Source organism: Barbatula barbatula (genome assembly GCF_947034865.1).
Source record: "Barbatula barbatula genome assembly, chromosome: 9".
In the NCBI taxonomy this organism is placed as follows: domain Eukaryota; kingdom Metazoa; phylum Chordata; class Actinopteri; order Cypriniformes; family Nemacheilidae; genus Barbatula; species Barbatula barbatula.
This window is the reverse complement of record NC_136772.1, coordinates 20381405-20453493: the sequence shown is the minus strand read 5'-3', so window position 1 is coordinate 20453493 and position 72089 is coordinate 20381405. Positions and strand designations below refer to the sequence as shown.

The 72089-nt window shown below is 37.8% G+C and overlaps 3 protein-coding genes across 3 annotated transcripts; 1 reads left to right on the top strand and 2 right to left on the bottom strand.

Moving 5' to 3' along the window:
- Window positions 1-26264: 26264 nt before the first annotated feature.
- Window positions 26265-53705, bottom strand: cckbrb (cholecystokinin B receptor b; the record flags this gene model as incomplete). Its single annotated transcript, XM_079464662.1, has 5 exons — window positions 26265-28498; window positions 32166-32293; window positions 35131-35383; window positions 41071-41319; window positions 53555-53705. The coding sequence occupies 5 exons, from the start codon at window positions 53703-53705 to the stop codon at window positions 27969-27971; spliced, it is 1311 nt and encodes a 436-aa protein (XP_079320788.1). The 3' UTR covers window positions 26265-27968.
- A 1881-nt stretch (window positions 53706-55586) lies between these two features.
- On the top strand, window positions 55587-63459 carry pdzk1 (PDZ domain containing 1). The gene is made up of 9 exons (XM_079464658.1): window positions 55587-55653; window positions 57536-57746; window positions 57996-58224; window positions 58315-58451; window positions 58556-58751; window positions 60286-60479; window positions 60684-60956; window positions 61227-61556; window positions 62393-63459. Exons 2-9 carry the CDS (start codon window positions 57540-57542, stop codon window positions 62447-62449), a joined length of 1623 nt encoding a protein of 540 aa, XP_079320784.1. The 5' UTR covers window positions 55587-55653; window positions 57536-57539; the 3' UTR covers window positions 62450-63459.
- Window positions 63396-70741, bottom strand: LOC306898834 (Golgi pH regulator). Its single transcript, XM_079464661.1, has 14 exons — window positions 70502-70741; window positions 70125-70184; window positions 68131-68234; window positions 67948-68054; window positions 67753-67854; window positions 67400-67520; window positions 67113-67193; window positions 66851-66960; window positions 66449-66537; window positions 66159-66251; window positions 65968-66063; window positions 64782-64871; window positions 64487-64552; window positions 63396-64388 (listed from the first exon to the last, which is right to left on the bottom strand). The coding sequence occupies exons 1-14, from the start codon at window positions 70541-70543 to the stop codon at window positions 64182-64184; spliced, it is 1368 nt and encodes a 455-aa protein (XP_079320787.1). The 5' UTR covers window positions 70544-70741; the 3' UTR covers window positions 63396-64181.
- Between the last annotated feature and the right edge of the window lie 1348 nt (window positions 70742-72089).

Below are 72089 nucleotides of genomic sequence, written 5' to 3'. Positions count from 1 at the left end.
ACATGGTGCATTATCTTGCTGGAAGTAGCCATCAGAGGATGGGTACATGCAGTGGCGGTTTTAGGCACGGGCGAACCGGGCAGTCGCCCGGGGCGGCATTTTTTCATGTCACGTGGGGGGCGGCACCGGCACGAGCAGTAAAAAAAACGGTTATCTATTATCTATCATTCATTGTGTGGGAAATTGGCGCCCCTGCATGCTGAAAAGATAAAGGTATGCAACTATAATGTTCTCTCTGTGTTATGATTACTGTATCCATGTTGGCATCTAAAGTTTTTCAGTGTGAAGAGACACTGCGGTGTTTAGCCTAGTTGTTAGAGCGCCTGACTCTCATTCGGACAGACGCCGGTTTGAGGCCCGCGCAGGGCAGGTAGAACTTATACAACAAATTTGGTTTTAAGTCAACAAACACGAGATCTAATTTCACCATAATATTGTGCTTTGCAACAAAACTGTTACTAGTTCAGTTATTATTATTTATTTCCATCAGTTGGGTTAACGTAAGGTCCCGTAATGAGCAAACAGAATTTTCCAATCTGTAGCTAGTTTCTAAGACGAACATAATCTTTGTTATGTATTTGCTACATCACACATGTCATGAATATGAAGGTTTTATGCATGTTTATGACAACTGTCATTAAGTGTCATTCGCTCAATTATGACATTTTTAATGCAAATATTGTTTGTTTGAGTTCTTTGTTGACAACTTTACATTAACCAATACATCTTAACCTGTCATAATTGTCATAAAAACATGACATAGCAGATTAATAATTGAATGTAAGACACTACTTAGCTGGTGTTTCGGCATCTAACCATATTGCCTTAGAGACTGAGAAACGGGGACACTTCTGTACGCGTCACAGTTGTTTTATTTGACAGAACAAACATTTTACTTGTACGGTCAACAGAAAGTTGGCCATCCCATCGCTCACCCCCTACCAACCACGACAAACAATATAACACACCGGATATAAAGGAAACGGAAGTGAACACAACAAAACAAGTGATTACAAATAACCAATAAGAAGATAAATGAATTAAGGCCACTACAGCTGGGTTAACTGTCATATTGGTTTTGACATTGGCTGTCATGAGGCCATTATAACTGTCATGAATCTTTTTCTGACCACTTTTTTTCCAGTGGTACAAATTGAATGTCAGTAAAATATCATTAAGTGTTAATACTCTGTCAAATTGTTTTATAACAATGTCATGTATACTTTTCTTGACCTCAACTACAGTGGTACAATTACATTTTAATGACAAATTAAATTTTTACCACTGTAGTTTTGGTCAAGAAAAATATGACATAATTTAGTTTTTTCGAGGGGGGGGCGCTCAAAGATGTTCTCGCCCGGGGTGCAATTCAATGTAGAACCGCCACTGGGTACATGGTGGTCATAAAGGAATGGACATGGTCAGAAACAATGCTCAGCTAGGCCGTGGCTTTTAAACGATGCCCAATTGGCACTAAGGGGCATAAAGTGTGCCAAGAAAACATCTCCCACACCATTACACCACCACCACCAGCCTGCACAGTGGTAACAAGGCATGATGGATCCATGTTCTCATTCTGTTTACGGCAAATTCTGACTCTACGATGTGAATGTCTCAACAGAAATCGAGACTCATCAGACCAGGCAATATTTTCCAGTCTTCAACTGTCCAATTTTGGTGAGCTCGTGCAAATTGTAGCCTCTTTTTCCTATTTGTAGTAGAGGAGTGGTACCCGGTGGGGTCTTCTGTTAATGTAGCCCATCCGCCTCAAGGTTGTGCGTATTGTGGTTTCACAAATGCTTTGCTGCATACCTCGGGTGTAACGAGTGGATATTTCAGTCAAAGTTGCTCTTCTATCAGCTTGAATCAGTCGGCCCATTCTCCTCTGACCTCTAGCATCAACCATGCATTTTCGCCGACAGGACTGCTGCATACTGGATGTTTTTCCCTTTTCACACCATTCTTTGTAAACCCTAGAAATGGTTGTGCATGAAATCCCAGTAACTGAGCAGATTGTGAAATACTCAGACCGGCCCGTCTGGCACCAATAACCATGCCACACTCAAAATTGTTTAAATCACCTTTCTTTCCCATTCTGACATTCAGTTTGGAGTTCAGGAGATTGGCTTGACCAGGACCACAACTCTAAATGCATTGCAGAAACTGCCATGTGATTGGTTGATTAGATAATTGCATTAATGAGAAATTGAACAGGTGTTCCTAATAATCCCTTAGGTGAGTGTACAGTATGTTGGGGTGTTGTTGTTTTTTGTCTCTCAAAGTAGAATATAGCTTATTTGCACACATTAATATGATGAAAAAAATCTGCAAATAATTAAAAACAAGCATTCAAATAGATCAATCATTCTATAAACATGTACATGAGCTGAAAAACACTAGACAAATATCTGAAAAATGACAGAATTTTAAAGGAATATGTTACTGATATATGATTTTCTACCTAAATTACTAAAAATGTAAACGTGTTCAAGTTCTGAATGTATACATACTTGGAGACCAGCAAATATTGTAATATCTCTCTCATTGTTCAGTCATTGTATGGTATATCGTATAGATTGTTGTTACCCAAAGTTTGCATTTTTTTAACTCAAAATAAAAACCTCAATGCCTTGTCACTCTACTGCTATTTTTAAATATGTGGTCATGTAGGGCAATGATTTCACACCTACTTTCTGATTGGTTAACGGACCACCCCACCCTGTGTTGCTACACTGGCCGTTTCTCAAACTGAAGGCTGCATCTTCCAGAGGTGGCATTTGAAGGCTGCATAGCGTGAATGCCTTATTTAAAAATATTAATAATAAAAATAAAAAAATGACTTTTATTCTAAGTGTAGTAAGGTAGGCGGGACGAGAGTCGGGACTCGAGACCAGTGCGTGAGTGATCACGGAGGAGATCGGGAGCATAAGAGGATGAGCGACAGGAACCGTCAATAGGAGAGGACCAGGCCTGGCTTTTAGTTTTGATTTGTGTGTGTCACCGGCGCTCACCCGTGAGGGGGCTGCCGACTGTCTATTTACATTTGCTTTTATTAATTAAAAGTTATTTTATGTTCGCCGGTTCCCGTCTCCTTCCTTCCTTTTATTGATCTGTGTTACACTTAGTTAAGCGTAAATTGTTGTAGCATGCCTTTGAATTGAAAATGTAATGCACAGTTGACTGAAATAACCAGGCTCTGTGATGTACTGAATTAAGCCTTTTTCCCTTAACTGTAGGTGCAATGATGCGCCTTTAACCAATTGAGCTGACAAGGTTTCTAAAAACTCTCTCACTCGCAGTCATTTTGAATCATATTGTCGTGATGGTCAGCTGATTTTCCACCAGTTTAACCAAATTAACACAATTTAGAAAGCTGGTGGGCATTAGCACATCGGCACTTGAATCTGCCAATCACAACATTGAAAAAGGTGTTATCTCCTTACATGACTCACCAGTCTGTCTAAATTACCCCAAAGAACTTGACAAGATCAACTGAAGTTTGAGTCTGCAGTGCTAAAGAGTATTTCTTCTCCTTTTGATCTCACATTTCACAGTTTCAGTTTACATTTTTGTACTTTCATTTCTTCTTTGTGTTTGAGGGAGGAAAGGTGTGTCTCGCTTCTTTGAAGCTGTTAAACTCCCTTCCATGAAATATTTTATCTGATCTGTAAGGTATCTGAATTCTTTGTAAAAGCTAACCTGAATTCTAAGGGTTATGTCAATCAGAAAATCTAAACATCAAAATCTTTTTAGTGTTTCTTCAGAGTTAACAGAAAAATGGAAATCATAGAAAATTGTTTTGTATTAGAATGATACAAAGCATAGGAGTTTAGTATTAAAATCAGATAATTTTCTAAAGTATCTCCTTCTGAATGGCTAAAATCAGATTTGAAGTCTGCTTGTTTTTTTGTCATTTGAGTGAAAGGTTGTTACGTCAGATGTTCTGACACAGGAACACATCTGTCTTCTTCAAAGTGCTGAGGATGACGTTTCCACCAGCCACCACTCTTTTCGACAACATATCTCTCATCTAACAATGTAACAACGTTGCATATTCCAAAGCTTTCTTGTTTGTCTCTTGCTGTTGTCTGAAATATGTAAGATTTAAACACTGTGCATAAGAAAAATCTCAGTAGCAAAACATCTATTGCTAAAGTTTCACACACGGTACCCCATTGCAGCTTGGCCCCTTTACTGTGATGACCAATGTGGTTATGCAGCCAAAAGCATATATAGTCAGAAAAAAATCTGATCTGACCAAATTTTCACTACAGCAAATATGTGTTTTGCATTTTGTTATTCATTCAGTCTCCCCATCTTCTTCAACCTGCACGTTACTGTCAGAGCAGGTCAGTGCACTACTGCCCATGTCTATGCCCGACTCAGTGCCAGCTTTCTCAGAGCTTACAGCAGAGGCCACATCTGCCCCAGTTCTGTCACTGCCGATATTTAGCCTATCCTGGAGTTGCTCTTCAATTCAATTTTATTTATATAGCGCTTTTCACAATGTGCATTGTTCCAAAGCAGCTTTACAAGGGAAATTAAAACAAAAAAGGTAAAACACAGTACGTGAATATTTTAACTTGTTATATAAACACCTAGTAAATAATATCTAATGTCAGCAGTCTCTCTGTGGTTAATTTAGCATATTTTGCATTAAGTGAATGCTTGGCTGAAAAGATGTGTCTTTAATCTAGATTTAAATTGGGCGAGTGTGTCTGATCCTCAAATAGTATCGGGAAGGCTATTCCAGAGTTTAGGTGCTACGTATGAGAAAGCTCGGCCCCCTTTGGTGGATTTAGTTATTCTGGGTGTTATCAAAAGTCCTGAGTTTTAAGATCTTAGAGAGCGTGATGGGTTGTAGTGTGATGGAAGCTCTGTTAGGTAGGTAGGGGCTAAACCCTTTAAGGCTTTATAAGTGATTAAAACAACTTTAAAATCAATACGATACTTAGTCAAGTCAAGTCAAGTCAGCTTTATTTATATAGCGCTTTATACAATTTTCATTGTTACAAAGCAGCTGTACAAGAAAACATTGACTATAAGTAAAACATAAAAGGTTATGGAAGTCAAAACACAGTTCAAATATCAGACACACAATAAATTACTAAATGCAGAGTTAATTAAATAAGACTATCAAATTCTAGCAGCCCCCCCGGCCAGGCAAACAGTGCAAAACAGTATGCAAACGGTGGCAAAGGAACTCAAAACTCCATTGGAGGAGAAAAAAACCTCAGAGGGAGACCAGGCCTAACCAGGGGATTCCAGTTCCCCTCTGGCAAAAACTGCTGCCTCTGCACAAGTTCGACAGTGCTTGCACAACAAGGCAAAATAAAAAACAAATTTAGATTTAAAATTATCATTAATAATCTAATAGCGACTGAAGTTTTGTAGAGTCGCCACGTCCTTCGTCCAGCATTTGTCAGGTCTGGGAATGGATTGCGCCCTGCCCGCTCCGGTAGCCTTGGACTTCGTTCTGCCCGCTCTGGTAACCTTGGAACAATGAGACAAGACTGGCTGAGAGTAGAGTACTGTTCTGCACTCTTTGATGCAACAAATGCATCAGTTGTTATTGGAAGTGTCCCTGGTTCCGGTTGATCTAACTAGTGCAAGCCTAGATCTTTGAAATATATATATTATGATAGTGTAGTGCATGCAAGATTAAAAAGATGCGTCTTTAGTCTAGATTTAAACTGACAGTGTGTCTGCCTCCCGGACAGTGCAGGGAAGACTGTTCCAAAGTTTAGGCGCTAGATAGGAAAAGGATCTGCCGTCTGCACTTGATTTTGAAATTCTAGGTATTACCAACTGACCTGACACCTGAGAGTGTAGTGCACGTGATGGACTATAATACGTTAGAAGTTCTCTCAAGTAGTGAGGAGCTAAACCATGCAAGGCTTTATAGGTAATAAGCAAGATTTTAAAGTTTATGCGATGCTTTACAGGTAACCAGTGCAAGGTTGACAGAACCGGGCTAATATGCTCATACTTTTTTGTACGCGTAAGAACTCGAGCTGCCGCATTTTGGACCAGTTGGAGTTTTTGTAATAGGCCTGCAGGGCAACCACCTAATAGTGCATTACAGTAATCTAGTCTTGATGTCATAAAGGCATGTATAAGCTTCTCTGCATCCGATGGTGACAGCATATGACGTAATTTAGATATATTTTTAAGATGGAGAAACGCAATTTTACAGGTGTTGGCGACCTGCTTCTCAAATGACAGAGTACTATCGAATATGAAGCCAAGATTCTTAGCTAAAGATGAGGGTTTTATGGAACATCCATCAATAGTTAAGCATTATTCTTGGTTGTTACGTAGGGCGGTTTTCGGTCCGATAAGTAAAACTTCAGTTTTGTCCGAGTTCAGTAATAAAAAATTGCTACTCATCCATTTTTTATATCGACTATGCATTCCACTATTCGATGGAATTGCTGTGTTTCATGAGGCTTCGAGGAAATATAAAGTTGCGTATCATCAGCATAACAGTGAAAGCTTACTCCGTGTCGCTTTATTATATCTCCTAGAGGTAGCATGTATAATGCGAAGAGCATAGGCCCTAAGACTGAGCCCTGTGGTACACCGTACTGGACTTTCGATTTGCGTGATACCTCATTGTTTATTGCTACATATTGAAAACGGTCGCATAAATAAGATCTAAGCCATTCCAAAGCTATTTCCTTAATACCGACATAATTTTCGAGTCTATGTAGGAGCATGCTGTGGTCAATGGTGTTGAATGCAGCACTAAGATCTAGCAGCACCAATAAGGAGATACAACCTCGGTCGGACGCCATAAGCAGATCATTTGTAACTCTAATCAGAGCAGTCTCTGTACTGTGATGTGCTCTAAATCCAGACTGGAAATCTTCATTAATCTCATTCCTTTGGAGGAAGGAGCATATTTGAATTGAGACTACTTTTTCCAGAACTTTAGATAAGAAAGGTAGATTCGAAATAGGTCTGTAGTTAACTAGTTCTCCAGGGTCCAGATGGGGTTTTTTGACAAGGGGCCTTATAACAGCCACCTTATATGCTTTAGGCATATGTCCTAATGTCAGAGATGAGTTAATAATGCTAAGTAGAGGATCTATAATTTCTGGGAGCATCTCTTTCAGTAGATTTGTAGGTATAGGGTCTAACATGCATGAAGTTGATTTAGATGATCTAATGATTTTAGAGAGCTCATCGTGATCTATAGTAGAAAATAAACGTAATTTCTCCTTAGAGGCGCTGTGGTTAGTCATTTGTTCAGCGGGATTCACTTCTGGTTGCATAGTTATAATTTTTTCTCTAATATCTTGGATTTTATTTGTGAAATAGTTCATAAAATCATCACTGCTATGCTGGTAAACAAAATCAGAAGTCGCTGCCGATTTATTTTTGGTTAATTGAGCCACTGTATCAAATAAAAACCTAGGGTTATGCTGGTTTTCTTCTATTAGTGATGAAAGGTATGCAGATCTAGACGTTTTTATGGCTTTCCTGTATTTTTTAATACTATCCTTCCAGGCAGTACGAAATACCTCTAATTTAGTTTTCTTAAAGTTGCGCTCCATTTTTCGTGCCGCTTTCTTTAGAGCCTGAGTTAGTTCATTATTCCACGGTGTCGGTCTGTCATTTTTAATCTTCTTTAAGCGCAGAGGAGGTCTAGCGTTTCCGAGAAGGTGGCATTAATATTTTCAGTGGTAAAGTCAAGATCGTCAACATATTATTACTAATGCTAGAGATTTGAGACAATTCAGGCAAATTATCAAGAAACGCATCTTTTGTAGTTGAAGTTATTGTTCTACAATATTTGTAACTTGGAGTTTGATTTGCCACCATTGGGTAGCCAGTGACGGGTTGATAAAATTGGGGTTATATGATTCTATTTTCTAGACCTGGTTAGAACTCTGGCAGCTGCGTTCTGAACTAACTGTAGTTTGTTTATTGATGATGCAGGACACCACAAGTAGCGCATTACAGTAGTCAAGTCTTGAGGTCATAAATGCATGAATAAGCTTCTCCGCGTCAGCAACACATAGAATATTTCGTAATTTGGCAACATTTCTTAGGTGGAAAAAGGCTGTTTTTGTGACATTTGAGATGTGATTTAAAATGACAGGTTGTCTAATATAATGCCTAGATCTTTTACTGTATTTGTTGGAGTAACAGTACATCCCTCAACTTGCAGTTTATAATCCAAAATATTTGGTTTGCGTGTCTTTGGTCCGATAAGTAATATTTCTGTTTTATTAGAATTTAAAAGAAGGGAATTACAGGTCATCCAATGTTTTATATCTTCAATGCACTCTGCCAATTTGGATAGCTGGGAGGAATCATCTGGTCTTGATGAGATATATAGCTGAGTACCATCTGCATAGCAATGGAAGTAATTCCATGTTTTTTAATAATGTTTCCGAGGAGCAGCATGTATACGGGTCCTAGAACCGATCCCTGAGGTAAACCATATTTTACTTGCATTAGATTTGATGATTCCCCATTTAAATAGACAAATTGATGTCTGTCTGACAAGTAAGATCTGAACCATTGTAGTTAGTAGACTTGTCCTAGGACGATCTTGCCAGCCTCTTCCATCTGCAGATTGTCAATGTCATATCTCTGGCTAAAACTACTTTAGTCAGTGAGTCCATGCTAACGTTCAAACCTAAACTGTTCTAAAAGCATGTACACAAGTCTCTCTCCATATTAAACTGGTTAAATGTAAGTGTATTTAATCTGTCCCTGCGGTACATGAACAGTTGATCCGAGATGTTGTCATCTGCGATCGTGACGACGGTAACATGAGGCCTTTCTCGCTTTCATTGTGATCTGTAAACTTTAAATTTGTTATCCACCATATTTATTTTAAAATCGTATACTTGTATATCCCTCAATGTCACATTTAAGTCCCACTTGAATTCTCCTGGATGACAGAGTGCGTCCAAAATGTACCAAAAACAACTTTGGACATGGTTAACAAACTGACAGCTGCCATTGAAAAACATTACACTTAGAAGAGAATGAACCTTTACTGTGTGTTCAGACCGAGCGCGAATGAAGCGTCAAGCGCGAGTGATTTACATGTTAAGTCAATGCAAAGACGCGATAGACGCGCTTGCGGCGCGAATAGCGCGAATGAGGCGGCGCGAATGAGGCGCATAATCTCTGTTTGTGGACACCCGGAGCTTTACGATACTTGTTCCTACTTTTATAAAAACAGGAATAAAAAGGATCTTGCTCGGAAGAAAGTGAGTGAGGAGGTCGGGGAATCTGGTAAATTGTAAAAACACTCTTAACTCAATTTGGGTTATATATACATATTGAAACTACAAGGTAGCTAAAGGCGGTAGATTGAGCTTATTTGCCTTATTTTACAACTATCCATCCATTTTCTTCTGCTTTATCCGGGGCCGGGTCGCGGGGGCAGCAGTCTAAGTAGAGATACCCAGACATCCCTCACCCTAGACACTTTCTCTAGCTCTTCCGGGGGGACACCGAGGCGTTCCCAGGCCAGCCGGGAGACATAGTCCCACCAGCGTGTCCTAGGTCCAGGAGGCATCCGGAACAGATGCCCAAGCCACCTCAGCTGACCCCTCTCGATGTGGAGGAGCAGCTCCTCCCGGGTGACCGAGCTTCTCACCCTATCTCTAAGGGATCGCCCAGCCACCCTGCGGAGGAAGCTCATTTCAGCCGCCTGTATCCGAGATCTTGTCCAAAGCTCATGGCCATAGGTGAGAGTAGGAACGTACATTGACCGGTAAATTGAGAGCTTCGCCTTGCAGCTCAGCTCTTTTTTCACCACGACAGACCGGTACATCGACCGCATTACTGCAGAAGACGGTCCTTGATTTATTAAGCATCATAAGGGATTTTTGAACCACTCTTAGTCTGACCCGTTGCCTAGGACCTGTTTGCCTTGGGAGACCCTACCAGGGGCGTATGCCCCAGACAACATAGCTCCTAGGGTCACTCGGGTACTCAAACCCCTCCACCACGTTAAGGTGGCGGTTCAAGGAAGGGTATTTTACAACTACGTTCCCGCTAAAGCCCCTCCCATGACGCGAATTTCACGCGTGAATGGCGCAAATTTCACGCGCGAATGGCGCAAATTTCACTCGCGAATGAAGCGAGTAAACACAAAATGTTCAAGCGTCCAACTACTCGCGAATAGCGCGGTTTTTACGCTTATTCGCGCTCGGTCTGAACACACAGTTAGAGTTAGAAAAATAACTTTAAAGTTCAAATAGGAACTTCTAATTATCAAAAAGGTTACAAGTTGAACTAAAAGTCCTTTGTTATTTGGTATACAGTTAGAAGTTCTTTTTAGAATTTCTATTGTGGCAAAGGGGTTCGAATTAGAACCTGGCCTGTTAACAAGGTTCCCTTTTATGATTGACTAGGACTATATGGACTATGCTCTGCTGTTTTGTTGTTGCTGTTATTATAATGCTTATTAATATAATTTTATTATCATAATTTTTGTCTATATTTACTTTAGTTTACATACTTTAGTTTACATTTACATATACATATATATATATATATATATATAAAGAGAAATATATATAAAAAAATGGTTGAGAGTTGAGAGTAGGACATTTTTTTGACTGAAACGCTGTGAGGTCGGAAGTGAGATACTTCAACTCACCCATGTTGCAGCTCAAAACCGTTGCAAACTATGCTATTGATCTATTGATTTCTTGTTCAGATTTACTTTGGTATATTACTGTATATCTTTTAATCATTCCGTGTGTTTTCTGTTGAATTTGTTGTTTTCCAGATGTGTCTTTCTACCGTCATGTTGCCATTAATGTGGAACCCACAACCTGTACAAAAAGTCTACATAATTATAATGAAAATAATCCTCGATCTCCATTTATGCCTAACCACAAGGAAGGAACATACTACAGGTAATGTTTGATCTAAATTGATAAATGCATAATCTGTGAATAATAAATTGTTTAGCAACAGTATTATGGCCTAAAGGAGTATTGCAGAAGACACAACATAACACAAATGAGTTTCATTGATCTGTGGGGTTCTGTTTCCAGAGCTGTGTCGACACGTTACGCATGTGTGCTTTTTCCTGCTCTCTACTTTTAAAGCCCACTATACGATATGTAAATATCATGTCTTATGTAGAGATCACTCACTAATGCAGACTTGTGAACTTGCCAGATTAATACGCTCTGCAAACAAACAACGTCTTGTGGTGCCATCCCAAAAAGGTACAAATCTCTCTCGCATGCCTTCTCTGGATCGGTTACACATATGTGGAATATTCTTCCCGCTGCTACAAGATCAGCAGATTCTGTGGCCATCTTTACGAATCGTCTGAAAACACATCTCTTCCGTCAAAAACACCTGGCTTCAGTTCTGACTTCTGATCTCTTTTCTACTCTTTCAAAAATTGTAATATATATTTCTTAGTGTAACAGGTACAGAATGTAACTTGTTTATCTCTTATATTTGAAATATGAGCTCCGGCAGATTTGTTAAATTTGAATACGTTATTTGAGTTATACTGGTGATATTGTCTTATGTGTATATTTTATCATGTTTTTTTGGACGTTTGTTTAACCATTGTACGTTGAGCATCTGGGCTAAATGTTACACATCTTTTCAGTTAACAGAGGGACAAAAGGACAAGACACATTGTAAGACTGTTTTATTATTTTCCATCAGGTATGTTACAATTGTCATTTGTTATATTTATGTTTATGCTATTTTGTCTTCTCCTCTTCTCCTGCCTTTTTTCGCACTGGCTGTGCATGGGAGAGAGAGACACATTGTAAGAATGTATTATAATTTTCCATCAGAGATTAAATGAAGAGTCGAACCGTTATGTGACATCCGAGTGGTTACCACCCCATAAAAGAAAAACACAACGCAGACTATACCGGTTACACATGGTGCATTCCAGATCTTCTGATCAGCGCTTTGCAGATCGCCCTGGTTGCATGACGACTCCCCAGACTCAACATTTTTCCTCCCAGGCCTTCTTTGCCACTATTACGGGTAGATGCTACATGCTAGCGGTTGAGGAGAACGCATGACTTCACGGGTCTATCTGTTTCATCAGAAAGCAATGGTAAACAATTTGAGTTTCTGATCAACAAGATTTCTCTCTGGAACACTTTTATTCATCTTGGATGTTTGTTCATAGAGAGAGACTGAGTGATTTGAACTTTGTGTTACTTCAACGACATCCAGCATTGTATCCTTAATCCGATCAGTTTGTTTTGAATTACTGATGATGCTTTTTGATCGTGAAATGGTGAATAATTGCCTTTGAAGAAAGAGACAATATTTTATTTTAATATTAAAAGTGTCAATAATTGTATTTTCATATTGCTTATGAGTGCTTACGCAGACATAATCAGAGCATTGAGGATCCTGCTGCAGAAGCTGTCATGACCGAAGTCTTGCTATGTCTTTTCAGTTTAAACCAGCTGAGAAGTGAATTGCAGCTGAGGTTCAGGAGCAGTTAGACAGTTATCAAAAAGCTCCTGTGACAGTTAACAGCCATTACATATCAAGGGGTTTGTTAGATTCATGTAGTAAGTTCTGTACGCTTAACGAAGAGAGTGAAACCAAGTTGCAAGCTGCTGGTATTCTTACACATCTTCAAGTTCTACCAAGTAATTTAGTCCTTGTTGGCTGTGGTGGCCTTACAGTTCAGCCGAAGTGTACATATGACTTGGAAATTGAATGCTATGGATTTAAGCTTGCTGTTCCAACTCTTGTAGTGCTTGGAGTTCACCATCGGAAGCAACGTGATGAAATGCATGCTACAGAACATGAAATCTCACGAAAAGTACTGGGAGCATTAATACCGATCCTGAGTGTGAGCAATTCGCCGAACTTCTGAGCTGCATTTTCTCATGGTCTGGTCCTCAGCAACCTGATAAACTCAGTACTGTTAAACTCCGCCAAGCAGTCACTCTGCTTCCCAGGTGTAAAGCACGAATGTCTCGTTTTCTCCTGGTAGTACTGTGATTGTTGAACCTAACAGTGCGCACTCAACTCCTAAGAACGTTCTTGTCGGACGTGTAGCAACTTTAATTTGGGGTGAGGGATGGGTACCAATGAAAATCCTTAACCCTAATCCGACATCAGTCATGCTTCGCCTAACTCCAAACTAGCTGACATTTCTTCCTGCCTAGCTGTCAAAGATTTCACTGTCATGCAAGGATTGAGAAGAACCCATTCCGAGGTTCCTAAGTCAGAGTCCCTCGACGCTACCTCGCTCACCGGTCCTGTTCAGCTGCTAAAAGGCTGTGGTTTGAAAGACATCGATATTGATAGATGTGAAGTGTCCGAGATGTGGAAGAGAAAAATGGCTACTCTTGTTGCGTCTCACCATGATGGTTTGTACTGTGGAGAAGCTAAATATTTTGTGCACAGGATCCATCTTTATGATGAGCAACCTTTCCGCCTCCCCTATCATCGTATCCCCCCTCCCACTACCAGAAACTGAGTGAAGTGTTGTCTGCCATGAAAGAGAAAGGCATAATCAGCAAATCTATGAGCGAGTATGCTTGCCCATCCTTTACCGCATAAAGCTGAATGTCTTACAGCGTTACGAGGCAATGCCTTTTTCAGTTCAATGGACTTAAGTTCTGGCTTCTTCAACATCCCACTTCATGTGTCTGACCGTCGTAACACTGCCTTGACAACGGCAATGTGGTTGTACAAGTATAACCATCTTCCTCAGGGTCTATGCAACAGCCCTGCATCTTTCATACATAAAACCTTTGGGTCTTCACTCCTTCTGAACAAGAACCGCTGAGACGATTGGAAACTGAGTTCACCAGACTGAGTTCCAGCAATCTGAAATTAGCACCTAAAAAGTGTCACTTTCTGAAGAAGTCTGTAAAGTTCCTCGGCCATGTGATTGATGGTAGTCAAAAACTGGTGTTTCAGTAGACAAGGAGAAAGTGAATGGTATCTCTGCTTTTCATAAAGGGGATCTAATGAAGGATAATTGAATTACACCTTCGCAAAAGAAAGTCAGATCTTTCATTGGTATGGTCTTGTACTACCAATAATTTATTCCTGGTTGTTCCCGTATCGCCAGACCCCTGTTCAACCTGACGGCTGGTCCGAAACGTTCAGCTTAAGGTCCTGGTGGATGTAAGAGAGCAGGTCCTTTTTGAGATTTAACTCCTCTGGACTGGACTCCAGACTGTAATGTAGCCTTTGAAGAGCTAAAAAGAACACTTGTAGACAGTGTGGTGTTAGCCCATTCTGATTACGAACACGTGGCTGGGCTGAATCTTGGTTAGCCGCAGTGCTTCTGTGACCAATAGCCGTGCAGTCTCAGTGGAGTGGTTTGTTTTGAAGCCAGTCTGGTTGTCATCCAGTAGATTGTTCTGGGATCGGATATCAAGAAACTTGGTTGAAAACTGCCCTTTCAAGAGTTTTAGCAATAAAAGAAGGAGAGAGATAGGTCTGTAACTGTCGGTAGTAGCAGCGTCCAATGTGGTTTTCTTAAGTAAGGGCGTGACCTGGACCTTTTAAAATGTGGAAGGAAAAGTGCCAGTGAGCAGGGAGGTGTTGCTGATGTGTGTGAGTGCAGTTCTGAGTGTGCTGGATATGGCCTGAAGGAGATGGGAGGTGATTGGGGCAAGCGGACAGTGGGGGGGGGGTGGCGGGAGAGAAGTCGCGTGACTTTGGTGTCAGTCAATGAGGCGAAAGAGTAGAGTTCGATGTTTGAAGTGAGGATAGTGTGACTACCGGCTGTGGCGCGGCCTGTGAGGTCGAACTAAGTAGTTAGAGTGTGGATGTCAAAAGAACATGGTTTTCCAGGTGGATATTGAAGTCCCCAAAGACTACGAGAGGGCCACCATCCTCCAGAAATGATAAGAACAGCACATCTAACTCTTCAATGAAGTTGTGCAGAGGACCTGGGGGGGGCGGTAAACTACGACAATACTGAACGGAGTAGAAGTTATATTGACAGCATGGTATTCAAATGAATAGTTGTTGCATAGGGAAGATAGTGAGGAATATTTCCAATTATTGTTGATAAGCAAACATGTGCCTCCTCCTCTTCCAGTTTGGCAGGGAGAGTGAGAGAAGGAGTAGTTAGTGAAGAGAGCAGCAGGACGAATCCATGTCTCAGTAAGACCTAGAATGTGAATGTCAGGCTAGCAAAAGCATGGATGAAGTCCATCTTGTTCACCGCTGACTGGCAGTTCCAGAGACCCACAGAGAGAGTCAGAGGTGTCGAAGTGGAGGCATGAAGGGGAAGGGCGTGAGAGTGAACGTTACATGCCTTGCGTCTTGGGCGAGAGCACTGTCTGTGATGGAGTACAGGAATAAACTGGAAACACATGATGTTAGTATACAATTAAAATATAGACAAAAGTTATGTTAAATATAATGATGTGCCTTGCCGGTGAATCTGCTCGGTAGAGTCGCGCAGGTAGAGTCGCAGGTCTTTACTCTCTGCGGCCTTTACTCTCTGCGGCCTTTACTCTCGGCGGCCTTTACTCTCGGCGGCCTTTACTCTCGGCGGCCTTTACTCTCGGCGGCCTTTACTCTCGGCGGCCTTTACTCTCGCCGGTCTTCACTCTCCTCGGTCTTCACTCTCCTCGGTCTTCACTCTCCTCGGTCTTCACTCTCAGGAAGGCTGCACACGAGGGCTGATGCTTTCCGCTGACGCTTACTGCGCCAGGACAAAGGCACTGTTTAAGTATTTGGTGAGATGAGCGTGAACTAAAACAAAGCCTGAACGACTTGAATGGGCCATGTAATAACCGCGATCAACTAGCTCCATGCTTTTAAGTGAAAAACTATAATGTCTAGCCGTAACAAGCGGCTAACAGCAACTTAATGTGACTACAGTAACACAGTACTCAAACCGAAAAACAAACGCTAACACCTTAACACTCAGTCAACGAGTAATTAAATAAACAAGCTCAAATAATCTTAACTAACAACAGGCAACAGTCCAGTTCAACAGTTAAAACAAGATAGCAGGGTAAATAGCAGACTTACGCACTACTGCAGACTTCTGGTCACTATTTTACTATTCGGAAGAGAAACATATTATTGTCGGCCACAATATAATATGCGTTCTCTCTGGTTTCGTCTTTGGCCCGCCCCTCATGTTCTCTCGTTAGCTTCCCTTTAGTGTTTAATTCCCTACACCTGACCCTTGTAAAATAATCCTTTGTTATTTCCCCTATATATTGCCCTTGTGTTCTGTCCTGTGCGGATTTGTTTTGCTTCTGTTTGCATAACTTTCATCCAAGCTGGTGGCGCTGTTACCTGCCACCCTGTCGTGTTTTTCTTTAGTCTTGTCATTATTATTTTCTTAAGTAAGTCCAGTTATTCTATTTTCTTGTTTTGCCCCATTGTTGGGGGTCTTTTGATTCATGTCTATATTTTAGTTACATTCCTGTTCACTCCCCATTGTTGGTTTTTTTTGTGTTATATTATTAAAGTTATTTGTTATTGCACTGCTGCCTGCGCTTGGGTTCTTCTCCCACCCCACAACCCTGACAATACACAATAACAGCTAAATGAACATGAATAAATGAATGAGGCTGTGGCATCTTGATTTTTACTGATGATACATATCCCTCTACTGTGTGATATGTCATTAAGCTCTAAATCTCAAATGACAAGAGTTGAAGACTTTCAAGTTAATTGTTATTTTATTAATTTGTCTGTTTTTCTTTCTCTCAGGTGTCAGTGAAGCCTACATCAGTGCAATGGGGCAGCTGATGGGCAAAAAGTAATTGTACATTTATTTTTAGTGTTGTATTTGTATTACTAATTATTGCACTTTTTCCAAAAACTGACTGTGGTCCTGAAACTGTATCGGTTGCCCCTGGAATACTGAAGGATCATACAACTGGGATTTACACAGCTCTGCACTGAATACATCTGTAGCGAGGTAGGCGGGACGAGAGCCGGGATGCGAGGCGTGAGTGTTAACGAGCATCAGCTGTAGGCGCACCGGTCTCCTATCACGGAGGAGGAGATTGTGGAGCATATAAAAGGACGAAACGAGAGGACCAGGCCTGGATTTTATGTTGTGGTTTGTGTTTATTTACGTTTGATTTTATTAATTAAAAGTTATTTTATGCATCAATATTTTACTTTCCTCCATTGTTTTATTTCCAGATGTTTCATTAATTTGCAAGTTTCATCCGGGGTTCTAAGGAATGTATGCACATGTACACTTTAAAAAAAACTGCTTTAATTCTCTTGACAAACTAAAAGACATAACATGGAATTTGTATAAATTTGAATGATAACTATAGAACGTGTATAGCCTGTTTTCCATCCAAAGTTGTGAATTGATTATGCGCAAATCTTGTATATCGCATAAAACATTTGCGAATAAGCACAGTTTCCATCCAACTAGTCAACCGTCACTTCCTAATAAACTGCCACTAAATATCAGTGAAAAAAGTCAGAAAATCCATTAAATATAATAACACTTGCGCAAGCAGACGATTACGAAACACAATATATGCAGTGCTTTTGTTGGATGCCTACTGTTTGGGAAACACAGTCATGACAGTTCTAAGAGGCAATTACAGAAAAACTTTGACAACTTTGCTCAGGCATTTTAGAATGACCATCTTGATGCTGTGTAACAAGATCAGGACTAGTCAGGTTACACTGTCTCGGTGCAGTTGCGTGACTTTTTGGAGGAATTTATTTGGCCAATGTGTTCCCATTATTCGCATTAACCCTTTTTCACAAAAATGAAAAACCACCTCAAGCTAGTGTTAAAACTTTTTTGTGAATTTCCATCACTCGTTTCTGATGCAAAACTTCAAAATGCAAATAATACCTGCTTAATGATGAAACTATGAACTATGCTGTCAATGACAAAACTTGCGATCATAGGCTAACAAAGGTTTCTTTATATTGAACTTATATGAAGAACAAGCTTAAAGTGAGACTATTCTTATACCTGGAGTAAGTTGTTTTTTTATCAGCAGCTGGTGTTTATTACAACTTGTATGGTTTTACGTAGTCTATGTTTTGGTATGTTAAGCTGTTTCAGTATGATGAAGTTCTATGGGAATAAACGCTTAACGCAAGATTTATAACTTTATCCGTTTTATCAGAACTCAATCTTTGAAAAGCAGCTAGTGTTTATGACGAGGTTTGAACAAATTTTCTGGTCACCTGGTCATTGTTTAGGCACGTTAAACCTCATTAAGCGTTCTTGAAAATCATCTGGCTTGGCTCATCCCAACCGCAGATTTAAGTTTACAAGCCACTTTTATCTCCATTTCTCAGTCAATACATGCATTTTCCCCCCTCGTGAACATCAACTTTTGCTAAACATCGTTTGATCAATATGAACAGTCAAACACTACGCTAAACATAGGTAATTGGAGTGATTCCTATGGATAAAATCTCTTGCGGCCCACTTTGCGGCGTGACAATGTCAAACAACCTATGCCAAGTTCATGGGTTTGATTCCAAGGAAATGCGCATTACCTTTATTGCTTTTACTGTAAGCTGATTTAGTTAAAAGTGTGTGCCAAATGCATAAATGTTGTCAATGGTTAGCTATCTAGAATGTTTTTTATCTGGACAGTAATCACCTGTTTGGCAGTTGGTTTTGTTGTTAGGCAACTGGAGATAGGGCTGAGGGATTTTTAAACGGATGTCTCTAAAATCAATCCAAGTGGTGCCTCTTTTCCACTACTTTAATGGGGATAAACATTCCATTCCCTTCAGTAGAAAGATGCTGTCAAGCCACCATGGAACCATATGTCAAGTTGGCAGTGTCATGGTATCTGGGACTTTCATTAGCGCTACTGAGGGTCACTTTGTCTGATTGATTACTCCACGTCATACTTATTTTGAAGTATCACTTAGATTGCTGTGTCCCGGTTTTACCTTGTTTTAACTGCTTACACCTGTATCTTCTTTCTCTATGGTACACGATGTGTGTACATACCTCTTTGACCTTGAATGTATTATGTAACGGTTAGCTTGTCTTATTTCTTTGTCCTGTTGTCTTGGAGATTTCTTGGAGATCCTCCTGATTTTACCTCTCACTTTGCTGCATTAAAATACAGCACATGGTTTCTTCATCTGTACCTTAAAGCCATGTGTTTCATACACAATATTTGAGCTAGAATTGAGTCATGTTGTCTTTTGGGTTCTGAGCATGTCTTATAACAATAAATGGCCAGGGTAAATCTCTCGGATGACTGATTGCTTTTCCTACCGTCTATTTCTGGATCACATCCAATTACATCATTTGGAGGAAAGCCTACAGTATATGAATGCAGATGTGCTCCTTACAATATATGGCCTCAGGTCAGATCTGCTGAGTGCTAATCTGACTTACCGTCTCCATCTCTATATCCGCTGGTACCCAGATGCTTGGAGAAGGATCATAAATGCAAGGACATATTGCACGTTTTACTCCTTCACATTGTTTTCATCTTTTGAGGTCACTAACAATGTGGTTAGCGGACATTCTTCAAAACCTTGATGTTTTTGGTCCAGACTGCTCATTTGGTGTGTGAAGTCCTAGCCAGGAAAGTTCAGCAGTGAGGAGAAAGGACACCTCTCATCTTTGCCTGATCGCTGTGAACTGAATACAGCTTGATAAACACGAGTGTTTGATGTATTTTCTTCTTTTGAACTCATGCTATCAGGTTGCCATTAAATCTCACAGCAGAAAATATTATTTTTTGTATAATAACAATTACACAAAAAGAGGTACAGAAAAATATGTATATCTCTATATATCTCTAAATATTACAAAATCTTTGAATTACTATATCTAACCTAACATAATTTTCATGTCAAATTCTTAAATGTAAGTGAATCATCTCTATACTACTTCACTTCGGTTGCCTTTGGCTAATTTGAAGATCCACCAACATATACAGTATACGTAAGTAGTAGGTAGATTTATTATGAAAATTTAAGAAAAGAGGTAAAAAATGGAAGGAGAATCACTGAACTGTAAACAACTTACTGCCATTCTGTACTTAATATGTCATCATGTAATCCATAAAAAAGTACTAGCGGGAGTATTTTAAAATGTATTTTACTCTTATTACAAGTACTTTGTTTTTGGAATCTGATTACGTAATCCAGATTACATGTAATCAATTACTACCCATATCTGTCTGTTTGGCATTACAAATTATGGGTTCTATTGTCTTTGGTTGTGCTGTGCGACATGGGGTATTGACAGGTGTAAATCTGAAATAAATTAGGAATATTTTTTATGTCTTGTCGGTGAGCTATTCATTTGCGATGGACAAGATCATTCTCTTTTTTACAATCTAAAAAATGTTACACATTGCAAAGCAAAAACATGTCCTTATAGGCTGTTTCATCAGAAGCACACGCCTGGCCCAAGGTTAACATCCGGTATATGTTTGGTTTTATCCAAAGCGACTTACAGATGTGGAAACATTGGAAGCAATTATAACAACATAGGCAACAAAATACATAAGTGCATCAAAACTAGTCCATTAAAGCCTAGCACAGTATACAAAGCTAAGTATAGTGAGGTTAGTAATTTTTTTAATAAGAAAATAATTAGTTTAAATCAATCAGCGACGTGTTGACGGAAGATATGCGTTTTCAGGCGTTTTTTTAAAGATGGCAACCGAGTCTGCTGATCTTGTAGCAGCAGTTAGATAATTCCACCAATGTGGAACAGATCCAGAGAAGGTACGGGAGAGTGACAATGTTGTTGCCGCTGACACGTCTCTTCAGTAAATAACTTTATAGGAATAACTTTAGAAAACCTGCACTGAAAGTTTAGTGTTTTACTAAATCCTTAAACTGTTAACTACATTTGATTTAACCTTACACATGCATAGATTTTAGAAGGGCAGCCTTTTCTGTTCTTAAGTATTTGACAGATCTTTATCTCTAAAGCACATCATTGTAAAACATTGGAGCACTATCTTCCTCAAATAATTTTAAAACTTACCGAAGAAGTACACTTTGACAAAACTGCACATGGGGAAATTAATTGTTCAGAGTGTGCATTTTAAAACAGAAGTTCAGAACCTTGCAGTACTTTGGGGCACTCAATATTCGCTGTTGGACGAGTGCAAATAACCATAAATGTACAGAGATGCTGTTCGTTTAAAAGAACAATCGATAATCTTCTCTCTGAAAGCTTTTGCAGCTTCAAGAAAAATGATGAAACATCTCTTGATATGATGCAATATGGACACAACTTTTTATAAATAAACAACACTAAACATGTTTCATTAAAGCTTTTAAACTTGATTTTTGAAGGCCAGTAAAATCTTACTCTGAAATTTGTGTTTGATTATGGGAGTCTAGCCACAAAACACCATGCAGTTAATAAGCTTTATTATAGTATTACTGTACAGCATTACATTATACAACATTAGCGGACCAACAAGGATCTGACTGGTTTGAATGCAGATTTACACACTTTAAGGGCAACAGGTGTACATCTTTTTGATTGCAGGTAATTGTAATACAACAGGATCTCCTGGGACATATGCATGTTTGTTGCTTATTCATGCCTTGAACATTGACCCTGCTGTGCTGAAATATTGACAAGAGTCACCCAATGTGAAACCACCAATTTTTTAGATTCATATATAGTTTACTATCTTGCACTTATCTTTATCTTGCACTGAACAGTGCTTCAAAAGTGTCCACACAATAATTCCATGTTTGGCCACTGGGGCAAATTGCTTAAAATGCAGAAAGCAGAGACCAATTTCAGCACACAGAATGTGTGCATACAACAGATTTAGCATACATCTCATCCACACACATAAGCATTCAATTACAGTTTTCAGCTTGTATGTAAAGCAAATACAGTCAGTTCGATACAAACAAATATTAACACACATGTAGTTTTAAGGCATTGGTGGCCTATATTCTATGATTCACTTTCTTATATTTTTAAGATTATAGTTAGTGAGTGACCAATGTGCTACCATAAACCATTTTTACACAATACACAGAGATTAAATTTGTAATCCTGATATTTTTATACATAAATTTAAAACATTTACATTTAAAACAGCATGAACATTCAGTCCTTATAAACACAGATAAAACATAAATCATCAAGATATATTTTCCTTGCTATTTGGTGTACCCTTTTCATCGCAAAACACTAAGCCTTTGTTTCCGAGTACTAACCCGGAACTCTATTAACCTGTAGGTAGAGAACGAATAAAATGGATATGTCATGTATGATAAATGTTTCCTATGGCTAGAAAAAAGTAACTCTGCACTCAAACACTAGAGTGGGAAAAATGTCCTAAATCTCCTCTGACCTCAAATGATATACCCTACACATAAGTGTACGGGCTGACTCCATTTTCAAGTCCATTATGTGTTGGGCACTGCCATTAATGCCAGGAGTAATAACTTCTAGAAGGCTGCTTCAGTTCTGAGCCTCTTGTGGTGGTGGCAGGAGCTCCAAGCAAATATTAACAAAACTTCATCTGCTCTACAAGACTCCTATGAAACACTTTTACAGAACTGTTAACACAATGCACGGATAGTTGTGAAATGCAAAAGTACGGTGGCTGCTAGGTGTCACTACGCTGCAACTGAACGAATTTGAACAGTCAATATGAAGCGCGTCCCAGTCCGGTTCAATCGGTTTTTGGGTCCCCCGGAAACACTTCCATTGTCGTCTGTGCAGCTAGCAGCGCGATTTTGTATTTGTTTGTGTTGCAAGAATTTGCAGCACGTTTCTGTGTTTTTTTTTTTTGTTTTGAGTATTTGCATGGAATGTGTCGCCAATCTAATGAAGATGCTTTCTGAATTTGCTTTTTGTGTTTACTTGTGTTTTCTTCAGTTGCAGCGCTGTGACACCTAGCGGCAAAGGTAAAACATTTTTTGAAAAATGTTCAATTTAACCCTTGATAGTGTTTTGTTATCTTATGTATATTATATAAAACGAAAGACTGCATGGGATATTTGTATTGTGTAATTTGTCACAATGCAAGACCATTTGTAAAGAGGCAGTAAATGATACAGTTAACATTTTCACTTACACATTCAGATGTAAACCTTAAATCATTATGTTAAAATATATGCATATGCGTGGGTGTATACATTTGAGCATATTTACTTTAAATAGTATCACTGGTAGGAAAAAGTAGTAATTTAGATAATAATAATATTAATAAATAAGTAATACTTTACAGTATTTTACCAGTATTCTCAAATTCTTATCGTACTCTTTAAATTTTGTCTATTTCTATTTGAAATTATCTCAAAAGAGATAAATACAGAATATACTTATTAACAAGAATATAATTCTTTAGGAAAATAGTACAAAGGTAGATTAGATTCTTGTCAGTGATGGATCTCTCCACCAATTATTTTGCTCTGTACCAATTAATTAACAATCCCTCGTAAGGAAAATACAATACATAGTTAATAACCAAAACTAAACTGATTACAAAACATAAAATGAAAATAAGCTCCTAATCTTCTTTATTAAAATCACACATTTTCAGTGCATCCATTTCCGTATCTCAGACGGCGTTTGTAGGTCGTCACTTTAATTAAATCTGACATTTTTTGATGAGCATAGGTTTGCTATTTGTTTTAGAAAACACAATCTGTCAACGGCCCGCATGGATGTGTAACCGATAATGATTTCTGAGTGAAATCTGTCTGCGGCTTTAGAAACAGATGCACAGATGCTGTCTAAGCCTCTGTGTCAAGCTGCCTCTGAAAGAGATTGTTTAAGTATTTCACGTAAAAATAACCTTTAGTGTTCCCATAACTTGTCATCTTGACTGATGAATCTTTTATTTTCATGATTGATGAAATCATGTCCCATCAATAAACTTGTGCATACAGTGCCAGCAAAGTCAAGCATTTCTGGGAAAGACCTGGGGCCATGTTACTCAGGTGATGTTGCTCAGAGGATTAATTTTTGACTTGTGTCTAAGGTTTTGTTATATATATATATATATATATATATATATATATTTAACTGTACAGATGTGCGTCATATTGCGACACTGTGTCAAGGTTTGTCACTGAATGAAGTCTCTATGCGACACATATACACATTTTTTTGAAAAAAACATACATTGTTTTTTGAAGATTCAGAGTGAAATCACGTACTTCACCTTTTTGTTGCTTTTGCTTTCTGTAATCGATGACACAATGACGGATTTTGGGAAGCTGACAAATAAGTAATTCTTATTTTGGAGGGAAGGGAGATGAAAGATAGGGTCTACGCACACTTGTGTTACCACCAGGCAGGAGAGAAGTAAGTAATCTTATTATAACACCAGAGTCTACCTAGTGGTTACTATTAATCAGTAGAGCGCTGAGGGCCACAACAGTACAAAACTGCGTTCCGAGCTCACAAACTGCCCAGTCAAACTGTTCAGCATTCCCAAAGAAAGACACCTCAGGGAAATTACAACTTTTACAGCCCTTCTGTTTTTTCACCCATGCTCAGGGCATTTAGATTTACAATGATGTCCAGACTATATGTAGTGATGTCAGACTAATACATAAAAAAATGTCCACAGGCAGAGCTCTTTACAATCCCTAAACGATTACAGTTTCACTGTGTTTTCCTGCCAGATGTTGTTGCTTTCTGTCTGGTTATTTTCATTTAAGTGTTTAGAATTTAATTTATTCCACATTCTGCTAATTCAAAAACTTCTCCATCTGAGCATTTCCTGAATGATACTGGCCTCTGTATTTTGTGTTTCCAAGTACTAGAAAGCACCCTGTTGCAATATTGTGAACTGTTAACACTGAATAGACAAAGAGAGTCATATCCATGAATTTTTTGGCAGTGGAGAGGTGTGACGCTGCACGCTGAATTGCATTTCACTATTACATTTAGAGCTCAGTAAGCATTCAAACGTGAATCCACTTGGTTATGAGTTTTCCTTCATAAATGTAAAACTTTATAAAAGAAAACGTGGCTCATTACTCAGTTTGCCAGTTGCTTTAAGTATCAATAACATTGTTTCTGAGAAGTTTATATGCCTATTTAAATAAAATTTTTCGACCATTTGCTGTATATTGGGTTTATTGATGCAATAAAAAGAGTCGTAATGTGTCTGGAAATGTCAGACCTAAAATTATCTTCTGACCTCAATTCTCATCTAATTAGAGGAAACAGAAACATCTGTTGACACAAACATTGCCAACCCCTTTCTGAAATGAGGTAATACAGAGAGTAGTTTAACTATTTTACAAACAAGGAAATCAGTAGAGCTCAATTTTTTCACTTCACTAGTTGTTTTTTTTTTTCACTTATGCTTTTTATGTTTTATGCTCTCTGAGCAAAACATAAAAAAATTATTTAATTATGAGAAATATTCAAGAATTTGGATCACAGGCTAAAACATCAAAAAGCAAATCAATTGCAACACCACCTTGAATGTAGACCCCTAATCGAAAACATGACCTACACGCAGTCTCGGTTAAACCCTGGTAAGTCCATCAGGGAATGTCTGAATGACCATGAATTCAAAATGGGAACAAATGGGTCTGCAGAGCGTGTTAAAAGGATCTTGGGAATATGGATGCAATAATGTCATTAGCCAGGTTTCCATCCTCCCATTTTATGTGAATTTTGGAATATCACATAAAATGCCAAATTGCGTGTTAAGAAATCACATAAAAAGTCATCTGATCTAATGAGTCATATTTTTCCAACAAGTAGTTATGCACAAACAACAATGAAACACAATTGCTAAATAAATTCCTCAATGCATATTAGAAAAGTCATGTGATCGCTTCAATTGATGGAGTAACTAGTGGACTGAACGCTCTAATTCAAAGTCTGTCGTCAACGTATTTCGATAATGATCTCCCAGAACTGTCTTAGACTGTGTTCCCAAACAAGCATACACCTCTGAAAACAAGATGAAATTGCGGTCATTATCTATTATACTGTATAAAAAAAGAAAACAACCTGAAGTGCACTGCTATTGCACCGATCTGTAACCTTTTTGGTTATATATGTCTGCAAATGCCAATCTATCAGGACGTAACAGTTTTGTTTTCTTCAACTTACTGGATGGACACTGATTTCCATAAATGTTTTATGTGATTTTCCAACTTCCTGAATGAGTTAAATTCACAACTTTGGATTGAAACGTAGTTAATGTTTACAGTACACTGGTTATAAAGCCATGTTTATCCAATAGGAATTCAGAACACTACAAAAGTAGAAAGTAAAGACAATGGAAGCGAAAAGACATCGAAGAGTGGAGTTGGTGAAAAATAAACAGAGAAGAAAGCAAGCGGATATACTGCACTGTTTCTTAGGTAAATGAAAAAATAAGCAATGTAAAAATAAATATAAAAGTAACTTTTGACATTGTTTAGACTAAATGACACTGTACAGCTACGCAATAAATTAAAGCAGATTTTGACACTCGTGATTATAAAAGAAAGACATGAGGTAACAAAGTTATTTTTTAAAGAATAATGTCACATGAATTCAATGAATAAAAGGTTCATTATTATCCACAAAATTTTGCTGGGAAAACTTTAAAGTGAATACCACACTGACTTGAGTCCCACTTCCCATTGATGCAAGGGCGGTCAAGAAGGTTTGACATTTCTTCTCTCTAACCAGCCTCAATATCATTCGCTGTTTTTGTCTTCTGAAGTGGCAAAAGCACAATGGGCAATCAGGATTAAATGTTTATTTGTTTTCTGTGCTCTTATTGGATGAGGATCCATTCAGATGACCGTAATAAGCTTTTAGTTATACAATATGTACAAGGGCACAGAAGCAGCCATATATCAACCGCTGAGATTATGAGATTATCCGAATCAGCGAATCCAAAATTCAGAGGCCATCAGCGTTTGAGATTACTTAAAACAATGAGCCACAAACTGCGAAGGACATGAAGGGCAACTTCAAAAACTAAGCAATATATAAAAAATCACTCACATAAATGAGGAATGAGGTCACTGGCCAAAAACACCAAGCAGACCTACATTATGCTGTGACTGGTTTTACACATTGTCTTTTGTGTAACACTGCAAAGATGTTTTATATACAGCGATGATGTTAGCTCAGATTTGGAGTTATATGAAAAATTCAGTGGTAATTCAGAGCTATGTCAGTATTTTAGAGTCCTAAACAGCTGAAAACATTGATTTTTGATAAAGGCTTCGAATAAGAAGTCTTCCACAGTACTTCTTCTGATGAGACGAATGGTCTGAAGAAAAACTCTAACAGCTCAAGGGATCTTAAGAACACTGGATATGCTAAGCAGGCACTTAACGTAAGTATAACACCATCAAAGGCTGGCATCCCACTAGCCAATTCCCCGACTATTTTTCCATTGTAAGCTTCATTTACATAGCTGTTCAACACTTGTACATGTGGCACATCTACCAGTGGGTGGATGTTACTAGCCTTGGCGACTCAACTGCCTGCTGAGTTAATGGCCTGCCAACTCTCCGGCAACATCAAGAACATATGATGATAGTGCCAAGGGCATGATGTCATGGCTTTTTCTAACACTGATGAACTGACGAGTCCTTGGCTCAGAAAATGGTTACTGCGTAGCTGAGCATTTTTCTAGAGTTCACTTATTTTACAATACATCAGAATATAGTCAATACATAACAAGTATTTGATTGTGACGTATTACACTTTATGCCAAAATGGTTTCCAGGTGCGACATCCCCTACCAAAGGTTTTGCCATCTAAGGTACATACATTTATATAAGTCTCTGGCATATATGTAACACCGTGAGTAATCAATTATGAAACAGCATGCAGTTTTCATTGTTGCAGGCGGGCGATACACAACAAATTTGCTACAACCTAACTTCTTTGATTTAAATATGGCTACTTACATCAAACGCCCATCAACAAGGTCAAAGCGTCATACTTTTAGGCACAATGTTCAAAGATGAAAGTTATATTTATAACGTAATTTATAAGCCCAGACCGTCCGTCAACATCGCTCCCCAATGTTCTCCATCTATCCCAACCTGAAGAAAATGAATCAGCATGGGCCCATTGTGCTCACGGTGGTGTAATTGAACTTGGACATGGAGACACCGGTGGCTGTGACCTCATCATCACCCTCCCTAAAGCCCCGCCTGCGACAGAGCCAGCAACAACACGAGAAGGTAGTTAACAGCGCCTTGCGAAATCGCTTATTCATAAAACAGTAGATGATGGGGTTGACACAGGCAGAGGTATAGGACAGCAGGTGGATGAAGGAGATAGGAGCCCCAGAAAGAGCTTTGTGGGCTGAACGGATGTCAAACGCTTTCCAGGTGTTCACAGAATACAGAGGCATCCAGCAGATGAAGAACATGGCCACAATGATGATGAGCATACGGATCACGCGCTTCTTGGCCATCAGTTTCGCCTCGGACGTGTTGCTGCGGGGGCGGTCCACCTTTGCCGAGCCTGTTGGGGTGAGGGCTGACATCTCCATGGAGGTGGGTCTCTTGGACACCTGGAGGTAGCAGCCATCTCCATCATCGCTGCTACATGAAACACCACCACTGATACCATTTTTCATTTCTGGAGAAGAAGCAATGGATATTTTGCAAAGAAAGCACAAGGCAGACATTAAGTTACAAAAGTAAGAAAAGACTGCATTTTGAGCTAGATTTGCATTTTCTGAAAGAAATACCGTTGGTTGCAAGGCAGAAAGATACAGAAACATAATCCAGGTAAAGCTTACATTTACACATTTATCCAGCGTGACATGAAGAGAATTCAAGGTCTTATAAAAGTGATGAATTCATGTATTTACTCTGAATGGAGCTTATGACCTTGGCACTGCAAGCTACATGCTCTCAGTTGAGCTACACAAACACTTCAGCTTTTAGCCAGGCAAGCTTAGGCATCATAGAAATTGTTACTTTTAGTCAGTTGTGTAGTAGATTCAACACAACGTGACAAACGTTTGTTCACATTTTCATACTATACATTTCAGTTACAGTGCATATTGTGTTAAAAAGGAAGAATATAGATTAGAAATGTGTCGATCATTTACAAACGGCAAAATGATATGTTCTGTTTGTGTTAGGATAGTACATAGTTATGACCAATACAATGCTTCCTTCAGAACCCTAACCATTAAATCCCATCTAATTCTTTCCCTTCCACCAGTTCAAAAAAACCCACAGCAGGTTGTACTTTTACATTCATGAGTTTCCTCTTGTAGCACAAATTGTAACCGATCAAAATTAAGAAAGGAAATTACATTCTGTTCATTCAAAGGAAATATTTAATGGTGAAAGTGGTGAGTCAGTCAGCAATGGAGCTTTAATGCAACATCAGTGCAGAACAGAATTTTTTTTTATTATATTAATATACTCTGATTTACTGCAGGACAGTTAGCTCAGGAATAAGATGTAATAAGTGGTTCAGTAGATGTTAACCTCTAAGGGTTCTGTCGATCAGATATTTACGGAGTCATATCATGTTTATATTTTTCCTTATTATTGTTTTGCAATGGATAACTTGCACAATTGCGTTTTAGTTCTTAGGGCTCAAACGTTCGGCGCAACTACGTACATGCAGAGATGTATTCATCATAGCAGAGAACCCTTGAGGAAAAAGACACCAGCTTCAGTAGTGTGGTGAGTAAAACGCGTTACTACTATATGTGGCGCTATTTGACAGTGGGTCGAATTTTCACATCACATATCAGACCGTACAGAAATGTATTTTCATAAAAATAGCTTGCATGTGTTTAATAATAAAGTGTATGATAAGGTAAGGGGTAGTAGGGGTCTTTTGTCCCAGTTAGTTTTGTCCCTTTATAATATACAACAATACTTAGTTTACCCTTGCTGTGTCAAAACGAATATTTTTAATACTCTATATAGGGACTCTGAATGAGCCAGGAGACATGGATTTAAAGACCCAGTGAAATTAATTATGACAATGCCTATTTGTTCATGAAATATTGCAGTGTTTATTGTAAATAAAGTAAGTAAATAATGTAAGTAAGTTTATCAATGTGGGTCAATCACTTATAAAAATTTGTGTGCCTTTATAATCCTTAGTTAAAATCTGAAAATGCACTTCCTTCTTGTAATGACTATCCATCTTGAATGACATAAGATAGACGCTTGGGCGGAGCATCCGTTAACTCCTCCCCTTCAACTGTCAGTCCATTTAAAAAAAATTATACATCCAATCAAATTGCAGAGAAAGACGAAAGCTATGCCCGCTATTGTTCTCATTAGAAATTCCATTTCACTCGGAAATGTGTCAAAATACGGAAGTAAAAACGATCGCAGCTTCCGGTTCAAGGGAACTAAGGAAACAGCAGATGGAAGTCAGGCTGTAGCTAAAATGCGGAATGGAGTTTAATTTTGACTTTAAATGAGACAGGAGGAATGGGTTTGAGGAAGCAGAAGTGTTGAAGTGAAGGCTGTTGCTGAAACGTGAAATCGAGTTTAATGTATCAGCCATACCGCAGAATTTCATCTGAAATGTAGTAACTCCTTTTTGATATCTATTTGCTAAAAAATATTTATTTTACCTTTGGACATGTGATGTGTGTGTGTTTGTCGGGTCCATTCGGTGAATCTGTGAAATGCTATTGTTAAAGGTCCAGTGTGTAATTATTTGGGTGGATCTATTGACAGAAATTATAAATATGATCCAAGGCTTCTCAAAGTTTACATTCAGTGGTCCAAATCTGAATTCTCATCAACGTCAATAGGTCTGGAATTATTTTTGTTAAAAAACTTGTTTTAATAATCATGCTTATAATTGTATATAATAATTCAACTGTACATATGCTAATTATCGTAAACATGTCTCAAGTGTAACGTTTACTCTCTGAACTGTTGCATACACAGTAGGCTATTGCATTTTTATAAAACTAAATGCCCAAAAAACAGATCTCATTTACATATTTTTCTGTAGTTTCTGTAATAGTACTATAATGTAACCTGTAGTCATTTCAACTGAATTGCTAAAATCTTGAATTATAACTGAAATACACTGATATACAGCAGTGCATTTTATTATTTTCTGTAGATGAACTAGGTTCATTATCCTATGCCCAGACAGTCAGTAGCAGTGTAATCATTGTAATCATTCATTTACAAGTCTGCTGCGGTTCAGTCAGTTGAATGTGTTGCTAACTGCCGGACCGGTTGCTGCACAGAGTTGACGACGAGAAAGACGAGCTGCGTCAGGAAGGTAAAACCTCACCTTCGCGGGGCGAAATTTTTCTACTGAATGAAAGATACGGTTTATCCAAAATGTCACTAGTTGCCACTCGCTGTCTGACGATTTAAGTCTGTAAACACTGCAACACTGGTTCGCGCTCCTCTGTGCGTGTGCCATGGAGGTCTGATGAGTGCACTTGAAATGTGAAGGGGATGGATGTTGGTCCCGATCGACTTCCCTCCCGGTCCGCATCCGGACAGAAGTCTGGATTTTGAGAAGGGCTGTAATAAACTATGTCTAAAGAGGTATTAAAAGGCCTAACATAATGAATCCTTATGTTTTTATTACCTTAGAATGAGCTATTTCTATCTACATACAACGCGGGTCCCCTTGCATGGAATTCACCATGTTGGTTCCACCGTAACCCAAAATGGACAAACTGCTCTTCGGCAAAGAAGCAACATCTGACGACATCTTAGTTCAGTGTCAGCCACCGTAGTGCTTTGAAGAAGGGTTGGAGTGAGCCGTTGGTTGCAATTCGCAACCTCAGCACTAGATGCGGCTAAAATTCATACACTGGACCTTTAACCTACAATTGCTTTCTCAGTTTGGTTTGTAAACTTAATGTGTGAGAATGGACTTTTCCAGACCTATAGTGATGTTAGAATTTTTCTTAAATCTCTGATAATGTAAAAAAATTAAATCTGCTTTGAATGTTGCTTTTAAGTAGGGTTTCATATGCAGTTACAACACATTGTAAATCCATATAACCTGAAAATAGCAAGCTGTACTAATTCAAGGCAAAAGAACGTCCAAGGCTCAGTGCAAGCAGTCCATTTTAGGGGCATTTACAGAAATGTTCTGCTGTGTATTTTCTATAAACAGACGGGCATGACTGTACACACAGACAATTAAATCTTCAGGGTGAGACATCAAAATATGTTCACACAGACGAGAGCAGTTAATACTCTTTGAGATGGTCTGGCGCTTATTAAATCTGGCAATAAATCAGACTGGGATGCATATACAGTAATACATCATTAGGTCTCACCACATTGTCCCTTCTTCTGCTCCAATTCAAACTGAATTCCACGGTAGAGTTCTCGGGAAATGAGCCCATAGGCGACGATCATCACCACGCCAGGAATGAAGAACAGTACAAACAGCAACAGGATATACCTTAAAAACCACAAACAGGGGAAATAAAACCAATGGAGGAACAAGATGACAATATAATGCTCCGTCTTTAGAAACACTACAATGCCAATAAACCCCCCACTAATACACCCACACATGCACATCTCCTTAAGACTTGTTCAGAAATGTATCCAGAGTTGTCAGACAAGTGCTCTATTTTCATGATTTTTTTTATGAATCAACATGAATCATTGATGAATCACCAACAAGAACACAATGTATTAAAAGGTATTTAAACCATGAAAGGTTAACATTGAGGTTGAATTATGATTTTCTATAAGATTTCTTCTAAGTTGCTCTATTGCTTGGTAACAGCCTCGGGTGTACAGCAAATGAATTGTTTATTCTGATGATTATTATTATTTTTATATAAAAATATGAATGTATTGATTATTCTAAAAACATTGTGTCTTTTGTGAACATAAGTGAAACCTTTTTGGGCAGACCCACATGCGTTGAGTAGAGCCCTGTGTTCACTTCACAATTTTGAGCTAAAAGTCTGCAAAATGTAATTGTATGTAATGCAAAACATGTAATACAAAACTGCTTCATTTCCTAGTTTGTGTTATACATTGCACATATTAGCCATACAATGCCAAGATAATATGCAAATGGACATGTGTCACTGTTATTTTTCAGTTCTATTTTTGAATGACAACCTGATAAAACATAATTTTTTAACATAAAAAGGAAACTAGGCGGAAAAAGAGTAATGAATAGGTCTTGGTCATGAAATGGTCATTACTTTGCGACTTCATTTGAATCTGTTCTGTTTTAGGCTCTCGTCAAAGAAATCAGCAGTGTGTATTTTCATACAAGATTACTTGTAGCTTCAGTTCTATAAGGTAATGCTGTCCAATCATCTAGCTCTAATTCAAGCAAAGAACATTGTCTGCAACTAACAACATCCTTTTATTCATGGTAAATTTCCTGAAATTCTATCCTGTTGTGTCCAACATTCTATTGTTAAAGGAGTCATATGACAGGGCTAAAATAAATATTATCGTTTGTTTTAGATGTAATGCAATGTGTGTAAACGATTTAAGGTTCAAAAACGTTGTATTTTCCACATACCATGCGTGTTTGTATCTCCTCTTTGCCCCGCCTCTCTGAAACGCGCAGATTTTTTATGTGTGCTATGATTGGCCAGTTAACCAGTGCGTAGTGATTGGTCGAATGCCGCAAGCGTTTGATGGAAATGTAACGCCTTTTACCATATTCGGAACATCAGGTTCCAAAGCAATTGTACTAACAGGTGCGTTCACCTTATTTGTATGTACATTTGGGCGGTCTTAGTCAAGTCATACTATGAACTTACGTAAATTTGCGGGGGTGTGGTTACATAGGGGTTTCAGGCAGGTCTGGGTGAGCATTCGCTTTTAGAAAGAATGCAACTTTTGTTCTGATATTTTAATTTTTGAAATTGTACGTGTCAAATTCATGCATAGCGAACTTATAACACACCAAAGACACAGAAAAACACTTATTCGCGCCATTTGACCCCTTTAAGAAAAAGTATGTCAAATATTTTTGCATACTCAATGGAACCAGTCTAGCTGCATGCTAGTGGCTGTCATAAAACCCAAATGTGCCACAAGAGGCACACAGTAGTTTACAACACACCTGCTCCTAATCACATGCTGTAGACTGACTCTTGGATGCTCTGTTTTTGTCTCTCATAATGAAATAGACACCATGTTTTTTTGATGTACTGGATGGATTGGTCACTAAACAAATGTTCCGATCCAAAACAACCTGACATCTATAGATGTATTACTCTATATTTGGATCTACATTAGCTCTGCCCAATAGCATTGCTAATCTTCCCGGCGTACATCCAACAATTAAAATCCATTCATCATTCCATACATAAAAAGCGTCTTCCTGGCATCTGCACTGCACTTAAAGTCCATAAAATTAAATACATTTTTGACATCACATAATACCACTATAAACAATCATTTTAGTATATAGCATCACCTGTTCGTTCAAAGAATTGCGAAACTCTCAAAAAATACGTTAATCCACGGTGTGCTTTTACCTGCCTTTTAAAATCTGAATTCCCTGTTATCCTACTTACTGACAATGGTAAAGACTCCATGCTTTCGTAGCTCTATATATTACTGCACGTTTAAGGAAATTCATTTTAGCATTGGGGAGTAAGAGTCTACCCTCTGTTGCTCGTCTGGTAGCATATCTACGGTATTTGATCGTACATTGGATTGTAATTGACTGGATTGATTCATTGTGATTTTATGTTTGCATTTACATTTAGGCATTTGGCAGACGCTTTTATCCAAAGCGACCAACATAGCATTATCCTATACATTTTACATAGGTATCTGCAATTCCCCACAACCTTGCGTTGTTAAAGCAATGCTCTTACCACTGAGCTACAGGAAAGCTATGTTTTATAATCCTTTTTGGTTTTAATCAAACTTTACAGTATTTACAGTATTACGGACTTACAATAGAACTTGCTGCAATGCATTCTGGAGGCTATAGGGTTTACCAGCTTTACATTATTAATTGATTAGTCAGAATAAAAACATGTTTTTATTTCATATTTACCAGTTTACCTCAAAGCTCAAGTTAAATTGAATCCACACATTTATTTAAATCAGCTTTGTTCTTGTTATAGGTACATCACAGTATTATTATCACACTAGTATCTATAGCAACAGATCCTATGCAAAGTATGCTAAACATTTAAAGTGTGGGTGTTTTTACATATTTAATAAATATGTTATTACTATATTATTATATCTAGCATGCTTCTGGTTTCTATACAAAGCCTAAGAAAGATGTTGTGCACTTACCATGCTTGCTCCACCTCGCTCCTTGGCCAGGAGTGACGGCACATGTGAGCATTGTTGTTGGGGAGCTTGACCAGGGTGCTGACGATGGGGTAGGGTGTCATTATAAAGAAGGACAGAACCCATGTTGTAGCGATTACTTTATAGGCATGGGACCTGGTCTGCCATGCACGGGACTTCAGCGGGTTGCAAATGGCACTGTATCTCTCAATTGCTATAGCCACCAGACTGAAGGTTGATATACAGACTGAGATACCTGTGGTAAAGCAAAATAATATATATACAGGTATATATAACATTTGAAACGAAAACATGTAACACGTTATCATGTTTTTTGATAGAAGAATGGACAAATTTTTCATTCAAGGAAATTATAATTTGGCGAATTATTGCACAAACTAGTAGCTGAAGTTTAACATTTTTGTATGAATGCAGGCTATAAACAATGCGTGCTTAAAGCTGAACACTAGCATCTTGGGACTACAACGTATTGTTGGTTTATTTTTCAATCGATTCAATTTACGTATGCTGCAGTCCTGTTTGTTTTATCCTATTTTGTTTCCATTTAGCAAATGTGCTTGTTTGTCATTGCTATCTGTACTAATATGTATTTACTGTAAACCTGCTGCAAAAAGCTATTAACCAATACATTTGAATTAAAAATGAAAAAGCTTCAAATTCTCAGTTGAAATCGACATGTTTGCTCACAGCAGCATTTTGTCTTCGACGTGTGTTTTGATTCAGTGAAATTACACAATGAAATGTTTCCTTATTATAAAGTAATCCACTGATATGATAATAGCTTTGTTTCAAAAAAACAATATAACACATATAGATGTAGACATAGACAAGAATATTTGTACGTATAGTAAGATGACAATGGTGTAAATATTACTGTGGAACAATTTGCAGAGAAAGATTAAATTCTGGTACTTTCAATCTAAACACAGATTAAGACTTTGCTTAGTTTTGTTTTGAAACGTGGAGTTAAGGACATGTGATCTTATGAGAAAAGGAAACATGTGACATTAGGGGTGTCCAAAGCCATTACTTGTTTCTGTTTTTGTATCTCTTATCTATCTCAAAATGAGTATTTCTAAAATTCTATTCATATTCATATAAACTGGGCATGACTTAAACCAGAATTTCACACAATGACACCAGAGGCCAGGGTTATTCTTAATAGTAATTCCAGATTTTTTTGTTAAACAAATATGTTTAACTCATACAATTATTTATTTGTATTTTTATTACAAAATGTTATATGGGTTATTTATAATGCATAATAAGTATTGCTATTATGTTCAATTTAGGAGACAATATGGAATTAATATAAATTAACCAGTTTAATAAATTAACAGATGTTAAACTTAAGAAAACTTGAATGTAACACAGTTGGTCTAGTTTTATTTATTTATTTGTTGGTGCTTAATTGTCTTTTTTGAGCTCAATTGGGCCCAAAAGGGGTAAATGATAATAAAGCTTTACGGTATATAGTAATAGAAACAACTACATCTACTGTCCACCTCTAATTGTTCCCCACAATTATTCGGACAGCTTCAGAAACACACTATCTAAAAATCTCTCTCTTTTTTCTCTTTTGGTATCTGATATTGGCTGTGCATTGTCAGTTGATGTGTGTCAGTGAAGAGCTGCATTTCTAAATAAACTGAATGTCTAAACGGGACATGCATGTGGACCTGAATATTACATATATAATTCATTTTGAAGTCATTATTTGAGCCTTTGCTAAACGCATTTGTATTCGAGCACATTCCTCTGACATTTCTGACATGGGCTGTGTTTTTAGAGAAATGGTAAGAAGTAGGAGATTATTCTTAGTGCTGTCCAGGAAAAATAAATGCCTGTATACAGCTGTGTTGGTATTACATTATTTATTTATTTTTTGTTTAATTTCACTTTATTTTCTAGCAAACACCCCATCTCTCTCGCACACACACCCACAGACATACGTGTATATGTCATCAATAAAAGGTTTCAATATGAGGAAGGTGGCCTAGGGCAGTGGTTCTCATCTCCGGTTCTGGGAAACCATAAATACCGGAAACATACATAAAATGTGAAAAATGAGTTGTGAAGTACAGGCTTACGCCACCAGAATCTCCGCCATCTCCCACATTCACAATCCCAATTCAATCTTTGCTTTTACATCTGGTTTATACACCTGCTTTTTTTTTATTCAGTTGCTCTCATCGCGAATGTATGTATTGCACATCTATGTTTTCCAAAGGTGTCGACTCCTAGCAAAACTCAAGGTGACAAATCCTTAAGAAATATGTTCTTGTAAAAGTACAAAGCTATCAACATTTTAAAATGGCATCCTATCAGAGGAGTAAGATTGGACACCGGAGATTGGACACAGGCCTGCTTGTTTGCAGAATTACTGTCCTGATAGCCGACAACTGATCTGATCTCACCCTCTGCACCAAAGCTCGCACCAGGGAAATTGTTCTTTGCTTTACAAATCCCTTCCTATCCCTCCCCCTCAAAAATAAACGTGGTTACGGTTGGCACAGCGCGTTAGACGTGTTACCATGCTGCTCTGACACTACATGGGCTCTGAGCGCCTTGAGAACACTCAAGCAAATAAGATCTGCAACCTTCTGAACTCTGTCATGCCCAAGAATTCCACCAGACAGTGAACATGATGCCGGGGAAAAAACATCCTTTAGAAACGCTATCTGATCACCCATGTATGGAAGTAAGAAATATAACATGACAATGTAATTTTTCCTGGGGCACTGTACCTGAGTGCAGGGTGGTTGCAGGGTTTTAGTTTCCTTAATAGGACAATTATTATGTTATATTTATCCCCACAATAAAATGATGACTTCCATAATATGGCTTCTGTGAACACAAGCCTTCTTTGATTGGATTGGATAATTATTCCCACCCTGCTATATTTAATTTGCCACCTCCATCATTTGTGACATTAGCAAACACTGTTAGACTGCTATGGTGAGCCAGGTCTGAGATCAGCTGTCTAGGCGATTTCAACAATATTAGCAACACCACAACAGAGTTTGTCTTATAAGGGAATTATTTCACAACATTTATTACACACTATGGAGAAACAAGGTCTGGACCTCAATGGTGGGTACAGCCATAAATGTGGTATGCTGAATAGAAAGTGAATTTTCCTTATTTAAGTCGATTTATTTTCTCCTTGTGCTTCAAAATCAACCCTAGCATTGCAGAGGCATGTTTTTCATTTAAAAAGGTAGTGATTCATGAAAAAGTGCCGATAAGCTTCATAAGTGTGTTTATTGTACATTAGTGACCAATTATTTGGTATCAATGTCAATATCAAATGGATAAATCTTGGTTATTTAATATCAGTCATGAAAACTCAATAATATTGAAGACAATTTGTTTGATCTTGGCAGAACTTAATCTACTTGCTGCTATTGAAGAGAGAGAATGAAGACTTGCTACTGCTTACACAACAACAAATCCTCACTCCCGACTCAATTTATAATAAAATAAACCATAAGATACAAGCAGACACAATGTCGTTAAAAAATATAGATATTGCAAGGGTACCAATGTGAAATGATCGATTTGAATTAGGAACAGATGTGAAAGTGATCACCCCCCCCCCGGTAAAGCTCAGATTCAGTGAACAACGAAGTTCAAAAATTGCCGCCAGAGGAAGAGAGTCTCGTGAACGATCGTGTAATTTCATTGGCTTTAAACGTGCCATGAAATTGGCTCCCGCGACCGAATGCATCTAGCTGTTGGTTTATATTTTGAATAGGAGGCGACTTCGTGCATTCACGAACACGGCATCTTCATGTAAAGTTATCGTACGTCGTCGGTGCAAAAAGGTCTTCCTTTCGATAGTATTTGTAATACTTTGTAATTATTTTGTTCAGTTTGTGGAAAAATTATTGTGACTACACTATTATTTTTGTGTTGTGTTTTATATGAGGGTGGGGTTGGGGTTAATTGCTACAAAATATGAAAACTATAAATAATAATGATATGCTAAGAATTGCATAAATAAAAGCAACCCAGTTCCCTGTTTATGCACGTTCAAAGGTGACACCAAAGGGTGCTGACCGAGTGTAAATATGTGACAAGTCGGGAGTGAGAAACGGTTGTACACAGTATGCAAAAAAGACACTGCTGCAATGTTAGTCACCCGTGCAACGATGTAGACAGGTGGAGCTGGGGGTGGGGGCAGGTGATTGTTGTAGCCCAGAAGGCGATACTGCCTACAGCATGCAAACAAGACTTGTGTCATGTTGCTCTGCAAGCTGATTGATTGGCGGAATGTGATGAGGTCATTAGGTACACACAGTAGTCTTGAGACTTTTGATGAACTAAAGTCATAACATCTGGTTATTCTGCCCAAAACGCTTGAAAGAATCTACCTGACTGACTTGTGAGGCAAGCAACCACAGTTGTTTTAATGTGCAGTTTGGGGGCAGTTCTTTAATCAGTGATACCACAATAAAAGAGCAGCGCATAGAGAATGGCACAGGACTCCTGGTTTTTGCCTTCCAGACAATCATATTGATTGTTTTTTCAAACATTTTTATATTGCTTTCAACATTTGTGTGCAGTGTGCATCAGAGGGATAGTGAACAGTGGACATTTCAAAAGACACAGTGATTTAGATACCAGTATGCATGAGCTGCTGTTAGCTCTTCTTACTTTAAAATCTTGCTTATTACCAATAAAGCCCTCTTGTATCACAGTCCTTCACGTGCACTCCACTCTCAGGCGTCCGGTCAGTTGGTAATAGCTAGAATTTCAAACTCAAGTGCAGGTGGTAGATAATTTTCCTATCTAGTGTCTAAAATTTGGAACAATCTTTCCTGTACTGTCCGGGAGGCAGACACACTGTCAGTTTAGATTTAGACTAAAGACGCATCTTTTTAATCTTGCATACACTACACTACCATAATATAAATATTCAGAAGGTTTAGGCTGCACTAGTTAGATCAACCGGAACCAGGAACACTTCCAACAACAACTGACAAGTATTTGTTGCATCAAAGAATGCAAAACAGTACTCCACTCTCAGCCAGTCTTGTTTCATTGTTTCAAGGTTACCTAAGCGGGCAGGGCGCATTCCTAGGTTACTAGAGCAGGCAGGACGCAGTCCATGCCCACACCTGACAAATGCTGAGGTGATAGAGCTGGATAAAGAAGGACACAGCGACTTGACATGTCTTCACAACAAAATTTCAGCTTCTATTAGAATATTAATGATAATCTTAAATAAATAAAAATTATTTTGCCTTATTGTCCAAGCACTGTCGAGCTTGTGCAGAGGCTGCAGCTTTTGCCAGAGGGGAACTGAAATCCCCTGGTTAGACCTGGTTTCCCTCTGAGGTTTTATTTCCACCAATGGAATTTTGGGTTCGCTTTTTTGGCTGGCTGGAGGGCGGCTGCTAGAATTTTGAAGTTTTATTTAATTAACACTGAATATAGGAATTTATAGTCTGTTTAATATTTGACCTGTGTTTCTCTCTCCTTATATTGGGTGTGTGGTTCTAGGTGATGGCCCCTGTGCATGTGTCTGTGTGTGTGTGTGTGTGTGTGTGTGTGTGCGTGCGTGCGTGCGTGCGTGTGTGTGTGTGTCTGTGTGTGTGTGTCTGTGTGTTTGTATGTGTGTGTCTGTGTGTTGGTGCGTGTTGTGTGGAGTGTTTAGGGTGTGTCTGAATCTGTGCGTCTGTGTCTGTTTTCTGTGTTTTCACCTTTTAAGTTTTTACTTGCATAACCTTATATGTTTTGCTTATAGTCAATATGTTTTCTGTTACAGCTGTTTTGTAACAATGAAAATTATAAATAAATAAGTTGACTTGACTTGACTCGACTTGGTACAGTCGACAGAGATATAATTTATTGTTAACAAGGTAACAAATTATAGACTCACTTGATCCTGTAGTGATGGACTGAAATTAATCTTACCCATAAAATATGCCACAATCCTGCACATGGCTGCTCCAAAAATGAAATCTTCCAACAGGTTGGGAATCAAAGTAAAGGGCATGCAGAAAATTGCCATCATGAGGTCACTGATGGCCAGGGAAAGCAGAAAGGAGTTGGTGACCGTCCGCATTCGTTTGTTCACCACCAACACCACGATGATGAGCAGATTTCCAAACACGCTCAGTAAGAAAATGATGGAGTACAGCAGTATGCGGAGTGAATTCATTTCTGAAAGAGAAACATAAAACTTAAGTTAGCAAATTACCAGTGATGGAAATAACTGCGTTATAAATAAACAGCGTTGCTTGTTTAAGTAAACTTGTTTAAGTTAACAAGTAATCAAACGGATTACTGTTTCCCCCGTTACAACACGATTACCGTTACTGACAATAAAATGAAGTGTTACTATAATTGAGCTCACTGATGCAGTTTTCAATCGAGTAGGCTCTCTCTCCTCCAAAGGACCTGCAAAGGTCTTTTTCTCTGCTTTGTGTTATGGGGGTTGGACAAATAACTAATTTAGATAGGTTCTGATGATTGATTTAGGTCAATTACATTTTAATCTTTTGCCAACCAGAGGCAGAGTTTGGCAGGGTACACACACAAACACAGGGTACAGAGTATACTAATGTCTAGGAGTCTGAGAGCGATGGCAAGCACGACAAGTTCAAATGTAGCCTTCGCAAACTGGAAATATAAGCACTACTTTCCCTCATTATGGTCAAACACAAGGAAAGTGTATGTAATGTTCAACATGTGCCAAGGAAGAAAGAGGCTCCACGTCGGTGGAAAGTAATTCTTATCTAATGAAGCACCTCACATCGTCACATGCTGCCACAAAACGTGTAGCTGAGACCTTGTCGATACGTTTCCCTTTGTAAGCAGAGATTTAGTTTTAAAATGGTTTTCGTCCACACTAGCGTTTACAGCATGTGTGGGCGTTTGTTTATTTCCTGCCTATATGTCATGGCAATGCCCAGAGCACAGAGACTTTTTTTAAATGGATGGAATGAGGCTGGGATGCTGCTGTGGGTAACACAAAACTATAACATTTCCAAAGCGAAAGTGAAATTATAACTGCGAGTAATTAAATATTCTGTTTAATAAAATGCAATCTTAAGTATGCAAAAATAACATCCGGCTATCATACTGGAAAGCAGTCAAAATATTAATCAGTCAAACAATAATATTGTTATTAAACAGTTAACTTTTGTAAGAAACTACGAAAAATAAGTACAGTAAATTATGTCAAGCAGTTGTGAAGTTGGTACCGTACATGTCTTTAGGAGCATTATTGTGATCTGTGAAAAAAACTGTTCTGAACTATTCTATTGTGTTTTATTATTCCAGTATACTAATGATAATATTTACAATAATAATATATTGATATATAAAATATTGAATTTAATATGACCCACATACATTGACCCACAGCAACATTAAAATAGTGTAGATTAGTGTACAGTGTTTTCTACGAATAATTTATTCTATTTAGTTTCCATTTAACATATTTAATATTGGGGCATCCAAGTTATTTGACATATTTGAGCATTTTTTAAAAGGTAACTCAATAGTTACATTCCCTGGTAATTAGTTACTTTTATAATGATGTAACTCAGTTACTAACTCAATTACCATTTGTGAGAAGTAATTTGTCTCGATCTGTCACAAGCGGGGGGTGTGACAGAGAGAGGAAGAACCCAATTGCAGGCAGCGGAAGGTGGTGGGGAAAACAAAGACTTTAATTATAAAACACAAAACAAACACCCACGATGGAGGAAAACAATGACAAGACTAAAATACAAAACTACAAACAAACACTTCCCAAAATGGGGGCAAAAATAAACTAACTAAGAACACTAGTAATAAGTAACTAGTTGTTTTTCTGATAAACGTATCCGACTCAGCAAATATTAACCATATATGCTGTGTGCGTTCCTCGTAATAAAGTAAAGTATTTTTTAATAATTGTTTAAATATGATGGCTTTTGAAATAAACATTTTTATGTGAGCACACTAGACCCACACACATACTCATGGGTTACTTTAAATACAGTGAAAATAAAAAACATTTAAAAATGTACTTTTTGTAAAGGGTAAAGTAGAGTTACAAACCATTAAATCATCTGCATTAACACTCTCATATTCATTAATCATACGAAACTATAGTTTAATGACATTATCTTAGGAAACGTTGCAAAATTCAAACTATATTAGATATATTTAATCACATTTAATATACAGCTTTATTATGGTTATTCCCAAATGACGTAATTCAGCTTCAAAGAACTTGACAAAAAAATTGTCTCCTTTGAAGTTTGGCCATATACGGTGATCAGAAGTGTTTTCTCAGCTACATTAGCATGTTAATAAATACAGCTGCTATGCACTGTCCGGTTTTTCTGCAACACTTTTCTGAAGGTCTCATTCATTAACATTGGCAATGCATTAACATTAACTAACAATGAGCTACATCATTTTACAGCTTTTTTTAGTTGTTAATGTTAGTTGTTAATGTTAGGTCATTGTGCATGCATGTCAACACATGTGTTTGGTTTCAAATATGTAAATGTTCAAATTCAAACGAAATAAGAAAAATAATTGTTGTTGTTCATTGTCAGTCCGTGAATCCCATGATCCACAATGCAACCTGACGCTGGTAATGGAAAGCACAGCAACTATCATAAAACAATATTACATTTCTAGATTGTAAAAGCTTTCTCAGTTGAAACACTTAAAGCAGCTTGTTTTTAGACACTGCTGATGGATTGTGGCATTTTTAGCTGGTCTCTGTGGCCAGAAATTACATTTTAAAACTCTGAATGTTTTTTTCCGTCACGGTCCGTCAGCTAATATAAGTGATGAGTTAAAAACTTGACATTTGTATCAGAGATGCTGGTGTGAAATTCGATAGTTGTCTGAGTGGTTATCAATTGAGCGAAAGCTCTGAAAATGTAGAAAAATTGCAATATTACTGCAACATAAATATTAGACTAAGGATCATGACTCTGCAAGAACATCACTCATTTTCAATGAATTCATGAGATATCATCATTAAAATGGAACACTTTGTTAAGCATTTCAATATATATTGTAAGTGATCCTGTCACATTTTGCAATATTCATGTGACTGAAGTGAGTTCACAGTGAGTTGATGTGTGTTTTCTATGTTCAGTACACTGGTCTTCCACAGCCTCTACATCCCATACTCCCATGTATTATTCTATTATACATTTTATTCTTTAAATTTTGTAATATAGACAGCAATGAAAACTAGTTTCGTTTTAACTCAAGAACCTCCAGGGCCCGGTTTCGTAGACAAGGCTTAAGACTAAAATCAGTCTTAACTCAAAATAACTTGCCCTGACATATTTTAAAATAGATCAGTGCCATTTTTCTGGCTTAAGATGCACATATAATCTTTTTTTTTCTAAAGCATCTTTATAAAAGTGACTTCCTTTGGGTATAGAGCGATGTATGGCTTAATATATGAACAATGGCATTGACTTTATAATTGTGAAATAAAAAAACTGTATAACTGTCACAGTATTCATAAACTTTGATAAAATATTTTTACTTGGAGGCCACCATTTTTTTCCCTGACAAAATCTGTGATGTCAAATGGTTGCAACCTAAACCTGTTCTCTTTCGCAACAGTGAAGCACACACGTTTTCCATATATAACAGTAAAATATGACACGTAAAACATAAGATCAGATATATAAAAACAGGGACAGTAGGTGGCGGTATGTCCTCTTGACACAAGCCATCAAGCCTGCCATAAAAGAAGAACGCGTATCAGTAAGCAACTGTTCAAGGTAAGCGTTCATTAAATCATAGCTTTTAACTTCCGCCTTTAAGACATTTAAGACTATTTAAGACATCAGCATAATCATATACTTTTATACATTATGAGAATTACTGATAAACACAATAATAAGCTGCTTGCAGTTTGGTTATTTATTCTGTATTAGAGCACACGTGAACATTAGCCCCCGTCAGCTAATGACCGGCGGGATAGAAGACAATAACTTTTGGCTACTGATGTTGATAAATCAACATAAAGTCAAAATCTGGATAAAATGCATTGTATAATGGCTAAAACATATTTTATATAATAAATTAGAAATAATTTTGGTTTGTGCATGTTTGTATTGTTTCTGACAAACAATATTAAAATGTATGAAAATACACCAAATAGCGTCTTTATTTTCTTTCTTTCTTATTTTAGCATTATATATATATATTATCCTACAGAACCTTATATTTACTGAAGAACTGATTAGTGTGTCTGTGTTTATTTTGGCGGCCTCTCTGTGCGCGTAATCATCGAAAAAGAACATGGCGGCCTCCTTAGGTTGAAATGAGAATTAGATGTAGGTTTTTTTTAAGAATTTAAAACATTTTATGTGTTTCTAACGACAAATGCTAGTAGTGTAAGGATATTACAACGCATTAGGCCATACATTTCTCTATACAGGTGCTGGTCATATAATTAGAATATCATCAAAAAGTTGATTTATTTAACTAATTCCATTCAAAAAGTGAAACCTGTATATTATATTCATACATTACACACGGACTGATATACTTCAAATGTTTATTTCTTTTCATTTCGATGATTATAACTGACAACTAAGGAAAATCCCAAATTCAGTATCTCAGAAAATGTGAATATTACTCAAGACCAATACAAAGAAAGGATTTTTTGAAATCTTGGCCAACTGAAAAGTATGAAGATTAAAAGTATGAGCATGTACAGCACTCAATACTTAGTTGGGGTGCCAAGTCCTGTTGGAAAAAGAAATCTGCATCTCCATAAAGTTGGTCAGCAGCAGGAAGCATGAGGTGCTCTTTACACTGGACCTCAAGCAACGTGGATTGTTGAGCCGCTCCTCTCTTCCTCCAGACTCTGGGACCCTGATTTCCAAAGGAAATGCTAAATTTACTTTCATCAGAGAACAGCAGTCCAGTCCTTTTTGTCTTTAGCCCAGGCGAGACGTTTCTGATACTGTCTGTTGTTCAAGAGTGGCTTGACACAAGGAATACGACAGCTGAAACCCATGTCTTGCATATGTCTGTGCGTAGTGGTTCTAAAAGCACTGACTCCAGCTTCAGTCCACTCTTGGTGAATCTCCCCCACATTTTTGAATGGGTTTTGTTTCACAATCCTCTCCAGGATGCGGTTAACCCTATTGCTTGTACACTTTTTTCTACCACATCTTTTCCTTCCCTTCGCCTCTCTATTAATGTGTTTTGACACAGAGCTCTGTGAACAGCCAGCCTCTTTTGCAATGACCTTTTGTGTCTTGCCCTCATTGTGCAAGGTGTCAATGGTCGTCTTTTGGACAACTGTCAAGTCAGCAGTCTATCCCATGATTGCTTAGCTTACAGAACTACACCGAGAGACCATTTGAAGGCTCTGCAGGTAATTTGAGTGAATGGAATGTGGCACCAGGTGTCTTCAATATTTAACCTTTTCACAATATTCTTATTTTCTGAGATACTGAATTTGGGATTTTCCTTAGTTGTCAGTTACAATCATCACAATTAAAAGAAATAAACATTTTAAATATATCTGTCTGTGTGTAATGAATGAATATAATATGCAACTTTCACTTTTTGAATGGAATTAGTGAAATAAATCAACTTTTGAAGCGTAGTTGTCTGTTACCAGTGTTTTAAATAATGTCGCTGTATAAGCTCCCTGTGGATAGAGCAATACATGTGAATATGTTACTAAGCTAATGGAGCCAGCGAATGCAGAAATGTTGTTTGGAAACCATGTGGCATTCTTCTGCTGGCAAGGGATGGGCGGGGCTGTGTGAACAGACTCGAACACAGAACTTACAGAGTGTGGTTGTAGCCGCTATGAGGCCGCTCAGGTAGCAGCGGGAGTAGAATCCGTCCAGTCAAGAGTTGTTCTACTACTGAAATAATTTTAGAGACATTCTTTTTAGGTCAAGAAAACTACAAATTGTTGCTTTAATGTTTTTGAATACCTATTTAATGTGTTTTATATAAGTCTTTGAAGACATACTGTACTGTAGTGACCTCTAAGCGTGGTAGGGTTATATGATGTGAAAAAACAAGTGTTCAAACTTTTGTTCAAAAGACAGATGTTCACCAGATTTATTTGATCAAAGGCTGTTAGATGGGAAAAGATACATAAATACTTCATGTGGACCAGAATTTTGTTCTGGTTAAGTGCCAATGTGACCTGTGCAATATCCATCACGTTCCACATGGAAACAGAAAAGAAACCATGAAAATAAGCTTCACTCAATACAGACATTGATTATACAAATCGTGGTTGTTTTTAAATGAATTACATAAAGAAATGGTTTAAGCGGATATTTGAACAGCACTTTTTCACCATAGTTAATGCTCTGTAATGATCTGTAATAAAGAGTTAACAACCCATCTCAACAATGTGCCCAAGTTTTTGTGCCAAATTGGAAAAGAATAATTTTTTTGTCAAAGTGCTTCAAGCTGTTTTCATTACTGCCTCTGCAGAGCACAGTCAATGTGGTCCAGCATGAGCAGAGAGGATTATGGGATGTGAACAGTCATATCCGGTTTGTAGCTTAGCCAGGCTAAATCAATCAATCACGGCCACGTTTGACTAGAGCCCAGACTTCTGTGTGTGTGCTCCATTACCGATCGCCTGAAGCCATCGGTCTTAAAGGATTAGATTCGCCAAAATGATCCTTACAACTCCAAGACTTTGATCTTTTGAGACATGTGGCCCTCACAAATAGCTCAACATAAATCAATGTAATCTGTCACATTCCTCTCTTTGTTGCTTAGAACGCTTCCAAAAGTTATCAAGTATTCATGGAACTAGATTCTACGTGGGAGAGCCGTGAACATGACAGTTTGCACATTGCTGTACATTCTGTCACAAACGTGGGTTTCACGAGCCTCGGGAAATACTTTGAAGCAACCCTGATGCAGTTTTTTGAATTGGGGAGGAATGACTGATATTTTAATATCATGTCACTTTTACTTTTAATGGGCTGAAGTGACCTTAAATATACTTCGTTTCATTAAACAAGTACAAACATCAGTGCTCATCAAGTCCTCCGGGTTTGAGGAATGGATGGAAGGTGTAGAATGTCTGCTGATAAAAATGGTCTGACAAAAATTTGGCTCCGGTTGTCAAGCCATCTTAGACAGACCACACATAGAGACCAACAAACAAACAAACAGGCTGTGACAAAGTATAAACATAAATTACATTCAGGAGAATGACCCCATCACAATTGAAAAGTTACACAGGCACAGTTTAATCAAATCCACTTTATTTTCTATAAATTATGTTCTCCCTATGGAGAAATGTCTCCCTCAGCATTTCAACGTGTAATCTTGGCATCAGTATGTGTAGGACATCTCGACACGTTACGCACAAACCTGTCAACATTCACAAGTTACGTCACAAGCGATCCATCAAAACCAAGAATAAAGTATTTCAAAAATAATGTTTTGCCTAGTTTAGCCACTGCACTCCAAAATGCTTGGTAATTTCCAACGCATGGTTAGTTCAGAGGACAAACCCAAATGTTGGGGTACATTTTCCTAGAGAATGTTTATATTTCACCCAACAATAGGTTGAAACAACTCAGCATTGTTTCAATTATAACCCAACGGTTGGGTTTGACCTGTTTTGACCCAGCATTGTTTCAGATCAACCCAGAAACAGTGTGTTCGTATTCTGGGTCACTTTGGTTTGTGTACATTATATAATTCACCACAAAACTTTAGTCTGATGTCTGACACATCATTTTATCCAAATGCGTAGTCAAGAAATATAGTTCATTCAAGACCGATACTGTATTTTGTCATCATATACACACAAAAATCTTGCTTTCACATCATCTCTTGGTCATTTCCATTTTACATCACATCGGAAGTAAAATATGCTACTGTTTGCGATGTTGAATTGCCTTTTGCCTCATAATCAATTCATGAGTTGATAAACCCGGGTTAAAAACACGGTACTTAATGACTATGATCAACCAAAGGGAGAAAGTGTAAATACATTACCATCAGGACCAGTGTAGATATCTTAAAAGTTAGGCGCATGAATTATAAATCAAATATTTTGTGTGTGTGTGATTCATTTTTCTTGCTCATTAACAATGGATTTTAAAAACTTTGAATCAACTGCTATCTGCACAAACAAATTGTGACACGGATGAATGTCTATTAAATCATGGATTTTTTGGGTTGCAATTAATATCCGAGAGGCAGAAAAGTAACCTGTACTATACTTCTCGAAGGCTTTTCATAATCGGTGTACAGTGACTGGACAAGAGCTTGTCAGCAATTTAAATAATCAACTGTTTGATAATGAAATTCTATTAATTGAATTAGGGAAAGACTTTCGCCTTTGCTGGATTCTGTTAACCATGTGCTGTGGTTGTTGCTGTGATCCACTTAAGGTTATGTGTGGTTAATAAATAATGCAGTGGATGTTTGTGAAATAGTATAACTAGATTAAAGGCAGTTTACTGAACGGCATGAGTCTGAATAAACAGCTATGACTAAAGTCTGAATGAATAAAAATTTATTTAAATATTTCATATTTTAAATTTAGAATAAGTTTGAACGTATCTGTCATCATTTACACAGAAATTGATTACAATCCAGTCAATTAGGTAAGTATGACTGATGCCTTTAGGTCATGACTGAAGGGCCCTTGAGCAAGGCACCTTACCCCTGATTGCTCTGCAGTAATGTGCCACTGTATAAAACTACTTGTAAGTCGCTTTGGATAAAAGCGTCTGCCAAATGAATAAATGTAAATGTAAATGTAAATGCGCATCATGTTAATATACACAGCGCTTATTAGCACTACAAATAGAAAATGCCAGTTGCAAACACAGACAATTTCGGTGCAATTAAAGTACATTGTGTTGAGAGAGAATATTTTCTAAAACCATGTATTCTATATTTAATATATATTTTATTTTTAAATGTATGTCTTTCTACAGAATGTGCATGTAAAGCTGCTTTGCAGCACTGCAAAATTGCGAAAAAGTGTTACTGAATTGAGAATATAGTTCTGAAAGCGAACCTTTTTTAATAATTTAAAAACTTAACCTTCTCTTCCACTGTTTGAAATTCTGTTTCTTAAGTCTAGTAGACACTACATTCTGTCAAGTGTTGAGAAAAGGCCTGCATAGTCAAGTACTCAATTCTGAAAATAGCCTTTCTCTCTACAGTACCATTTAGATGTCACAGTTAATGTGCAGCATCTCTCCCAAACTAATGATCCCACCTATACCCCTGAGCCCCCTCCTCCCTTACACCATCATTTAGACCTTCCCATCATGCCTGCACTGCACATGTAAATGGTTCTATCAAACTGCTGAATACATCATCGTGCTGGCATTTCGCTCTCGTATTTACCAGAATTATTCAAAGCCTGGAGAGATTTTCTGCTACGAATTTCGTGACATTAGCTGCAGTGGGTCTACGGTGAGTCAGGAAGCTTTACAGGTGTTGATAACAATTTAAGTGTCAGAAGGCGAGACCGCACCTGTGTGTGCGCATCTGTGTCTGCAAGAGAAATCTAAATGGCTCACCCACATTTAGAAAAAGTCTCGGGTGTATTCATAATTTATGGCCACTTTATGAACACTTTTTAAACTGTGTTATTATCGTTGCACTAAATCTTATGTTATGCAGGAGAAACGGGTTTTCTCAATGTACCTCTCTCAGATATGCAAATGTTGAAAGTTCATCAAATGGATAAGCATTGCTGTATAAACACATAATTTCCTTTAGTCAAATATGATAATTGGGGTTTAAAATGACAGAGAAGCAAATGTTCAGTACTTGTGCACCTTAAAATGTGAGCCAAAAACACTGGTAATACAGTCATTTAGATTCTGAACACATGCTGCGGTGCTCAGGGTAACCAAACATCACATTTGTCAATTAACACCATCAATAAATCTGTTCCGGCACACGGTACTGCAATAATACAATTACAATGTCCTGCTCATTTTCTTCTTCATTTTATAAAAGAAAACAATGCATTATTAAATGACATATTTCGATTTTTCACATATTATATTAGTAACCAAAACGATGACATTCAGTTGGCATCCATGCAATTTGGAATGATCCTGTAGAGAGGGCTAAGCTTCATCGCTGAAGTCATCTAAATGTTAAATGAGCTCATGAATGATGATAATATACCCTGCAGGCTCAACAAGATTCTCGCCAGGTTGGATGCAGCGTTATCTCAGCGTTATTTGTCAAGTTAATAAAGTCCAATATGAAAGCCAGCATGCAAGATCAGAAAATAAGAAGAGTTTGGTTAAAAAAATGAGATGATACTTTTTATATATTTTTTCAAGAATCATGTTTTTATCGTGCATTCCAATTAATATATCAATCAGACTGAATCACAATTGGTTTGTTTTGATTTAAGCCATAATGACAAAAAACGAACACAATAAAAACAGAGTTATCTCATTTTGGAACCAAACTCTTCATATAGTGTGTGTACGTACTCGTGCCAGGCATGCATACACTTGATTTGCTGCCGCCTCTCATGCGTCAGGCGTAGAAAGAATTCTGCCATTTTTTCAACCGACCGACAGAACGCTTCTTGTTCTCATTATAGAATCAAAACAACATTCTGGTACATCTCCATCTCCGGTTTCGTCATGAGGCAGCAGTCCAGTTATGAACGTAAAAGGCCTGAATGGATTTGAAGAGCGACGTTGATGGAGCTCTGTGTGATGGCGACAATTACAGAGGAGTGTTTGATGATCACGGTGCACCCTGGACGCAAGAACAGAGAGGTCCAACGGCCTCTCCTGATTGAGGAAATCGGCAGCAAATGTGTGTTGTAGTGCATTCTGTGATTGCGCTCTTCAGTGGCCGTGAACTAAATTTAGCCGTCCCCCTGGAGGTATGCTGAACACTTCCTCCCAGGGAGAAAGTAAAAAGCAGGCAGTTGTTACCTTACCTGATCTGAATCTTAAAAATATACTTTTGTTGCTGTAACTAATGCAATGCAAAATGATTCGGCATTATTCTTATTTGAATAAACCTGGTTGATTTGGATGTTGTGAAAGTGGGAAGTGAATTTGATTTGTGTTATTATTTATTTACATAAAGTACAACTTTGCATCGTTTTGTTTTGTTACAATTGTACGCTTTTGCCCAGTTACCCAGTTGCCAAGTTACAGTATTCAAATTGTTGTATGTAGTGCAATTGGTCTGAAAAGTCTTTAAACATTCTAATCTCCGATTGAATATTTATTTCATGGATTCCATTTTTTGAAATCCAGTCCACAACCAGAGATCTCACAACCATGTTACAGCACAACAGCGTGAAAGCTTGGGGCCACTGTGGTTATGACTTGATATGCTGCGAGTGCCAGTTAAGCCCGTCAAGTAATGTCCGACGCTAATCTAATACACAACCCAATGTGCAGCTTTTCTCAGGGGCCTCCTGAGAAATAAAGTGTGTTTGTTTGTTTTTTTTACATAAGAACTATCTCATTTCAATGCTTAGATCGATTCTTCCTGTAGCACTTTGGAATATTTCGTTTTTTTGGGCACTATTAAAAATTAAAGGTTCTTTGTCTGGCTGTATGTTCCCTAACCTTTAACTTGAGCAATTCTGATGTAGAAAATGTTCTTTGTAGTGGAAAATGATTCTACAGGCTAAAAAAATGAAAGAGATTGATTTTTGAAGAACCTTTGAAAGATTCTTTGGGGAGCCAAAAATGGTTCCCCTGTGGCATGGGGTGAAGCACCTTCATTTTTAATTGTTGGTTTTACTTTTTGTGGGATAATATTGATTGCTTACAGTGAAATGTTTTACATAAATCAGGGGTTTATCTGAAATCACTAGGCTTGCACAAGATAAACAATCTCTGCGTGCAAAAAAACGCCCCTCGTCACGTAGCTACTGCCCACAGGACGAACGTGAAACAAATGCAACGAGCGACCGCTGAATTATTTACGCGCTCGGATGTGATTTCAATAGCAGGAGAGAGAGCGCAAACTCCGCGTTTCCTTGGGGAAGACACAGCGCGTGGTTTCATTTAGACGCGTACTCCCAATTAAACCAAATCTTCAGGGTTATATTAACAGATATTGAGTGGGCCATGTCCTTCCCAATTATTCCGATTGTCTGAACAATATTCTTAACGAAGTATCTAGAGGCTTTCTTGAACCGCTTGGAAATCAGGCTTTCGCAGAAGACGTGCTTTATTTTTATTCGTTTGACGCAGTCGACCACAAAAGTGTCAAAACCACATCAGTTTTTTACAGTATAACTTTTCAATTAAAGGCTTGAATAACAAATCAGCGCAATAAGATTCTGACAGAAGTGAATTGATCTATTTTCTCAGGAAGCAAATCGTCGTTTCCTCAAGTAAAATTATAATCCAACAAACTAATATATTTAGAAATAAATAAAGAAGATGTTTACCTTTGGGGCGCGCAGGTTGCGTCTTGGGTAACAGGAGCGCATCTCCGCAGGTGCCGTTGGGAACCTCCAAACTCCCGTTCAGAACCGAACTGTTCTGAAACTGGAGACATTCCCAAATCCCAGACGTTTCATTGAACGCTTGTAAATCCATTGCGGACATGGTCGCAACAAATTAAAGGCAGTCGTTCCCTTTAAAACATCCGTCTAGCAAACGCGCAATAGTAGTGGTTTAGTGTACATGGGATTTCAGAAGCATTCAACCAAAAGTCAATAGACAAAACGTAGAGAGGGAGAACTAAGGTAAGTCGATCAGCTCAGCTCATCGTGAATAAAAGGTTTCTGTCGTGGTTGCTGCTGACTCTGTTGATCTGTAAGAGAATGTGATGCAGCTCTGAGCGCCTTTGTATGCCGTCTCTCTGCTTCTCTTTAGGCGCGGGCTGGGTGTTTATTGATGAGGCTTTAAACAACGGGGTGGGAATATGGGGGTGAGTCTGTGGGTTTCAGGGATCTGAGCATCGCGAAGAGGTGGAGTCAATGAAGAGAAGGAGAGAAGGAGATGCATTGGAAGATTTAAAAGTTAAGAATGATAAGAACGGGGGAGTGATGCATCAGTGCCCCCTTGTGGAAAGCAAAACAGGTGAAAACTGAGGGCGAAATTATTCTTTCAATGAAACTCCGTTGCAAGGCATTTGAACAATGTATATATATTTGTGTGAGATGCGTAATAGATGTCATTGTGCTATCTCAATCTAAATTAAATAAAATGTTTGTCCTATCTGGGCTTGTTTTAGCGTATCACAGTGTAGCCTACTATCACATTTATTTGTATTAAAAAACGAAAACAAATCTAATTTCTAGAAGACAAATCTAAAATCCATTATATTTATAATAGATTATAGATTAATACATTAAGGATTTTATATGTATTATTTTATATATATATATATATATATATATATATATATATATATATATATATATATACATATTTGTAATCATATTAATGTTTATTAATAATAATAATAATAATACGTATTGTTGTTGTTGTTACAAAAAATATAATTATTGTTATTCAGTGACAAAATTAAATGAAGTTACAAATCTATACATAAATTTGGAAATTTACAAAAAGGTAAAGTTACTTTTTGTCTAAATACCCCAATGGCTTTTGTTCGTACTGTAGGCCTATTGTTAGGTAAGTTAAATTAAACGTAAACCTATCATTTAATAAGATAGTGTGATAAGATATTATATGATAATATACAGGTACAAGTCATTATCTGCCCATCCATGAAAATTTGTAATAGATATCTTTGGTTTCTGTTTGGGTTCTTTTTGGCTGATGAGCAATTTAAACAGAGATACCAAGTCCAAATGAAGCGGTTGAGTAGATGTGCCGAGGCTGACTGATGTGGACAATGTCATTGTCTCCTGATGGAAACTCAGGCAAACATGAACAAGCGCAGAAGGAATGCAAACAAAGTTGTGATCGTACACAGAGTCTCCTTACTTGACTCTGCCACACATCAGGATTTGGGTTTTATGAGTTTGCTCATAATCAGGTCACTTTAGCGGGCTACTGAAAACACCCATTAAGTTAAGAGGGTCTCATTTACCAGAAGACTGACCCCGTCGGTGATTTGTTTAAGCATCTGTTCATTGTTGAAATAAACAAGGAGTAACATACATTGTGGCTCCCATTACTCTAATGGGTTTTATAAAGCCATCACATGCATTGGTTTTCATTTTAATCTCGCTGCGTGATTATGAACAAAATGTTGCACTACATTAGCCTACACACTGAATTTAATGTATAGCTTGTCGTTTTATGCAATGTTTGATACGTTCAAAGCATGAATGGCATTTAATTGCATAGCTAGTAAATGAGTACAAAAGGAATATTTTTTAACTTTACTGTATATTAGGTATTAGTATGGTTACTTATAGCAACCGAGAAAAAACCTCCAACCACGAGACGCAGTTAAATAACTTACCTTTTAGAACAACCTTTGGCATGTCAAAGTCCTTCACACAAACTTCAACATTGCTAGATAACATCTGAGCAGAGGCAGACAGCCACACCGAAGGCACTGCAACTGGTGAGTGGCATCCACTTTTTACTTCTTCTATTGCTGTGAATCATTTTGAGGCAGTTGTTTGTTTGCAGTGGTTTGAAAATGATGTATTATTAAGACAAGACTAGATGAGAAGAGAAGAGAATTACAGTATTGGGCATTGGAACTTGACTTGGCTGGTGTTCTAGATGTACTTGCAATGACTTACAGATATTTAAAACACAACATCTAACAGTCTGACAGCTTGAGCAAAATAAAACTAAAAAGTTGGCTTAGGAAAAAAGAAATAATGACCGAGAGGTTATTAAATTACTTAAGGGTTGTTTTAGCCTCAGTCTAATAATATAGCATTGGCGGATCATAAAGCAGTCGATGGACCACTCAAGTGTGAGAGGTGTGCTTGAGCTCTCTGCTGATGTGTGAGGTCTTATGTAATTGATATGGGATCGCTGGTGCTCGATTAAGTTTCTGGATGCTTGTGCTTTCACCCCAGTTAAACATTTACTAGAGCTTTTGGCAACATATTTAAAGTCTTAAACACATGCTTTAGTCCGGTCTGAACCTTCACCGCCGTTTCATGGTTGACATTCATAAGAATGCAGAGGAGACAAGGTATTAACAATTTAAAGTGAAATGTACTTTGACATAAACACTGTCGCAAACACTTATTTTGTAAATCTACTTTTGAGTTTGGTCCCTTTTGGGGTATTTCTCTCTTTCCTATTTCCAGCCATCCCTTATTATTCCATTATATGTAGCGTATTGTATTTAAACGCTCATACATGCATTAAAGGGATAGTTTACCCAAAAATGAAAATTTTGTCATCCTTTACTCACCCTCTTGTCATTTCAAACCTTCGCAATTCAAACCTGACTTTCTTTCTTCTACAGAACACAAAAGAAGATATTTTGAAGAATACTGGTACCGGACAACACCGGTGTCCATTCAATTCTATTGTATAGACACAAAACTAATGCAAATGAATGGGTAGCCACATTGTTACCAACACACAAAAGAAACTCAAACAGGTTCATAATGAAAAGAGTCTGAGTAAATGAAGACAGAATTTTTTCATTTTGTATCTCTTCATTGTGAGATGTTCTCTTGGTACAATAGGGTTAATTCCTTGGTCATGTTTGTTACTCAATAAAAGCTGCACTTTGAACCATTACAAGCCGACATCATAATGTGACACACGTTTTTATTTTGTTTTATTATTTTTGCTTTTATTAAATTACAATTTATCTTTTGTATTTTCGAAAAACATCCTAGTTTTGTTCTTAATTCACTGGTGCATGTAATTCCAAAGAAAGTGTTTCATCAAAAATGTAAATAAGTTACTTTTCCTTGAAAACAACTTCACCATCACCAAGCCCTCTTTCAACCTCTGGCCTATAATGAATAGAATGGAATGGATTAGATCTGATATAGGCCTCAACTTTATTATAATTAAGTCCACAATCGTTTTTGTGTCTGTTTTACTCAAAAGTACATTTCATTTTGCACGTAAAATAGAATGTGTAGATTGTAACGTTTGACTCCACCTCTCGTGACTTTGCAGGTGCACCAGAACACACAGTTTTGATTTTGTGCCCTTCGAAGCTTATATTACCCCAGTTATCTTCTGCATATAAGAGCATAAGATTACCTTATCATGTCAACAGGGAAGGGTTACCCACTGTGTATAACCAACACAACTTTAAAAATGTTGTCATCATAACAAATATATAGAGACATAAAGTTCTGTATTGCATATGACACATTGCTGTTGGCAATCGCTTCCACTGTATTTCTGGTGTAAATTAATGTCGGTCATCTGCATATAATGTGCTTTTAATGACATTGGATATTATCTTATCACATGTTAGATGACCCCAGCATGAAGTTCCCACTGTTTCCCAACAGAAATATGGCTTGGACAAAATCACGCATTGTCACTCTTACCAAGCGTGAGGGACAAAGCTATGGGTTCTACCTCCGGGTGGAGCAAGGGGAGGAGGGTCACCTGATTCGATCCCTGGAGATGGGGGGCCCTGCTGAATTGGCTGGTCTGAAGGATGGAGACCGTATAATCAGAGTCAATGGAACGTTTGTGGACAGTATGGAGCACAACCAGGTATTAAAGGGACATTTCTTCCTGAGGATTTTGAGAAATGTCTGGTTTTATGTCCATACAATGGAAGTCAACGGGGTCCAATGTTATTTGGATACCAACGTTCTTCAAAATATCTTCTTTTGTGCAAAAGAATGTCATACTACCGAAGTAGATAATACATAATAGTTTTATTTTACGAGAAAACTACCCAAAATATGATCCTAAAATATCCAAAATGTTGGATGGTTTACATTCATTTTCTTGGGCCAGGTTGCAGATATGGTGAGAAAAAGCGGAATGACTGTCACGTTCCATGTTATCGGAGAAGATGCATACAAGCAGGCCAAAGTTGATGGAGGGAACCTTGCCGAGCCTCAGTCCAAGACCAGTCAGAACCAACCCACTATGAATGGAGTGTCAGCACCAGCCCCTAAAGCCAAATTATGTTATCTGCAAAAATCCAGTAGTGGCTTTGATTTCTCTCTAAGATCTACCAAAGGCAAGCCGAGTTAAACCTTCTTCGAAGATCAGTATTGAGTCGGTATGCCTTTATTATTATCTAAATATAATCGATATATTCGACCTTTAGATCATCAAAGCACATTCATGACAGAAGTGATTTCTGGAGGCGTGGCTGATAAGGCTGGCGTGAAGGAGGGCGACCGTGTGGTGGAGATAAACGGTGAAAATTTTGAAAGCGCCACACATGATCAGATTGTGAAAAAGGTAACAACATTCAAAAAATCCTTTTATCAACAATATTTATATTTAATGTACCGCACAAATATGAAATGGCAATGGCAGTAAACTGATCATTCTGTGTTTGATAGGTGAAAGCAGCTGGGAAAAGTGTCATGCTTTTACTGGTGGATGAAGACGCTGACAAATACTTCAAAAGCAAAAGCATCCGGCCAGGGGCGGCTAACGCAACGGTCAGGCACCTCCCACAAAAGCCACGCATTGCAGACATGGTCAAGAGGGCAGATGGTTATGGGTTTATGTTGAATGAGGAACCTAATCGTGAAGGTGAGTGAATGCAGCGCAGGACTCTTGGTTAAAATAGAGATCAAACTTAATTTCATTGACTTAATCTTTTTCCACAATCGCTCCCTCCATCTTATTTGTATGTTTTAGTATGAGTCGCTTTCGACCCTGTTAAAAAAGTAATAGAAACTTAAAAGAAACCAGCACAGAAATGGTTTCCATTAATATACCATTATGAACCATTAGCTTTTTCCATTTAACTATTAAAAATTCATTTTTTGTAGTGTGTTTTGGGCATTATTCCAACAAGGTTTAACAGATAGAATACATCACATAACAGTAGAGACCATTCAAGTTTCCATTCAATACAGATACAATTCTATACCATTATAACCATTACATTTTCGGTTGGGTTTTGGGCAGGATTGTATCGTTTTTTTGCGGTGGGGTTTTTCCAATAAGCATTTGTTTTTTTATGATTCACATCGTACAAATGTATAGGAATCAGCCACAAGGTCAGGTCGGATAATCTTCTGAGCAACAAAGACGTGCAAATAATAGTTACAGAGCATTACACAAGCCTGCACAAAGCTATTAAAATTTCATTCGTCATCCCAGTGAAGCATTTAACAATAAATTATACTGGAAAGTGCCTTGTTAAATCTTATTAAAGCCTGAATGAATTTTACCAGTAATTATAGTTAGTAGCCATGCATTTCATCCAAAGTGACTTGGAGTTGACTAATTGGACGGCCGACTCTCTTGAGCCACCTGAGGTTAAGTCCTCTGATCACAGACATTAGCTCAAGGGGAAAAAAGCAAGGTTGTCACTTCAATTCCTGGGTCCTGGAAATTGTCAATTGAAACATGACTCGCTAGCTAATGATGCAAAGTTTATCATAGTCCACGGATAATGCTTAAGTGTCATAGTCTTTTACGAAATGAAGTTGATGACACTATACGTTGATAAGCAAAGGTTATCTGTGTATGTAAATGGTTTTATAATGCTGTAATATAAAAGATCAGCATTTGTTACCACAATGCTTACAGTGTAAAGGAGTATATTTAAAGTGATAGTTCACCCAAAATGACAATTCTGTCTTCATTTATTCACCCTCAAGTTATACCTGTATACATTTCTTTGTCCTGCTGCACACAAAATAAGATATTTGCAAGAATATGTTTGGTTTTCCACATTCATCATAATTTCATATTTATGTTATAAATATTCCTCCAAATATATTACATTGTGTTCGGCAGAACAAACATGTGACATATAAAGAAATGTGATCAAATGTATATTTTCTATATTAAATGATAATCAGAAATTGTAATGATTAAATGTAAAGAAAATAACTTTACTTATAAATCATATATTTCTAGATGTTTGGTGTGTAATAGAAATATAATGTTTACATCAAATATCTATTATGAATGATATCTAAAGAGATGTACTGTATAATATGGAATAAGCAATCGAAATAAATATCTACCACCAAAACACAAAATATATAGAAAAGTTTAGACATATTTTTGTACTTAGTATTCATATGTGTGTATCTCTCAATGTCTTTAGGCCATTACATTGGAGAAATTGATACAGGAAGCCCAGCGGAGCGAGCGGGACTCAAGGATTCTGACCGGCTGGTGGCTGTGAACGGAGACGAAATACACAGCTGCACACACGAGAAGGTGGTGGAGAAAATACGTCAAGGAAACAAGTGCTGCCTCCTGGTGCTGGATGCTGAAACAGAACAAATGTACAAACTGGTGAGTCTCTGGGATTTCTTTCTAAAGAACAAAATAATATTGGATTTGAAACACTGATGCTCGTGATGTTTGCTTTAACATGATCCTGCTGTATTTCCGTGTATAACCAGTATTCCAGATTTGGGGACACATACTTTTTCGTTTCTAAACGAATAAAGTGACATTTCAGTCAAGGGATTATTCAAATCATGGTGTTTTGTATAGGGTGGTGCTTCTCCTCTCTTATACTGGGAGGAAATGAGAGCAAATCTGCCCAGCTATCCGGAATCAGAACCTGAATCTACACCTGCCCTGACTCCAGCCCCAGCGGTCCTTGCACCCGTCCCAGCAGTCCCTGCACCCGTCCCAGCAGTTCCTGCACCCATTCCAGCAGAAACGGTCCACAAGCCCAAACTTTGCCGACTGGAGAAAACTGCTGCAGGATATGGCTTCCATCTCAATGGCATCCAGGGAGCCCATGGACAGTACATCAAAGAGGTGGGCTCTCAAAAATAATGTCTTTGAAGTGCTACTAGCCCTTCGCTGACATTTAAACCAACGTTTGTCTAGACCTGTTTGTAGGTCCAGTGTTTGATGTTAAAGTAGTATCATTCCTAAAAACATTTTTGTCATCCCAACCTAGTGACTTTCTTCTCTGAAACGCAAAAGTGAATTAAAACATTTTCATTTGCCACAGTTTTCATATGACTGGGCCTATCAACCTAAAAGAATAAAATGAGCTATTTCTCAATGGGGTTTTTCTGTCAGGTGGTGAAAGGTGGAGCAGCAGACAGAGCCGGAGTGGAAGATGAAGATATTGTTGTGGAGGTGAATGGAGTTAACGTGGAAAAGAGCTCACATGAGGAGGTTGTGAACCTCATACGCCAAAGCGGCGACAGCCTGGTCCTCTTAGTGACTGGGAAGACAGCCTATGACCACCTGAAAGCACAAGGGATCACCCCTCAACTACTGGATGAAGAGCCCTCCGCTGATATTCCAACACCAGCCAGCGCACAAGAGGATGAGACGAACGAACAGCATCAAGATAAAGAAAGCGACAAGGAGACAGAAAAAACTGCCACTCCACCACGTTCAAGGGTCAGTACCGCTTTCAGGCATTTTCTATTCTGAGGAACAGGAACTTTTAATTGGGACAAATCATTTTTATACACATTAATACAATTCTGAGTTTCTCGTGGGTTTTTACGTTTTAATTCTCGATTGGATAACTGTTTTACGAGGTTGCAAATTCGTATGAATTTCTTCGTTGTGAATTTTATAAAAACGGTACGATTATTAGAAGAACGCAATACTGAAGCTCCTCCCCTTAACGTAACATCACTGGCACGAAAGCAAATCAAACTGAAACACACGAATAAGATAGTACGAATAAAGCAGCTTGCAAAATAGTTACGAATTTCCCTGATATTGTGTTGCTTGCTTTTGTGTTGATTGTGGCCAAATACAACATTTCGTTTAAATGAACGTAAACATTTCATCAGATTTGCCCTATAAATGACATAACCTTGGGTGGATACTTAGGAATATGGAACAAATTATGTCATCCTTACCTTCGTGTATAATTCCAAACCTAAAGCTGGCCTATAAAGTACAAGTCTTGTCTTTTCCAACAAATGATACGGGATACAGTGTATTGGATGTCATGCTTATACATTTACAGTATACAAAAAGCATCACAAAATATAAAAAGACTTTATGAAACATTGTAAGTCTTCTAAGGCCATATGATAGCTTTGTGTTGGGAACAGACTTACATTTTAGTGATTATTTAGCCTACAGAGAATCACCCTTAGTTCTCCATCTACATGGTGGGACTATTGTGCATAAGTGTTCAATTCAATATAAAATCATTACATTTGTTCAGTTAGAGATTATGCTAAATGCTAATTCTAATGTTTTTCGTTGAATTTTAGGCTTCGTCCTCCTCCTCATCATCCTCTTCATCGGACAGCGAGGAAGAGAGACTCTGAGCTCAATGCACTGACGGATCCGTCAATATCCTGATTTAGTGACAGGTCCATGCACTTACTGTACCTAAACAACAATCTAAAAACAGTGAAAAGCCAAACAACACACTCCAGGACCATTGATTTAAAAATACTGATGTATTTTCAATTCTAGAATATTAACAGCTAAAGGCTGGAACACATATTTTTGAATATCTAAAAAACAATCTTGTAGTGTATTCAAGCCTTAAAGAAAAAATGGTAGTATTTAATGTAAGAGTTATGCCTGTACTGTTCTGCTTGGGCTCTACACAATAAAAATCTATTTAAACTTGCTTTGTTAACCCTTTGAGGCATGACATTTAAGAATACATACTTTCCAGGCTTTTTTCACAAAATGATACCTTTTAAGTTTATCAGCACACCCCAAAGAGAACTCCCATGGGTTAGGGTCAAAGATAATTATTTACGAAGGTTTGTTTAGGTTTCAGCAGCCATAACCTCCCAAACCTGGGTTTTAATTTAATTAAATACGTACATTAATATACATTTATATAATATAAAAAAGTATCTAGCCAGACCGATAACCAAACACCGGAAGTTAACTTTGGGCCAGGCGCGTGCGCCTGATGAAACCGTCTATATAACATCACACCTTAAATGAATAAACATAGCTTTTAAAAAAAGTAATAAGTCATGCGTCAAAGGATTTGAAAAGATAAGCTTAAAAAAACTTGAGTAATTTAAATAAGACAGGCACTTTGAGAAAATGTTAAAAGTTATGGGCTTTCAAGCAATGCATACTGATGTATAATTTATCCTTTCAGAATGTTTTTGTCATTTTCTGGTGAACTCTATACCGCCTGTGACGTTCTTCATTTGTAAGTCGCTTTGTATAAAAGCGTCTGCTTAATGACTTCATGTAAATGTAAGGAATAAAACCTCTTTGGTTTGGTTCTGTGAAATGCATTTTTATCATTTTAAGAACCAGTGGGGATGCCTGAAAAGCATTTTCATTAAATTCTGGAAAAGCCTTCCTTTTTTGAACGCCATGCAGTGATATAGCAAATAGACACTGCCCCCTACAGTCCTCATATAAGATGTACTAGTCCGTTACAACCACACACTGCAGTACCCCAAATGAATCAAAATCACATATACACATGTTCTGTCAAGTCTTCGGTAAAAGATTGGCACGACTCTCATTTAATACAGTATTAATATGTGAATCATTAGAGATATGGAATGAAATTAACAATTAACAGGCCAGAGAGAATAACAAGAGTCCAACAGGTCAGCCTAAGATCTTGTGAAAAATGTGCACGTATTTAACTGTTTTGGAAGAATCGAATTCTATCAATGATCACTGTTTTTCTTTTTTTCGACCATAAAGTTAAATCAGGCTGTTGGCTGAATTTCTCACAGCAGTTTATGGTTACAACCATTCAATCCAAACACACATTAAACAGTCATTCAGACAACACAATAATCTGATTCAGAATATTTTATGTTTAGTAATTCCATAAAAAAAGACTGTTCATGACTAACATTAATCCATATACTGAAAGACAACAAAATTCAGCATCACTCATTTAAACCAAGGCTCATATAAACACCGTCTCTAGGCCCCTCCTGATTCAGGAAATACAGACCCAATACTGCCCCTTACAGGGGGCATTGAAGTCCTTTTAAAATGAGAGGAAGAAGAAAGACACTTCAGTCTGTTCTGCCCCTGCCGATGAGGTCACTTGGGAGGTCACAGGTTCATGTGCTTCTCGGGTGCTTGTTTATGGGCCAGGTAGAGGAAGAGGATGCTGGACAGGGCACTGACCAGGAAGATCACGTCAAACCAGCGATGGTAGAAGTTAAACTGGAGTTCTCCCAGTACCTCGGTCACGATGGTGCGGTATTCCAGAGGCATGCTCATACGCATGAGGAGCACGGAAGAGACAAAATACATTCCCTGTAGGGACGCATGGGACATGTCAAACAATCATTCTTTTTATTGGATTCAAAATAAATGATTTTTATTACGTTTATGTCTGTTTTATATAGTCTTACCATGATCTGTGCCAAGACCAGCACGATGACGTTGGACGATTTGCTGCTGGATATGGCATAGAAAAACTGTAAACAAAATAAACAGATTAGCCCAAACCGCACAGTTTTGTGCTATAAATGTCATAAAAGCTTCTCAGAAACGGAGTTCGGCCAAAGCACGGCGCAGATGTTCATAAAGGATAATCCCATCCCACTACACAAGCTGAACCAACACGCCTACACGAACACGTGTAATATGAGGCAGTTGAAGTGATAAGATTGACTGAGAAAGAAAAGCACGTTCGGGCCTCATTACCTTGGTAAGTGTGATTAAAAGGCCTCGTATGGACGTGACTATGATGATTCCCACCAGGATAAAGGAAATGTGCTGAGACCAGAACTTCACCTGTGGGAATAGAGTTTTAGAGAAGCTCTGCACATGAATTAAGAGGCTTTATCCTTTAGGAAAGGACGAGCAGCATTTGCTCTTATCAGGAGAGAGAGAATCTGGACACAGATGTTACACGTGTAAGAGGCTGAATCATCAGCTCCTCGTGGGGAAAGATTAAACAGTCATTATGAGCGCTGTGCTGACAGAGACAGGCTGGGGAACTATTAACTGCCAATAAAAGCAGTAAAAGTCAGCTGACGCAGAACACACAATCACGGTTTGCTTACGTCATGAGTATAAAGTCTATTAGGGGATTGTGCAGATGAGAGATCAGGGCAGGAAAATAAAATGACATCACATTTATTATTTAAAATGATTATATACTGACAAACTGTGTGATTATGCAGGAATGTTTTACATGTTAGCTAATAGAGTAGAACGTCCTGGGAAAACTGATGTTGAAATTGAGCATTCCATCCCAATATTAACATTTCCTAATCGACCTTGTGTGTTCTGAAACTTTGTATTATTAGTTTCATTATGTCTATTTCTTTCATTGAATATAAGATTTATTTGTAAGCTCCATACAAAGAAAGTTAATGGTGACTATGGTCAAGGCATCGATTTTCTGTGAATAATGACTTTAAGTCATCATGTGACTTCAGAAAACTAACTGTAGACTATACTACATTAGTTGTTTTAACTACAATTTTGTGGCTTTTATGGTGAATATTTAATAGCCCATTCATTTTCATTTCATGAAAGAGAGCAGAATAAACATTCTTTACCACGTTTTTTTCTGTTGTGTTCTACAAGAGTCAACATGAGGAGGCAATTGCTATTTTAAACAATAACAAAATTAAATTATAATAAGATTATAACAAAAGGTGAATTTATGGACGAACTGTTCCTTTCAGTTTCAACACTTGATAATATAAGTCGAATAAAGAGCACACAGAAAAGTTGAGTAAAGAAAGAGTAAAGCAAAAAAGCAATTTAGGCCCAGCACAGCAGGCTGAATCTTCAGCCGTGTATAGACATTTATAAATGCATAAACATTTTACGAAATATATATAGAATGTTAACAGTAGCTTAGGTCTGTAGAACGTACATCAAACTGAATTCCCAGATAGTTGACGGTGATCTCAATTCCTCTTGTCACTGGGTCAGTCTTTCCCACACGGTCAAACACAATGTTTATCGTGGCCTAAGTGGAACACATTTCATTTTAGGACATCATATGGCTTACTACATACTGAATGATCTACAAAAAGAAAAATGAATGATAAAAATCATTCTTACCATGAATATTTTCCACACACAATAGATGGAGAAGAAGTACCCCAAAAAGTTAAAGTACTTCCCCTGAAATGTTTTCGAATATTCTATCCGTTCCTGGGGACACAGAGATGTAGGACCATTTGTGAAATTCTTTTGATTTATCTTTTAGGGTTTCTACACCTTTTTAAGAACCATTTCTTTATATAACAAAATAAGACCATACTAACTATAGAAATGTCCATGATTTTATGATAATATCAATGTATAAAAAATCCATACATTGAATTTCAATATTAAAAAAAGCACATTACCTTGGTTGCCTGCAGGTCCACTGTCTCCAGGAACAGTTGTCTACTAAGTTCCTCAAGGGCATCTACCTCCTGTTGGATCAAACACAGGTCTGCGGTACCACACTTAAGAAAAACCACTCATGAGATCCAGGTTTACTATTCTACTTAAAAAGCACATGCGCTCATTACACATGCACTCAGTTTAATTCAAGCTTTTCAACTTAAATGGCATGACAGTCCCACAGGAGCAGACTGAGGCTAAGTGTCTCGCTCCGATCATTAAGACAGTGTAATGAAATGTGATCTTGGTAATCCTACAGTTTCTGGGTCACTACTGACTGTGATCAAAAGGGTCGTGTTTTACTAGCCCATGACCTGTATTATTAGTCAAGCACTTTGAATTAACCTAATGGTTAAGGATACTTTCACTGCCTGATGGTGAGGAGGTGACGCTCTTGATCATCCCCCAGAATCCCGTCTGCTTATTCTGCTCCTCGCCACGCTGGTACATCTGCCTTCTTGTCATGGCCATCCTACAAAGAGACATTGGAAACACCTAGTCAAATATTCTTTATAGGTGCTGCAAAGCTGTATGTTGTACACCACACATAAAAAGTTGCTACTAGAAAGATAAAACTCTTTTAACATTAACAAAAAATTTAGTGATGAAAAATGCAGATCTTACCTTTTCTTTTTACTGACGATCATGTCCATGGTCTGGAGCAGCCTTCTTTCCAAGGCCAGGATATCACTGTCGGTCACATTTCTGAGAAATTAAAACAAACATTTAGTTTTTTACATAGTATTTCCCACTACCTAAGTATATGTAAAGCTGCTTTGCAACAATGCAAATTTGTAAAACGCGCTATGTAAGTATAATTTAATTGGAAATTGAACCTACACTCATAATATGCATTCAAACACCATATTTAAATGTGTGTGCTATTTCTTTCTGTCTGTGAGCAATGTTACCTTAAGAAATATGACATGTAGGTATAAGGACAGTTTACAGCACCAAAGCCAGACAGTAAAGCCATTAGTGTGACCCCAATGACCCCCACACGACTGATCAACTGCTCTATAGACAGAATGCCTGAGGAGACAAAAAGATACACATCTGTATATTTGACTGAAAAGTTTACAAAGTTTTGAAAAAAGCTTTAAATATAAAGTTTTAAAACAAAATATCTATAATTGGTCCGCCTCTGGAACAACATTCCTATTTAGCTGACATCACAAATCTCTCATAATTCTTTAACTCACACAATTTTAAACTAGCGTAATACAGCATAATTGATCATATTTTATGTTTACTGTTTTCTTACCATGTTTTGGGCTAAGTATAGGGAAAGGATCTCCCAGTTTCCAGAAGAAATACATAAACGTGAACCAGACCACACATGAGAAAAGCAGCCTTTGTCGCTGCACTGCAAGAGGAAACAAAGCAACGTGGGGTAAACGCTTCATAAAACATTGAGATGATGTATTTAAACACTACAGAAACCGAATAGGCTACTTACACAAACGTATATTACTGACTACAAAGTAGCCAATGTAGAAAGGCACCACAAATATCAGAACTAGCAATATTACATACAGATTCAGCTTCCAATGGAAATACCTGGACCTGCGGAGACAAACATCGTGTGACTGAAAGCACCTAATCTAGTTCTCATAAACAACGCATTTATACAGACACTTACGTGCTGCTTAATACACCAAGGATCTCGAAGATAATGAGCTCAAACATAGTGCATGAAAAGGCGAACGTGATGGAGAACACCACCTGAACAACATACTGTCGAACCTGTTGAGAAATTAAAACAAGATCTCATGTAAGGGACATTCTGAATCTGAACGGACAGAGCAAACATAACAAAATCTCAAACCGTCACTGACGTAAAGTTAGTTTGATGTTTGATATTCGTTAGACATTTGGTTTCATACCTATTAAACTTTTTGCGCCCATTTTGTTTTTAACCCAAAGTAACTCAGATAGACATACTTGTATGCCTTTTATGTTGCACTTCATTTCTAGGAAAATCATTTCTAGGAAAAATGAAGGCTTCATTTCTAGAAAATCATGGCTCTCGTCCCGCCTTCCTCACCACAATACAGTATGTATATCAATTAACCATGAAAATGAATAAAAAAATTAACTACATGACATTATGCTATAAAACCAGTACTATAATGTTCAGAAAAAACATGCATTATTCGCTATAATGCACAAGGCTTGTTTTTCGGATTATAACTGTATTCTTTTATATAAAGTACTTTTTTATGTTTAAAACAATGTACAGTACCTACTTAAATTCATTAAACTCTGACACCGTTTCAGATAAAGGTATCAAACCAACTGTAAAATATTCATAATATTATTCCCTATAATGCACAAGGCTTGTTTTTTTATTTTTAATCTGATATTTTATATACAGTACTGAATCCTTCTTTTTTTATATGTTTTATATACTATATCTATTTAAATTCATTTATCTCTGACACCGTTTCAGATAAAGGTATCAAACAAACTGTAAAATATTCATAATATTATTCCATATAATGCACAAGGCTTGTTTTTTTATTTTTAATCTGATATTTTATATACAGTACTGAATCCTTCTTTTTTATGTTTAACATACTATATCTACTTAAATTAATTAAACTCTGACACGTTTCAGATAAAGGTATCAAACCAACGGTAAAATATTCAGAATATCATTCCCTATAATGCACAAGGCGTGTTTTCTGATTATTAATCTGATATTTTATATACATTACCGAATCCTTATTTTTTAAGATTAACAAATCAGAAAAACCAACCTTCTGCATTATAGGGAATAATATTCTTAATATTGTACAGTTGATTTGATACCTTTATCTGAAACGCAGTCAAAGTATAATGAATTTTGTTTCATGAATTTAAGTAAGATTCAGTGCCGCATATAAAAAAAATACAGGCATAATCAGAAAAACAAACCACGTGCATTACAGGAAATCATATTCTGAATATTGCACAGTTGATTTGTTACCTTTATCTGAAACGGTGTCAGAGTTTTATTAATTTAAGTAGGTACTGTACAGTGTATTAAACATCAACAATAAGGATTCAGTACTGTATATAAAAGAATACAGTTTACATTAAGTCATTTAGCAGACGCTTTTATCCAAAGCGACTTACAAAGAGTTCGGGGACCAATAAGCGATATGTCACAAAAGAGCAATAGTACAATAGGTGCTAATACAAAGTTACTAGTTTCAACAAAAGCTAGACCACTACTGTTGAGAGAAGAGTGTACTTTTTACTTGTTTTTTTTCATTTGTCTGTCACGTATTCACAGAAGAGGTGTGTTTTAAGTAGTTTTTTGAAGGTTGTGAAAGATGTGGTTGACCGGACCGCATTGGGAAGAATGTTCCACCAGGAAGGAGCTGAGAAGGAACTCCATTTACAGTAATAATTTACAAGCCTTGTGCATTACAGGGAATAATATTATGGATATTTTACAGTTGACTTGATACCTTAACAGTGCCCTCCACTATTATGGGCATCCTTGGTAAATATGAGCAAAGAAGGCTGTGAAAATAAATCTGCATTGTTTCTCCTTTTGATCTTTTATTCCAAAAATCGACAATATTCCAACATCCAATGAATGTCCATTTACAGCTGTCAAACACTCATAATGCATGACAACGTTACCTCATAATCTTTAAACAGCTGCCTCATGAAAAACAGCCACCCGAAACCGAAAAACAGCACCTGTGGAGAGAAACCATGTACACAAACAAAGCACTCAACACGTGATGTCCTCTACAGCTGACAGTCGCTCAGATTTATTATATTAACAGTTCACATACTAATAATATAATAATAATACTACATTACGTTTAATTAAACTGATGTTATTTTGAATAACATTAAAAGGGTGCTCGTGCGCGTTGTTTTGCTTTCCTCCAAAGGGTGTAAACATAAAATGTGACGTATTACTCATTGTAATGGCGCAAATGTAACATTTAACGTGTGTTAGTCTGGTTCGTGTCACGCATGTCATCGTTTATGGCGAAAGCAGCGCTCACCTGAGATGTGACCATTATCGCTGAATCTACGAGGAAAGACATGTCGCCGTCTGCAGTGTGTTGTTCATATAACGAATAACACGTGTAATCTCAACTCATTGTGTTAAAGACATCGTCTTAATACAGAGGAACAAACACCGAAACACTGAAGAACTGTCAGTGCGATGACGTCATTGCGCAGGATAGAAATCGCTTCCGGCGCACGTTGATGTCGTCGACAACAGCGCCACGACTCTTGCCACTGGAGGGCGTTATCGTCGCAAGGAAGACTCGAACAGACAAACGCGACCGTTTAGTCTCATTGTACTGACGTGACAGATGGAACGGAAAATGGTTTTATCTACATCTCATCCCGTGGTGGTAGCCGTCAGTCACCACACATCAGTCTCCGTGGCACAGCAATGACTACACTTCCATTTAGCCCGTGCTTCCTGTTATATGCCTATATATAAACATACAGTGCAAAGTTGAGCAGCACAACTGGTTCCATGTGAGATCACATAAAAAAAACATAGAGGGGACATAATGCAGGTCAACCCAAACCATTGCAAATCCACCATTGCAAATAGTGCGATGCCTTGCTCCTGTTTGAGTATTTATATCGGTAACGTTTGTTTGAAGATAGTTGTGTATTTTATACCCCTGTTGTGTGTTACTCTGTGTTTTATTTGATATTTACAGCACTTCGGTCAACCGAAGGCTGTCTGAAATGTGCTATAGAAATAAAACAAACAGACATTGTGAACACAACACAACTGGGCTACATCTTGAAATGAACACTTCTCTTTGTGATGTATTTTTTGTTGTATATTGTAACGTCAATGTAAATGTTAAACCGTTTAAGTTACGTATTAGGATTGACCCAAGATTCAGGTGCTGACTCAGCCAGGGGTCCACTGGAGAGCCGCTGCCTCATCACTCCTCATGCAAGCACTTGTCCTGAGAAAAACAGCATTTACCCAAGGCCTCCCACAACACCCCTCAAGTGTTCTCTGACAGTGCTGAGGTGTGAATTGAAACAGATGCTCAGGTGTCCCGCAGCCCTCTCAACAGACAATTTGAGTTGACAGAGAGTTTTCTAAATCACTGGCTGATTTAGAAATATAAGAGTGTTGGATTGGGGGTTGCTGGATGGGGAAGAACAGATGCAGAGACTGTGAAGACTGGAGGCGATATGGTGTTTCTGATGAGCTTTGGGGACGATTAAGTAGGAAATTAATGTGAGCGAGCTAACACACACACAAACAGTTTTGTTACAGTACTCAACATATGTTGATTTATCAAATCCAACATTTCTGTAAAGCAAATATAATGATGATTGTTAGTTTTCCCATCTGCTGTCTCATCTAGCAGTGGATCATCTTTGACCGTTCTCCAAGGAATTGTAACAAACTCCTCTTTTTTTTAATTTTCGTGTCAGGTAAATCATCATTCGCTTTTCATCTTTCAAGGGGCTGTGTGTGTGAATCAGGGAGAGATTGAAAGGGAGAGTCCGGAAACATGTTTGTGTACAGTATGCGTGGGAAGAAACAGCTGTCACAGACAATCTGAGTCAGAATCCACTTCTGTGAGAGCTAAATTAAGCCTG

What these genes read in the sequence shown, in the direction of transcription:
- pdzk1 (XM_079464658.1), top strand. Translation starts at nt 57,540, where the DNA reads ATGGCTTGGACAAAATCACGCATTGTCACTCTTACCAAGCGTGAGGGA. An exon ending in CAGAACAAATGTACAAACTG is followed by an intron (nt 60,480 to 60,683) that starts GTGAGTCTCTGG and finishes TGTTTTGTATAG; the next exon opens with GGTGGTGCTTCTCCTCTCTT. An exon ending in CCACTCCACCACGTTCAAGG is followed by an intron (nt 61,557 to 62,392) that starts GTCAGTACCGCT and finishes GTTGAATTTTAG; the next exon opens with GCTTCGTCCTCCTCCTCATC.
- LOC306898834 (XM_079464661.1), bottom strand. Translation starts at nt 70,543, where the DNA reads ATGTCTTTCCTCGTAGATTCAGCGATAATGGTCACATCTCAG. An exon ending in AGCTGTTTAAAGATTATGAG is followed by an intron (nt 68,235 to 70,124) that starts GTAACGTTGTCA and finishes ATTTCTCAACAG; the next exon opens with GTTCGACAGTATGTTGTTCA. An exon ending in TACATGTCATATTTCTTAAG is followed by an intron (nt 67,194 to 67,399) that starts GTAACATTGCTC and finishes TTAATTTCTCAG; the next exon opens with AAATGTGACCGACAGTGATA.